General features: G+C 42.7%; 1 long non-coding RNA gene across 1 annotated transcript; it reads right to left on the minus strand.

Annotated features, from left to right (window-relative positions):
• Positions 1–34,015: 34,015 nt before the first annotated feature.
• On the minus strand, positions 34,016–38,636 carry LOC140685564 (uncharacterized). Its single transcript, XR_012058826.1, has 2 exons — positions 37,852–38,636; positions 34,016–34,393 (listed from the first exon to the last, which is right to left on the minus strand). It is a non-coding gene; the product is annotated as an uncharacterized lncRNA (long non-coding RNA).
• Positions 38,637–72,089: the final 33,453 nt, after the last annotated feature.

Raw genomic sequence — 72,089 nt, forward strand, 5'->3', positions numbered from 1 at the left:
CTTCAGTGACCTCCCCTGTGATAGAAGGTGTTCGGACCAGAAAACCTCCGAGCTCCCCTCCGTCTCCAAAATTCTAGGCATTTTTTCATTGAATAACTGGCTTTACACTTTCATTAGCAGAATCCTGTCTTTCTGTTCAGCCTGTCTCCTACAATTTTGTTCCATTTAATACCAAACTGTGTGAAGCCTTTTTCCTGATCTGTTATAGATGCATTCTTGCTTCTGAATCAGGACACATCGCGATCTGTTACTTGAATGCCCACTGTGGTTATTTGCTACCCGCCAATTTTCTGGGAATGGAGAGTCTAGTTAGAAAGAAAACACTGAGGAGATGAATTGTCCAGAGGGCTTCATTTTACAGCCACAGAGGTGTTTATTTTGGATTTTGCCATGTTTTTGAGAAATCAATCCCAATGCTTATGGTATTTGCTGAGATTTTAGGGCATCCGAATACCAGCTGGCCAGGAACACAGATATCTGTTATTCACACCCTTCTTGACACATAATACATTTCCAAACATAAAACAGCAACTTCCAGCCATGCAGAATAAAGTGGTTTCTATGCATTACTAAGAAATTGAATACTGTGCCGGTGGAGTAGAGGATGGACTTTAGATGGAGAAGATGTTAAATTGTGCATAGTTGTCCGTAATACTGAGTCTGAGGGAGGGATGAGGGCAAGCTGTTTAAAGTCTTCTCACTCCGGCAAAGGTCAGTGCCTCCATAAAGTGGGAGAAGATGTACTTCAAACACTTTATTACTAATAGGTGAGTCCATTATCATGTGAGTTATTGATGCTTATTGTGGAAAGTCTGGAAATTGAATTCCTGAATTGAGTTTCATGTATAACCACAAAAACTTACACCCCACATGCTTGCATATTGGTTTTAAAAAAGTTTCTTTTAGAATCATGTCAATCCTCTTTATAGTTCTTTTATTTTCTAGTTTTTGAATAACAACACAAATAGCTCCTATTTGGCTTAAGAATCCATCTTTGCCCGGATACAAGATTCACAGCGATGATGTTTATTTTACCTGCAAAGCACGTATCACTTCTGAAGTGCAATTCCCTTCTGAGACATCTGATTCTGTGACCTGCACGGGAGACGTCAGGCCACCATAAACCCTTAGGGAGAGAAATACCTGGAAGTTCTGTAGCAGTGACAATAAAGATGTCCTTAGTAGGGAAAGGGACGTTCCTTGGGAGCCCAGGACCCTTGAAGACATCACGCTGTAAGTTCTTTCTCCCTTATCCTCCACTCTGAGTAATTCCATGCAAATCAAACCAAGTTACAACATATGTCCATGGAAGGCTTGGGTGGTGAAACGTTGTAAGAGGAAGTCAAAATCCAACCCATTCTCAATGTCCAGCTCAAAGCCCACTTCCTCAGTGAATCTCTGTAGACCATGGATGCTGAATGCCATCCTTCTACTGCTCAACTCTCATTGTTCCACTGTTTCCGGGGTGGTCCAGCTGTGCCCAGGCTAGAAGTCAACATGAATGAGGCCAAGATAGAAAGGCAGGTAAATGAGGTACATGCTCCACAAAGAAGAGACCAGGACAGGATTGGATGTCACTGGGACCAGACACCTGCACTGGGACAGAGTGAGCAGTGCAGTGTTTCCTCCCAGCAGAGGAGAGAGCATGCAGACCCAGCCCTTGGCACTGCCTTACCCTACCAGGGTCAGGCCAGCACATCCTCTCCACAGCAGCCCACACCTCCCGCTTCCTGCTGCAATGGAAGGACCTCTTCCCTCTTCCCTGGGTCTGAGACACAGAGAGTTGGGGATGTGCCTGAGGGCCACTGATGGCTGAACTTCAGCAGAACAAAGGAGAACAGAGCAAATAAAGATGTTTCCTTACATGGCCGTCAGCCCAGCCAGACTGGCAGGGCTCCATAACTCTTGGTGAAGAAGTGTTCCAGGCCACGGACCATCCTATGCAGCTGAGTGGGGTTCGCCTTCCCGAACGCTCATGGTACTTACTGACCTGACTGCACCTGAAGTGCACACGCCATGTTGTTTAGTGCTATTATTCATGCACGTGTGTCTTCTCTGCTCAACTGCATTGCACACCACTTGGGTAATGTAACATGACCTAAGCTACCTTTATGTTTCCAAAGGACCTTGTACATGGGTTGAATAATACGCATTTATCAATAAAGAGGCTGACAACAGTTGTCCAAGTTAAGAAGGTTAGTGCAGGCCATAAGCACACTACAGGACCTCCAGGAAGCGGGAGATGGGCCCTTGCAATCATACCACTTCATTCAGCTTCAGAATTTTGACAACTGTGAGCATTCATCCCCCACATGCTTGTCCCATGCCTCCCTTCTACCAACTGCAGAGGTTCTAGAATCTTCTCTGCATCTAGAAACTACAGAAATGTTTGGTTTTCTTTCCTAATTAAAAAGTAAATGACACAAATGGGACTTTGCAGTTGCCTAATATAGTTACCCCAAGTCCTACAGATCACTTAATCTAATGCCTGAGCTCATCTTGTTTTTCATGAGAAACATCTCACGAAGTAATTTGATAATTTACGACTGGGTACAAATATTTAATGTCACGTTCTGCCAGATTTCTTATGCCAAGTTGAGATCTCAAACCTAATGACAGACGTTAATTAGAACAATTTAGGGTTCATGGAGTTTAAATGAAAGTGAGGTAGAAGAAATACACCAGCTAAATTATTTTTGCTATTTCAGACAGAAAATATTTTCCTAAAATTATTTTCTCATGCAGACATTTAGACTGCCTGTCTTTAATGCACTTGAAGGTTGTTTTTCTCGTAACTCAGTTTCTTAATTACAAATCACCATTATCGATGGTTTGGAAGGTGTTCAGGGTCTTGAGATTGAGCTAGTTTTTTGCTCAGGGGCTATAATGTCTTTGAGTCTCAGCCCTCCAGGGATGAAGGCAGCATTCACCTGTCCTGACTCATTTCAACTCCTGCCTCTTCTGAATCTCACTTGCCAACCCCAACCTTCAGTGAGTCTTGGGTCGAAGCATAAACTTTGTCCCTTTTATGCTGATATCACCTACCTCTTCCTGTTGTCACTGCTTAGATGGAAACAATGAGGGTTCACCTTACAACCCTGATCTGAGGCTCCCATGACCTGCGACTTGAAATTACAAGAGCGTTCTACCCAGCACCCCTATGAAGAGTCCTATTGAGGGAAGAACGACAGAGTCATTTCCCAATTTTTTCATGTGGGAGAACCGTTTCATGGAACCCATGGAGCTCTGCGTTATTGCTAAAGCTAGTAGTGAACTGAAGGAAAACAAGCTACTGAATGAAGCTGGGTTTTGAAAGGCTGTTTAGAGAGGAAGCTTCTTGGCAACAGCCTTTTAATTCCTTGACAATGCACAACTCCAACAGGAAAAGCTAGACTTCCCCCTTAATCTTAATCTCAGTCTCAGCCACCTTTCAGGGACCCTAGTCCCCTTAGTTGCAGTTTATCACTACAGAACTTTGGGTCTTTTTCCCTTCTGTGCCACTGCCTCACTGTGCCGCCTAAAGCTTAGCGCCCAGAAAATTTTGGCAGATCTTCCAATGATGTCTCTATGAAATAAATAAGCATTCATTGGAATGGGCTGTCCGTGGCTAGCGTCATTCCCCTGGTGTAAAGAGACAATGTTAGTTTCCAAATTTTTGATGAGCACGTATTTTGTGAACTGTTCATTTTGTGTTTTTCACCATTGTCTAAAAACTAAAATCCAGAAAGCTCTCTCCTCTGTGTATCTAGCAATACACATACTGACAAATGTCTACCACCCAAAACAAACCAGGGACTCAACAGTCCTCGTAAGGGAACTGGGAAAAGAGTAACGTGGTAGGAATCACCGTCCTGGAGTGTATCTTTGTCATGGTGGAGGAATGGAGTCCCCTCCCTTCCTGTCCCCAGGAAGGGGCCGTTGACTTCGAACTGTGGGGGAAACTAAGACTATTTGTTCTAAAACTTAACTGTGTCATTTGAAAGCCCATTTAAGTTCCTAGTACATACTGTAAAAGTCTGGAAATAATCATGCCATTGAGCCAGCATTAGACAGTAAATATTCACCCCAAGGAGAGAAAAGAGGAGGGAGAGGAAAAGAGGGGGAGGGAAGGGGGAGGGGAGGGGGAGGGGAAAGGAAAACTCTCAAGTCACAGCACGATTGGCCATTCTGCACAGAGAGGAGCTTCCCCAGTTTATACCAGAATTGACACTGTATCATAAAATACTGGATGCTTATGAAATAGTATATATCACAGCATCAAGTCAGTGAAATAAATAATCCATTTAGGAACATGACCATCAACCTTCTTATATCGGTTTGCCACTTCGGGGGAGATCACTTAGCTGTAACGCTTTCGAATGAAGAAAATTGAATGTTTGATGATATTGCATAACTGAGACCTCATTTACTATCACCATTATCCCTTCAAATGATACTATTACTTTCTTCCAGATCAGGTCACTCTTTAGAACTATCATCCATGCTGCTCTGGTAGAGAGTGGTAAGGGACAGTGTTTGAAATCTCCACCTTTTAACAAATATTAATATCTGTAATGGAAATGTGCATATAATGTTTAGTTTGCACTGCTCAAAGCACTTTTCTTATATTAACTCATTTAACCTTTGCAGTTAGACATTAGGTCCTTTCATTTGCCCTATTTTAAAAATGAGAAAATAACAGAAAATAGCACGCAGAGAGATTGAGTTACTTGCCCAAAGTCACACAGCTGACCATCTAATACAGTTTCCTGAAATATCTGAAATTCTCTAATTGTCAATAGAAATTCAATACCAGAGCTTTTGTTTTAAACCTTATGGGAATTTAAATCTAAATGTCTATAACCTGTGGCTTAGTTGGCGACTGCCTCTTGAACTGTGTTAAATATGTGTTTCTGTTTCCTCGGGAGACATAAATTGCTCTCCTTGTGTATCTGTTTATGCTCATGTTGGCATTTGCTTACGTTTATGTTGGTATTTATTTATGTCTGTTGTGTCATTTAAGGGAGAGTGGTAAAAAAGTAACACCTATCAGAAAAGAACAGCACACCGGGACCTATTAAACAATTTTGCAGGTAACTGTTGAGCACCTACTGGGTACTGCCTTTGAATTCCTTCTATCGTAGGGTGGAGCCGAGGTCACTGCAAACTTACATTGAGCCTCCATTCCGATACAATGCCTGTATCTATGTTAATTTGTAGAATAATCTTAATTTACCAGAATTACACATGCAAGTGTCTCTTATTTGAGGAACATTGGTCCTGTAGGTTTAAAAGAAGTGCCAGGATGCATTTCCAAGCTCTGGAGATCAAACAGACTTAGAAACGACCAGCATCTTGCTAAAATTCCCTTTATTAACATGTCATCTGTGCCCAATAAGTTTACTTGTCGTTGAACAAACAAAAAGAGTCTTTGTTTCAGGAGTAAGCACATTCATTAGTTTGCCAAAGCCTGTATCCAATGTGTTATTCCAACAACTGGTGGGATGAGACTTCATTCAGAAGCAAGAATGAGATATTTCAGAGCTCAGCTTCATAAACTGCTCTCTCCCGTTGAGCAAATACACTGTTGCCAAGTGAATGGATATTCTCCGCCAAAGCTGTACAGAAAACAGCTCGCAGGAGCTAGCAGCGAGACCTGTGTGCGTGCACACACCCCACCCCAAACACACACACACACCCACACACCCAAACACACACACACATACACACAGCCCACCCACACACACACAGACACACACACACACACCCAAACACACACACCCCCAAACACACACACACACCCAAACACACACACGCCCCCAAACACACACACACACCCAAACACACACACCCCCAAACACACACACACACCCACACACCCAAACACACACACACATACACACAGCCCACCCACACACACACAGACACACACACACCCCCCCAAACACACACACCCCCAAACACACACACACCCCCAAACACACACACGCCCCCCAAACACACACACACACATACGTATTTATGATATTTGCACAGTTTGGAGAATTTGCCATTGTTTACAACATGTTTAAAGCCCTTTTAATACAGCGTTGTCTATGTAGTGATGAAATTGTGTTCTTTCTTCAAAACAATGTCTACTTAAAAAGATTTTTTTAAATGAAAAAAAACCCAGTTCACTTTAAGTAATAGAAATCTTGGGTGTACAAGGACTGCCTGATGGAAGTTCACTTTGCAGCAGACTCTGCTGCAAATTATTGTACTAAGAAGTAGCTTGAACTATTTAAACTATTTTTAGAACGACAAATACATAAATTTGTGAAATATACATAAATATACATATAGATATACACATATATAAATATAAATATTTGAACTATTTATATTTAACTATTTCATCAAGAATACCTATCACTGAAGTTCTATGTCTAGAATTAGAAGCTCTCATTTATAAATTAAATTTTTTATAGATTGTAATAGTCTAATTTATAGCTTACAGATTAAATACTGCTTCTAGTTTTTAACAGACAGATGTATAAGAGTTTTAAAAACACTTTGACAAATATGCTTCTGATACTCTACTTTTAAATAACTATAAAAAAAGAGGCTGCTACTGCTCTTAGGTCAGGCCAGCTGGGCAGAGAGCGAAATGTAATGAACAATCGGTGATCATCCTGCGGATTTAAGCTGTGGAACTGGGTGGTCAAAGTAATTCAAACCCTAGTCACCGGCATTTTCCTCAACCAACTGGCTCATTGAAAGAGGATTTCAGATGGGCAGAAAAAGATAAAACAGTGGGTCTCAGCTTCAGGAGAGGACGGATGGGAAAGCCTGGGTTAGGAAGCCTACGCACGGCGTTTCTTCTCCTGGCTGTGCAAAGAAACCAAGTAAACACCCAGCCTGTAGCTGTGAGCAACACTCTGCCTCCGGGAGAAACAACAGTAAACATGGGTGTGGGCTGCAAGAGATTTCAGGAATACCTTGTTCAAACCAGTCTGTTCAGTAGCTGCCGATGATCGAAACATGCTTGGTGACTCCCATGTAAACAATGCTCTGATCCAGAGAGAAAAAGATACCTATTGCTGATTTACAAAGTTATTAGGCCTTCTTGGTTCCGTTGTCTGAGATTCAACATTCTAGCTGCATTTATAAAGGACAGCGGCGAGGACAGGCCACCAGACGGGGGAGCTTGGCTGTGGAGGCCCCAGGGCAGGAGGGAGATGGGTCACCAGTGACGTGTGACGCAGTCTGTCAGCTCCCTCCTTTAAGCTTCCATTGTCCGTAATACATCTATCGAGTCATTCAACAAGTGCGGCTTGGTACCTTCTACAGATGGGGGACAGTTGCAGAATACAGCCTCTCAGGACTGGAAGGCACGCTCTTGCCCGAGCACCCAGCTAAGACCTGAAGCTCTTCCATCAAACCCTGCCAAAGCCTCACCCCGCCCCCCACCACCAGAGTTCACATTCATGGCTGGGATGTATGACTCTTTGACAAACACTGCTGCTGAACCACATTTTTCCTTTGTCATATTTATGCGGTAGATTTTGTTTGCTTGTGTAAAATTAAGTGCTGTCTCTTACTTCTATCCCCATTAAGAACCAAAGTTAAAAAAAAAACTCGTTCCATTGTTTCAGCTCATTAAGAGCTTCTTGGAGCCAGGGTATTCATCACCCTTCCCAAAGCTGGGTTGTTTGTACATACAACAAGTAGGTCTGCCATAATTTCGCCCAACTTGCCATAGAAATGTTGACCAAGACAGAATCATACCAGCTTGCCGGCCAGGCTGAACCTCTGATATCAGCGTCTGGATTCGGGGCCGCCAGTTGCACCACCAGCCTTTTCTCTGCGCGCTGTTTCAGTCATCTACTCATCGCCGATCACGTTGTAAAATAAAGGGCTGTAAGTCCCCACCAATTAAATGACAGTAAAGAAGCATTTCCATTAGTCCCCCAAACAGTCATCAGGTATAAATGCAGAGTAATCATGTTTGCTGGTCTACCAAGGAGCCCAGTCCATACCTGGGACTCTGATTCACTCTCAAGCATCTTGGTATGGACGTCAAACTATATGTTTACGGCCCCAAGTTATGGGCAATGGGGACAATGCTCCAAATTTCTACACCTATCCCCCTACTCAGGAAATTCCTCAGTCACCTCCTGAGCAGGTGTAGGGAAGCAGTTCTCTCTCTTTCCTGTAATAATTCGGGCTGATTCTCAGACACCTTTGCCGATGCAGAACAATACACATTTGGGGACCAGGATGAGTCATCACTTGATTCCTAGCTGCTAACAGGGTGCCTGGCACTTGCAGGCACCCGGTGCATACTTTCTGAGGGAAAACTGAGTTCATATTTCTATTAATCATTGACCTACTCTGTCCAGTGAGGTTCTGTGACTACGAACATGTGCGGTGAGGCTGGACGGGACGTGTGGATGTAAACTGTGAATTCTTGCTTTTTGGGGTGTTACTTGTCTCTTGAGGCAAACTATTTTGAGGGGTTTCTTTGCTCTGCTCTTCCCTGCCTTCAGCCTGCCAGCTCAGCCTTCCGGGTGAGAAACAGCTTCTTACCTCCTAGCACGAGGTCCTTTAGATTTTCGTTGACAGCCTCTCGCAAAGACCCGGGCACCCGCTACTGATCAGAAACGCGGCTCCTGCCCCTCGTGGCCACTCCGGCCACGTCAACAGCCAAAGCACCTGGGTTCAATGTTGGAATCCACGACGTGGGATTTTGGTCAAAGAGCCTGGCCCTTTGTCTCTATTTACTCGTATTTGTCTGTTCAAATTTGTATAATCATCTAGCATCCTATTTTGTTTGTCTCCCGTGACATTAATACAAAATAGTCTGTACTAAAGGGAAAAAAAGCAAAAACTTGATCCATTCTAACGTTGATGGAAAGTCCTATCTTGGGTCTCTTTAGTGATGGTCTGTGCTCAGAGGCAGTACTCAAATTCCTAGCTCATGCCTTTCAAGACATTTAGATTAATTTAATTAAAAACTCATTGTTGATTCCCTACTGCGTGTATCACGTCTCTCTCCCTCTACTTTCTGAACCATAGGAAAAAGGAAATATCCAAATGGTACAGCATTTTTTGCTAAAAGGGAAAGAGTTCTGAGATGAAATCTTTGTGCATCGGCTAGCAGATGCCAGGAATACAACTTATTTTTAGAATAATTTTAGGCTCACTACAGAAAACAGTTGAGTGCAATTTCATAAAGTCCTCTGGTTTCCATGGCAAATGGGGCCATTATTTCTTCTGAAACGGAAGGCTTTTACTTACACTTTCCAAATGCTTTTCATATTGTGCCAAAAACTCAAGTCAGTCCAGAAACAAGTACACTAGTGGCTTATTGTTAAAAGCAGTTCTTAAGTAAAAATGAGCAGCAGGTCAAAGTGACCTTCTATTCAAGCCCATAGAGAACACTGAATAATACACTGCAGTCAAAAGGCGTGCGTGCGTGGAGATAGCGGGGCATGGGAAGAGTTTTAATGATCCAAAGCACTTCATCGTGTCGAGATAGAACAACAGTTGGACGTTCTCCATGAAAGCTGTAATGGTTATGTCTTAAGTTACAAGATGCAGGCTCTAAAAATCACTTATATGCAAACCCATTTAATACCTAATATGCATTATGTATATTAAAACATAAAGCATTAAAACTGTGTGATTTTATAAGCTCTCCTTAATTTCCTGATAGATGATGGTATTTCTTCCTTAGAGGATCATGGAATTTTTAATACTGAATATTAAGTGGATTTTCGAAATGCAACTAATTAGACTAATAAATATCAACGTGATACTTGCATTGCTTGCTGGGTGTTTTGCTTGTAAAAATAAAATTACACAATTGCTATGGGAAATCAGTTACAAATTGACACCTCTAGATAAAAGTTGGAGTTGTCACCTCTTCCTTTTAGCATAGAATTTAGTCTATAGAATCAATGTTACAATAATGGAACTAAATCTAAAGTAACGTTTACATTTTTCACATTCTTGCATTTCATCTCAGTGTTAATCAGCCATCTTTTAACTGCTCATTGAACTACATTGACTGCAGTAGCTCTATCGGAAATCTACAATTAACATAAGGCTGCTGTTTATATAGAACTGATACGTAACTACTCAAGGAGGGTCTAGTCAAATCTTACATCCTTCTGTGCCACGTGGCCTGGAGGAACTAGTTGGTTCAAGGGGGAAGAGCAAGCTGTCCTGTCCCCTGACCACTGACCCACAGAACATAGGTTTCAATACTGGGTGTGTGTTAGCACAGTTCTGCCAGCTGTTAGTCTTTATCCCGTATCCCAAGCTTTATCCTGTATCCCTCTCCATTCAGGCTCCTATCTCTACACCAGCACAAGTAGTCCTGTTTTCATTCTTTCAAGATCTCAAATCACATTTGTTGATAAAGTGACCCTAAGCTTGCCTTGGTCATTTTTCATTTTTGCATCAATAGAATCATTTTGGATTTATTTTTAAACCGTGGTCAATCCAATATGGCTGCACTAGGTTGGCTGGTGCTATATGTTACAGAATAAACATCAGTTATAGAGATTTGACAATTCACTTCCAAAGTGCGATTCACGAACGTAAGCTGTCCACTACAGCACCCGAGGCGAGCCCACGACACGAACAGCAGTGTGACTGCAATATGCCAATTATACTCCTGAATTTCCTATACAGAGAAAATGTAATAAGCACACTTCTTTTCCTAACACTCAAGACTTAGAAAAAAAGAATATTGAATCTATAATTTTAATGTGCACAAAATATAGAAAAACTTTTTTTGATCAGAAAGGAAATTTTGACTAATTCTCAAGAGTCATTTGAATCCACGCACCCCAAATGACAATGATGATATCCTAACCAGGCTGTCACATTACTTTGTCACACTCTTTTCGAAGAGAGAAAAATAAGTACCTCTCAAATCTTAAACGTATGGAAAGAACATTCAACAGGGTGTATGTCCATTTTAAATTGAAGAATAAAAACCTTACAAAACAAAAAGAAGCCATTTCCAATTTCCAAGTAGATTTTATGACATGTTACAATATAAATGTATCAGCAGTCACATATGGAAGGAAGTCTACATGAAAGGGGGCTGCACACTTCTATCAACCACCCTTGATGTTTTTACCATCCTCCTCTTAAGTTAAAATGGTTTGAATAAATTAAAGAACATTGCCAAAAGAGACAATATAATATAGAATTTTAGATTTTTTTTTAGCATTTCTGCTCTGTAACTTACTGTGCTCGTCTGCAAATTATGTAACAAACTCTCCATGCTTCAGTTAGCTATCAATAAAATTAAGATAATAATACTTATTATACCAGGATTTTGTGAGGATTTAATAAAAAATATACTTGAAAAATGCATAGCAGAGCTTCTGGGGCCTGATAAATGATGGCTAATTACTATTTTTAGGAAAATGAAAATTGAATTTTTAAATGTATATATACATAGTGCTAGCTGATTTCACTTCATTTAAGTTCTTCTAGAGCTCAAGTGATTACATTATATTTGGAATGCAGTAGAAGAAAGAATACGTTGTTAAATGAGAACAAAACAAATTCAAAAATTAGTACAGACCCTGAATGAAGAAATTTGCAAAGAGTAAAGGCCTTGGGGCTATTTTTCAGTGCTGCCGACAAATGATGTATAGAACCTAGGGTTGCTAACTTTAAGTGGACTGGAAGCAGAGCCGGTACGAAAACTGAAGAAATGGTCTTTGGAAAGCATTGCAACAAAATGATTACGAGTGTAGGCTCTTACTATTTTCAAATACGAAAATATACATGTATATACATGTATACACACAGATCACTGGGTGATTCAAATCTATATGATGATGGAATAATTTAATATTTCCTTTTTCAGTATCATAAATGGAGGCAAGATCATCTTACCCCTTTATTCCCAACATGCAGTTAATTAACTTTTTATGTTGCCCAACACAAGATTTATTACCGCTTTTGAAAACTCTCAAGGATTTGAAAACAACGTCATCCAGTATAATTCCAAACTGCACAGAATATTTCTGCTGTATTTTTCTTATTTTACTAATACATTTTGATTTGTTGAGTATTTATTTTCAGTGACATTGAGTTTCTTAGAAAAAATATTCTGCATGGACATGGACACAATTGTTACATAATGAACACATATTTTCATGTAACTTTTTCACTTAAAATTTCGCCATCAGGGGGGAGGGCGTGGCTCAAGCGGTAGAGCACATGCTTAGCATGCACCAGGTCCCGGGTTCAATCCCCAGTACCTCCTCCAAAAAATAAATAAATACACCGAATTACCTCCCCTCCAAAAAAAAAAAAAAAAAAAAAATTTCGCCATCAATTTCATTAAAAGGCACTGAAGTTACCAGAGCTTCTATAAGCAACCGACTGACAGATAATGGCTTCATCACTTTTTCTGTGTTCCTTTTCTCTCTTTTTCTCCTTGGCGTGTGCACACACACATAAGCACACTTACATAGTAAACACATACACACAGCTGTGTGACACTCATTGGCCAAAAAAAAAAGAAAAAAAAGAATGTTGTAACCCATTACAAATCCATTCCAAGGGCTCTTAAATGTGTCTAAAATTAGAGAAATCCAAACTAAATTCAGAACAGCCTTCTCACAGCAACTGTAGTCAATGACCACAGCTGGTGACTTCGGAGGGTGAAACAAGTCCCCGAAGCATCTCTGGTTCCACCACAGAGGCCAGTCCTGAAAATGGGCAGCTGGGAGCCGAGAGGGGCATCAGCACACCCATCGGCTCCAGTAACTGACACCCGTCAACGTCTTTAAGCATCACCCTACCAGGGACAAAAAGGAACTGGTTACACACACCTATTTTTTCCCCTAGCTTCTCTGAAGTACAAAGACCACAAATTCATTCTCTAGGAAAGATCTCATCATTTTTCTAGGGGGGATCTTCTTGGGGGGGCAAGTATTGTTTAACTCACTTGTCTCCTGGAGTTCTGATGGGCAAATTTACAGGCTATGTGAATGAATTCCCTTGTGGGCCTGCACAGCATGACTATGGCTCTGAGAACAGCCAAGTGCTTCTACTGTCCAAAACATCGAAGCGGTGGAGGATTCTGGAAGGCACTCGTTTGGCAATATTGTTCTGACTCTCAGGTTTCTTCAGCACCTTCCAAATATCTAGTTGAAAAAAGTGACACTGTGTTTCCAAATGCCTTTCAGTTGATAAACCCATTTTGCAAATTTCTATAAATAGAAACATAGGCCATGCTTCTTAAAAGATAAACTTCAATACAGCATGTGTCCTGGGAAATTTTTGCAGACCAGTGATAGGATATAATAGGTCGATGTATTTTTAAATTGGTCAGATAATCATGTAATATCCGGAGCAGGCTGTTTCATCGTCACTGAGACTCAGAGCTGTGCTAAAAGTTCACACCCGGTGGGTCGTGGTTTATGTGCCGGAAGTTACAGGAAGTTATTGGTCCCATTGAGGATGACACAGCTCTCGCTCCATGAGGCTGTACAGCAGGAGAGAAGGGGGACTCACAGTCCAAAGGACACTGAGAATCAGAAAATCTGACTTCTAGCATCTGGGATTTGCAGTGTGCAACTTTGAGTCAACTGCATTTTAGGACTTCAGTTCTCCATCTGTTAAACAGACATAATAAATCCTGTTCTACCAACCTTACAGCCCTGTTGTACAAACTAAAGGAGACATTTGATGTGAAACCATGCTGAAAATTACAAATAATCATAGAAACACTGTTTAGGATAATTCACTCATGCTTGCAAATTTAAGGCACTCGTGAATTTGGCAAACTTCTGTGAAGAACCTGTCATATCCGGGGCTGCGTGTAGACGGTTGGCTGGGTCTCTCATTAGATGGTTCCAAGTTCAGAACCTCTTTCAGTGAACCCCAAATCTGCACAGAGGCCATTTGTCAGGGTTGAAAAGCGTGCATTTTAAATATTTCCTCAAGACTGCCACCCAACAGGAAAGTTCCACATACACATTTCTCATGTTATTTAATAACGTTCTGCTATAGAAAAATAAATACATCAATGGAATGGATGATACCCATAAGTTTGCTGGGCAGTGAGTGAGTAGAAAAATGGATATTAAACACAGGCAGAAAGGAATGGGGGGAGGGAGTCAAGAGATACCTGATGCTCTTGAGGCACTAAATAAAATAAGTCATCAGAGCACTAAATATTCGAAACACTCTAAACACGGATGAGGCATGACGCACCAAATACATACAAAAGCTTAAATGCTCAGGACACACTGAATATACACGAGCACTTAGAACTGCTGAGGTCTTGACTCAGACACCCTTTGGTGACACTCATTCGATCCCCCGAGTCTTCTGCCCCAGAAATTACCATAAATTCCATGGCTTTTCAGGAGGTTGGTTGTCAATCCACAGCCACTGTCCAGGCTTACTTGTCCCTCTGTCTGTCCAAGAGAACAAGTGAGTGCCACTGACCTGGGCATCTCACTCCAACCTCAATCCCCTCATCTGCAGGAAAGAAGGAGGCGGAGAGAGGGCAGGAGCACGTGGACACTGCATGCCCCAGCATGGTCCTTCCACCCTGTTTCCAATCTGTCCAGTTAATGGGCCCCATCTCTTTCCCCTTGCTTCTAGCTTTATATTTTAAACTGATGAATAGGCCATAGTCCATGAACATTTAAAGTTGTTCTATGAGGTTTTCTGTTCTGTGACCCCCTGAATTAATTTTCTGGGATTGTATGTAGAGGCTACCAATGCATAGAGGTCATCTCCCACATGACACCTCTCTTGGAAAGTATCTGCAGCTTGACTCTTCAGAGGAACCCTAATGATCAGACTCCCGGTCACACACCCGCTGTCCGGCTGCTGCTGTCATGTCCCCCGGTGCCGCGTCTTAGTTGACCGCATCTCTTAAACCCATCACTTGGCTGCTGACACTAGCACCTTATGTCAACGAGCTCTGCTTCAAGCTCTTTATATCTAGAATTTCATTGAATCCTCACGAAAATCCTACAAGGTTGATGGCATCATTATGCTCCTCACTGTTTCAGATGAGGGAGCTGAGAGAAAGATGAAGTCAGTTGCCCAGGGTCCCACAGCGAGCAGCCAGAGGAGCCGAAATCCAGTCAGAAGCATCTCGCCCCAGTTCCTTGCATTAACCGTCTTGCTGAGAGCTGGCCACAGCCTGCATGCCTGCGCTTTGGAGTTCACAGTCTTTTAATGCACGCTGCCCCCTTGAACTTGTCAGTGGAGTTCGCATTTTTGGATTCCCCGCTTCTCAGCATCTATTGGGTGATAGTGTGAAAAACGTGGAGATTAGTCCAAAGAAGAGGGTCAAGGGAGTTGAGATGCCTGCCCCCAGGTCTGGAGTGTGGCTTTACGCTAAGTTCTGAGTGACTCGGAGCAGCGAAGCCCCGAGAAAGGTGAGGGTGGCTGCAGGCTCCCCTTGGTGAGCCACCCTTCTCCCTGCCGTCCTTCACGACGCGGGGAAGCCTCGGAGTTCGGACGGACAGAAGCTCCACTGTAATATGCAAGCGACGCAAGAAGCTGCAGAAGAAACCGCTAATGCTTTTCTGCTCTTTCTAATCCGGCTCCACGAGGCCCTTCCTGGCACTCGGGAGAGCCGATCACGTGTAACCCACACCTTGTCTTACAAAGAAGCAATGGCTCTATTTTAGAGATGAGGAAATGGAGGCTGAGAAATGCACTGAAACAGCCCCGGATTGTAAAGCTAATAAATCATAAACGTTGATTACGAACTGGGGTCTCAGCGACGGCAGAGTATGTGTTCCTCTCCCAGTGTTTCGTCACTGGGAAGCCTGCACCACTGAGAAGTGCAGAGGGCCGCCTCGCCACACTGCCCTTTCACCCCATTTGCTGAGACTCTCCCTGACAGTGATTCATTCCTGCCTCAGCCCTGCTTCTGGAGGGCTGGGCTGGATCGGGCTGCCACCCGGGCGGTGCAGAGACCAGCAAAATCAAGCACCGGAACCACGGCTCCGGCGTGGGGCTTGAAGGTTCCTGTTCTCTGAGACGGGTCAAGTTCTGTAAGTTGTAAAATGCTCTCTGCTCACCTCCAACCCCAGCCGCCATCCCTGATTTTTCTGGCTGGATCAGTCTGTCCCGCAGTCAGTGATCAAAACTATCTCCCGGGCCATAGGTGGCCCACATTTTCAGACATTCCAGAAACGTACTGTTTGATTTGTACATTCCCACACCTGGCAGATCACTCAGACAGTGCTGACCTGCAGAGCAATTCGCCCCGCGTGTCATCTGCCACCTGTGCTCACCTTTGTAAAGAGACAAGAGCATTCAGAAGAGGCCACCCCGTCGGGAATTTGTTCCTGATTTATAGAGTCCTCACCATTAGTGGGGACAAGGGGCACTGATACGCTCTTAAAACAGGGGCAAATTATGCTTGTTTGCAATTCTAATTTATCAAAGTCGTTATCACGTTCTAATTCTAGATACCAGAGGGTTGTTTCTGTGGATTGTAAAACAAGTAACTGCCTACAATATTAGTAAATATTTCATACTAAAATCGTACGATTCTTGTAACTTGTAAATTTCTTTAACAAACCCCTTGATGGAATCCATCAAATTAAAATCTAGATCAGTGGGCTCTAAAGTGTAGAAGAGGGACCCCAGGGGACTTGGAAGTTATTGCAAGAACTCCAAGAATCCATATAGATTTTTAAAAACAAGAAGAGGCTTTACACATATATGTCCTGTACTTTCAAGTTTCTGCCTATCAAAATGCAAATTTTCACTGAACAAAATGCAAATCCTCGTACAATTGATAGTGAATTCATAGTATTTCTAATTCTTAACCATTTATTGAATCGATTGAATCTAACAGCACACTTCACGTTACAGGCAAAATTCCAGCAGAAGGGGACTACAAAGGCGTTCTGTTTTCTACGGGTCTGGGAAGCACTGATCCAAGTGGATTATCTGTTTCTGGAATCGTATCCCTTTGAGTTATCAACAGCGAACCTTTGACACAAATTGTGAGATTTCTTCATAGACACAAGTGATCTACATCCGACTCAGCCTGGCAGCTCTTGGTTTTTTTTTTTCTTTCTTTCTTTCTTTCTTTTAATTTTATCAACATGAATCAACATTGCCAACAGTTTTCCAGTCGGCTTTAATGGAGGCTGGACAAAAGGTCACTTCCTCTTTGGAGCCTCCCTGACCTGCAGGCAGAGCTGTTCTCTGTCCTCTGCCCCAAAGCCCTGCCTCCTCACCCCGGTTATCCCAGTGATGACCCAGCGCTTCTGACATCTGCTTTCATACAGATGTAGAAGTGGGGAAGGGGCCGAGAGCCTCCACCTTGGAGCAAGGTAGCTCCTGATCTGGAAGTCTTCCTGTAGACGTGGCAGAGAGCTGCACAGGGGCTGCGTCTACTAATACTGGTGGAATCCCAGGTAATAACAATAACCAATAAGAATGAATTCTCCCCACAGTCTCCTCTTCATTGTGGTCCCGATCACATGACCCAGGGGAAGGCCATGCGGTAGGGCTTCTGCCATTGGGAGCAGGACGGAAGGAAGAAGGTAGGTGGTTTAAAAACACGGGGAGGTAACCAGAGTGAGAAGGCCTGAGGCAGGTTCCACGAGTGGTCACAGTCTCTCATTAAGTGCCTCTAGCAACCTGCACGGGGGTCAGTGCTGAGCTAAGGGCCAGCTTACTTCTCTGAAAAACCCAGTGAGATTGATAATATTATTGTCCCCGTATTACAGACAAGTAAACTTCAACACAGAGATGTTAACTCACTTGTCCCAGGCCCCATTCCCAGTTAGCCAGTGGCAGAGACCACATCCGGATAAGCCTGAGACATTACAGGGAGACGCGGATCTCACCAACCTCCTCCACCAACCCCAGTTCCTCAGGTGGTCTCCTGTGACTGGGATGAGGGACAGACGGAGCTGAGAGGGACAGAGAATCATCTGGGGTCACTTTGCTCTGAGACAAGTCGTTAAGCAGTTTTACATCCTCGTGAGAACCCTGTTGGGAAGGCATTGCTATCGCCCCCTGTTTAAAACTAGGGAACGGAGACTTGGCAGAATCGACTACTTCGCCCACTATCACGCTGGAAACCACTTCTAAGCAAGGACTGTCTTATTCAAGTTTATCACATAGCATGATGCCTGGCTTCAGAGAAATGTTCAATAAAGCATTTTGTAAATTAATTAGGTAATTAATTTCAAGGGCAGATGTGTCCTCTAACTGTAGGCAAAATAATTAGGACAAGGAAGAAAAGAGGCAGAAGATAACGATTTCTCCCTCCCACCCTCCACCCTCACTCCCACTGTCTTCTCTCCTCCTCTCCTTTCTTTAAAATCTATATATTGAGCCACCACTTTGTTTCAAAGACTCCAACTGAAAGTCTAATAAAATGTGGCTCCTTAAGCCCCCATAAGTTCATAGTAACATGGGGACAGAAAGTGGCAATCAAACAATTAAAATGCAAAAATGCCATGAGTAAATAGTCACGTAGAAGTTTCCACGGGTGGTGACACTGTAGATGGTAAGTTAGAAGGACAGAGAAGAGGAAGGGGGAGCATTCCATGCTGAGAGAACAACGCAGGGATGAGGGATGAACTTGAGGGACACAGGAAAACCCCAGTTCTCCACTAGGGTGGAAGGGGAGGAGGAGGTGATGGGACGGTGGGAACAGGAAGCCAGGAAGACCCTGGTGCGCTCAGCTAAGAAGTCAGGCCACATCTGGAGAACTACCGAGAGCCATTCATGCTTCGCATCAGAAGAATTTAATAATGAGCAGATACGTACTGAAAAGAAGAAATCTCCCTAGCAGAAATACGAAGAAAAAAATGGGAGGAGAGAGTGGGGACCAAAGTGGCTGTGGAGGGAGAGGGGGCAGGGACCTGTCAGGAGCAAAGGGCAGAAAGCCAGCCCAGAGGGTGCTCCGAGGTACGAAGGTGGCTTCTTCCAGAAGGCTGCGCTGAAACAGTCATGCAACACACAGTCACGTCTTGGTGTCTTTTGTCCAATTTATTTTGCATATACATTTTTCCCCTCTTATAACCAAGGAAGAATCCTCTGAGTGCTGGTCTTTCGGGGTTTTTTTTTAGTGCTCCTTGGGGAATGCCAGTCCACTCCCGGGACTGTGTGAAGTGTTAACTAGTAAACACATCAAATGGATGACTTCCTGTTTAATCTTTCCAGACCTAATCTTTTCAAAAGCAGGAACCATAAGCAATTCTGTCCCTATCTCCAGAATCATCAAACAGCAGAAAATCGAATCCCTCCATTTGCCATTATCATCTAATGCTGCATAAGTCGGTGGTCACTCTCCTGAACAATTTTCCTTTCTTATCACTAGACACAGCCCCCACTAGAAAGGTGTTGAGAGGATGACACGTGGTGAACTCTGCTCCTCCACATCTTCCACACCCCAGTGTCACCCCTGTTGGTCACTGTCAGCATTTGGATGGAGACCCTGTTTATGCCTAGAAGCCCTGCGTTTGGTCCACTATGTTCTGTTGCCATAAAAGCCAGCAGGTTCAATGGTGAAAAATAGTGAACCAAGGAGACAGCCCAAAATGATATTTATTTATCTCTGACAGGTATCAAAACCCTTGAGTCACTGCTCTTACTACGAAAGATAATGATCCTTCTGAAAATGTGCAAGGAACAGTCAGGGTGAGGTTCTCACGGTCTGCTTGTGGACTGAGCAGAATTAGCTGGCAGGACCCAGTCTGCTTCGTTGTAATGGAGACTGAAGCTCCCCCAGGGAAGAGTTCACCGGGGCTGCCTGTAGCATCCTCTTCTAATACCGGCTTCCAGTGCCATATTAAAATTGCTTGACATGATTTCTCCTCATGGATAAAAGCTCTATTGTTTCCCTTTCTTCCTCATTTAGAAGGAAAACCGATACCGTTGAGAGAACTCCTGAGTTCCAACCATCAATATACCTCCTCCATGTCTGCTCGGTAACTCCTTGAAAACCCTCCGTCACATCTGGGTTGGTTGTGCTGTTTTGAAGCGTAATGCTATGAGTCCACTTCGCCGCCTCCATCCTGCTCCCCCAAACACACACTCACAGGCAAGTACACATACCTGCAGGCCCCCATGCGTCAGTCAGGAAGCACAGGTTCCACAAAAGCGTGACCCATGAGTCACTGCCGGGATCTCTCTGTCGTCACTGGGTTGCAAAGGTCGGAGCGGTACTTCGGCAGCTTGGCTCTGTGCTTGGCATCGTCAAACAGGTGTGATCTCATTTTCTATGTCTGGAGGCTTTGGGTGTGCGATGCCTGTGACATAGCTCAGAGAATTGATGTGACATGTTCAGTAGTGGAGTGATATGGTCTTGGAAGGGGATTTTGTGTGTCTTGTGTTTTTTTTGTTCTATCATGCAGACTTCTATGATACCTCTTTAAGTAACTCTGACACATTTTTGAAGATCTTCCACAGCTTCTCCGCCTGCTCTTTGAGCCCCTTTATTAATCTTACACAGCCAGCCTTGTTCTTTGCAGATCATTTTCCAGCAGGGAAATGTTCTTTTATTTCCTATTTTCCAGGGTCTTCACATGTAGCAAACACTCAGGTGCCTACATTTTTCTCTTCTTCCTTTTAATTTAAAAAAGGCACCTGAATTTCTTTGTTGAGCATAATGTCAAATTCTAAAAAAAAAAGTTGTCAGGCACTGTTCTTGAATTCCTCCAGGCAATAAGTGATAGCTCACTTTCTTATGTTTTGTTCACTTGAACTTGTAAAGAGAATTTCATTTTCTCGTAAAAGATGATTACATTACTTCATTGTTTTGAGTGAGATTTCCCTGGACTGATACGGTCTTCCTTGCTTGGCCTGTTTTTGTGGGGTTTCTTTTCTTTTTTTTTTTTTTTTTTTACCCTGAATGCACCTTTTTTTTTCTGAGCTATTTTTGAATGCCTCAGTCATCAGCATGGAAAGCTACACAGACTAAATGCGTCTAAGACTGATATGCCAGCTTTTGCGTTAAATCTACCTTCAGACTCGTAACTTGGTGTGAAATCCTCACGTGCAAACACTCTCTATGGGGATACCAATTACTAATACATTTCTCCACTCCACTCTAGCTGGTTTCACTCAAAAAACAAAAGAGATTGAATACAAAGGCTCCCTGAGGCCAAAGAAGATGCCAGCTCTCAAATTATAATAATCTTGTCTACATTTTGATACTGGTTCACTAGGAAACTCCCTTTTGGGTGATGCTTTCGGCAGAACAATGACACAATAATTTGGAGGAAATAACATCCCACGTAAGACGAGGGGTTGGGTGGGAGGGGATCCTACCTAAGAACAAGTAACAAGATTAAGTGAGAACGTGGGAGTTCCTTAAAACCAAATATCTAAATGTCACCCTGAAGTGCCAGGCGAAATTCAGGGAGCACAGGCTTACAAGGATTTTTATGTCAGAAAGCAGCTTTCAAATTTAAACAGCTCAGGGATTAATAAGGTCTGGAACAAGTTGTGACTCCTTCCATAGAATTTTGTACTGACAGTTCTCTGAGACAGAGAGAGAGAAAGTTCTGGGCTTGGAAAAGGGGCCCTGAACACATATCATTAAATCTCAAGGCAAATGACTCCATACACTAAGGTGCATTTGGCCAAATGAAACGAAATTTTTGTTTAGGTTACAGTGTTGAGTTTTGAATGTTTAGGAAAAAAATGGTGGGAGGGTCCTAATTATCTGAATGTAATTTTTTTTTTTCTCATTCAGAGCTGGGGTCCTCAACCAAGGGTGGTTTTGCAACTGTTTCCTGGGGGACATATGGCAAACGTCTGGACATGCCTTTGGTTGTCACATCTGGGAGGTGGGTACTACTGAGATCTAGTGGGTGGAGACCAGAGACACTGCGAAACATCCTTCAACGCACAGCAAAGCCCACAACGAAGAACTGTCCAGGTCAAAATGTCAATAGCACCGGGGCTCAGAAACCCTCCTTTGGACCCACAGGCTCTACAACTGTGTTATTTTTGAACCTGCTGATAGACAAAGATGAGGACATAAGTTAATAATCAGAAACATACTCTGAAGTTTCCGGTGCTGCTTCAATAAAAGGCAGGAGCGCTGTTTTCTGTTTCTGTAGCTCTTGGCCGATGCTTAACTTCAATCAACTGGAGAAACAAAATAGCATTTTGTGCGATACAGAGAAATGTTATAATGTGGCAGGGTTTTTATTCATCAGTCAAGCTTAAAGCAAAGCTAATTTTTCAGAGGAATTTTCTTTCTTATTGATTATTAAATAGCTTCTATGTTCATTATCATCAAAAACTGAACAGGTACAACTGTTGATTTTTTTTCCTAAAATATAATGACATCAATTATTCCTTCTCAGACAGCACCGAGTGGCGGAAATGGGGACAACGAGCACTTACTTTGCTCAATCCACAGCTCCGTGACTTTCAGAGAATACAAAAGGAACAGGTGTATGCTCCTAATGGGAACTTCGAAAATAAGGCTGAGGCATTGAAAAGAAGGAATCCCAAACTACCCCGTTTTCGCATTTGAGAGCGCTTTCTTATCTCGGAAATCGGTAACCACCGTAAATCTTTGTCTGGTGATGAAAATGGCTGTTCTCTTTTCAGTTGTTAAAAATCTCTAAATTGGTTACTTGCTAACTATGGTTTTCATGTCTTTAGCTATTAAAGGGACGAAACAATGTGGGTATTGACATTTCTGAATTATACTGTATCCGGTTTCGGAAAGGGTGATACCTCACGTTAGAAAAGTGTATTGTGTCAGAATCTGATGCCTCCATATCATGACCCCCTTCACAAGCCTGGGGCCCGTGCGGACCTGGCCTTGGCCTCGGCGCCTCTACAGGGGGGCGTCAGATGCTCCAGAAACCCCTGCTGGGGCCCGGGGCCGACCTCAAGGACTGCGTGATGGGTGGGCGCCCCCGGAGGCAAACGCACCTTGCTCGGTTTGTCACATGACGCTTTCCCAGGGCGGCTTCTTCGGCTTTCTCTGTGGGGAGTTACGTGGTGACATCTTAAGAGCTACTTCTCTCGTAAAATTTCCTGTCTGAAATACTAACGCAGACACGTGCTTAGCCCAGGGCTGCAGCGGAGCTGGGGCACAGCATTCTCCGGGATGAGTCGGGGGCACACGACAAGGGACAACGCGAGCCAGCGTCTCCCACTCTGTTTCCCTCCGGAAGCACCACCGCACTTCGAGCGGATGCAGCTGAACGATGCTCTTCAGCGCCCAGGGAGGCAGAAGGTACCACAAACCACCTGTTCAGTAGTAACTCGAACAGATCCTATCACCCGTTTTCCTTTCCCTTCATGTGACAGATTCCTCCGCTTCACTCTCTACATCAAATCCCTTGTTTTTCTATTAGTCAAAACCATTTATAAAAAGACAAAGTTTCCAAAGAATTCCCCCCCATCAGGACGGACAGCTCCTCCAAATGGCTGAAAGGGGCTACGATGGTGACCCCCACGACCTCCCCAGGGCCCCCTGTCTCCATCACTCTCACCAGGGCTGGGGGCACACCACCCCCGTGGGCCTTAGAAGGAGGAACTCAGGCTGTGCCCACAGCCTCTGGCACCCCCAGCAGCGGCCTGGCTCCCTCCCCTCCCAGGGCACAGCGTTGGCCTGGGCTCCCCCAGCTTTTGCTGATGCTCCAGGCTGAGCGGGTGGCCAGGGTGAGCTCCCCCCTCTGCCTGGGGGGCTCCTCCCTCTGCCCGGGGGGCCTCCGAACGAGGCGGGATCTGCACAGCTGTGCTCCTCCCGATCCAGCCCGGGAGACCAGGCCCCACCACTGAATGGAGGGAACAATGACTGCACGAATAAATGGGTCCCTACTGGAAACTCAGCCTCTAAAGGAAGTTCCCAAATCACCCAGGGGAAGCTGACTGTGGGCAGGGAAGAGCTGAGGGTGGTGTTATGAACTAAATTACGTCGCCTAAAATCCATGCGGCGAAGCTCTAACCCCGGGTGTGACTGTATTTGGAGGCAGGGCCTTTGCAGAGGTAATCAGGGTAAATGGTCACAAGGGTGGGGCTTGACCCAATAATATTAGCACCCTTACAAGAAAAGGAAGAGATGGCAGGAATGTGCACACACACAGAGGGAAAACCACCGTGAGAATGCCATCTGTGGTCGCCCGGAAGCCAGGGAGCGAGGCCTCAGGAGAAGCCAGCCCTGCCGACACCTCGGTCTCAGACTGAGAGGAAATAGGTTTCTGCTGTTTAAAAATCAACGGCTGCCTCCTGCACAGACTAACCCAGGTGAGAGCGGACGCACTAGTTGAGCACCTACTGTGTACCGACATGGTGTTGGGTGCTGTAAGGTCCTACCACATTTTTATATCCAGAGCGTCTTTAGATGCTATGTGACCAAAATAAAACCGTCGAAACCACTTTGTGCGGAATCCTTTACTAAGTGCGCTTCCTTCTGCTTGCGAGTTGCGTCTGCATGAAAGAAAATGGGGTTCTGGTTTCTACTGCTTAAGGGCATTGACACTCTGGATCAATGCTCGTATTTTGTTGGGCGACAAATTTTCATTGCATTAAAACATAAATGGCTTCAGTGTGACAGAATACAATTCTTAGATTTGTTCATTCGAAATACCCTGTTGTGCCAACCGTTATCCAAAAACGCACAGCTTAGGCCTGGCGTCCGCCTTCGCAGGCTTGAGGTGTGTCGACAGAATCTTTATCTGACTCTGTAATATGCTCCGGAGAGACTTTTCATCATCTGCTGCTTCACAGGTAGTGAAGTGATTAATTGTTATTCATTGTTCTTCATTTTCTGGCTCGCCCACCAGGCTACACGTTTTAAGAAAGCAGGCAGTATGTTGTTCGGTTTCCTCATCTCTAAGTGGAGATGCTGCAAACTATGCTAGCCCAGCGCTCGGCGTTCAGTGAAAGCTCAGTCAACACTGGTTAGAATTCGTTAGAAGAATTCTAGCAGCAGCGCACATACGTGCAGGAAAGACCTCCACAGGTCACTTAGGCTGTTTCCCGGAGCCAGTTCCCTCCCAAAGTAAGAAGGGCAATACATTGAGACTAATCTCTCTCCGGAGCTTATAAATAAGTCACTTCTGGTTGCCCGGGAGGCTTCTGCTACCACAGCCTGAATTCAATTTGTCTAGCTTTTTACTCTGTTGACCAAAGAATAGGTGCATGGCAGACACTAATTGCATCTCTGTCTTTGTATCTTTACTTATTTATTTTAGCATGTCTTAAGAGTTAAACTGACCTGAATTCAACAGATTTATGTTGATCTGTTAAAGGTTTATTCTTGAGCCTTCAGCAGAGTGATTTTTAAACACCTTTGGTAGTTTTTAAAACATAACTTCACAGCTTTGCTGTAGTGTGTGGAAAATATATAGTATTAACTTGAAAACTGGTCAGTAAGTTATTCAATATTACATTACACTTACTTAAGTACTAACTAATAATATTCACAACATTTAAAGATAAATTTCCTCTTTTTCTGTCTAACAATGGTACAGATGCTTCCACTTAACTGTTAAATAATTATGTTGAAAAGTAATGTGTTTTTCTCAAAAAGTAAATACAAAACTACATATTGTATTATTTTTGGTTTGGGTAAGGAATGCATGCATATGCGTGCATTTTAAACAGTAGACTGAAATTTAACTATAATTATAACATCAAATGTGTTTTCACAAACTGATGCTTGTAATCCTTTTCCTGAAAAAAATGGGTATATTTTTATAGTTTTTATGTGCTGTTTCTAAATTAGGGTTTGGGCGTTTGCAGGCTGCTCTTTGCAAGCTCTTTTCTAAAAATAATACACTGAGGACATGGAAAGTCTTTATTCTCCACAAATGAAAAGACAATTTGTATATAATCACCGCAACATTTTCCCTTTTCAACATTTGTTTCTGAAGAGCCTGGAGACATCCTGAGATGTTATATAAGAATCTGGATTAGATGAATGCAAATTATTGACCTGCCGAGCAAGCCATCCTGAGGCAAACTTGCAGAGTTAGTATCTTTTTCGTACACTCCAGTACTTACTGTATTTGCCCATCAATGTTGTTGAACCATAGCTTATGCAGAATGAAGACTATCAGCCTTCAGCCGTGTGCTTGACTTGTTATTACAGTCATTTGTTTGCCACCATCCGCCAGCCAGGGGACGGGGTTCTCAAATCACTCACTTTCAACAACAACAACGAAGTAAATAAAGAAGCAAAACTCCAAATCACTATTTTATCCACTTTTTTTTACAAAGCAGACATTAAGATGGATAGTGTCACTATCTCTGATTAAGGGGAACCCTTGAGAGTTTGTGACTCATCAATCGGAATCGGGAAGACTTTCCAGACCATTGTCCCCCTCGTCCTGATCAGTCCTCTATGACAAGGACTCGCAGAACTGACCACAGGAAGAGTGAAGAGGAGGAGGACAGTCAGCGGCCCCGATTTCCTTTTCAAAAGGAAGAGAAGAGACACAGGAGATAGAGGATCACGGAGAATAAGGACAGTGGTCATTTTACGCTAGAAGTGAGTCTCTTGTCTGATCTGTCTTGTTTCCCAGGTCCTGTCACCACCTTACAACCACGGTGAAGATAAAATTGTTAACGTTCTTTAGAAACACTACTTCCGTTCTTTAGCTGTGTGTGTAGCTGTGTGTGTGTGTGGTGGGGGGGCTGGGTGTCAGCATCATAACAGCACCGCACTTCATTTTTAAAGCTACAGGTTCTTAGGACTAAGATGCTAGCCTGTCTGGTAGAAACCACACGAAGTAAGGACCTGAAATTAAACTCACTCCATCTTCCCTGGGACTAGTACTGGCCTCTGGGTTGAAATCCACCTTCTTTACGATACTCTGGCCAATTCCACTGGGCGCCCAACGTCTCCAAGATTCTATTAACATATTTTTCCTCTTTGCTTAACCCAGTCCTTCACAGTCACTCACTGGCTCCTGCCACTCCCTGAGATTTCTTTCTTTGCCCTTTAATACCATTTCAATGTCTCTGCCTTTCAGCCCTGAGTATTTCTCGTCCTACACTTCCTCCTTGACTTCATCCTATCTGTTAAGGTAATAAGGGCTTTCCTTGTAATTAATCTCACCAGCCCAAATTCTGGGTTTTTGTAGAAGTTTTGTAGAAACCCACATAAATTTCTGAAGCTCCGTATTTCCAATCCATATAATTGACTTTAAAGTTCACCTCCCAAAATAGCTTTTGCTTTATGCAATATGGGATGATTCAGATGTAGCCATTTATCGAAGCACATTCTTACCAGATTAATCTTTGAGTTAAAAATGCTGCTTTCATTGTATAATTACTGTGCTTGCAACACAAGTCTGAATTTCCAAGCCTTCCTTCCGTCTATTAGCTCAACAGATTTAATTAAGTTTCTCCCCCAGTAATAAGGTGGGAATGGAGTCCTAGAAATTACAGAAATTTAGGGGTCCTGTAACTTAGCAGGGAGGGACACAGTTCAACAGAGTTAGTTGTTTCTCCACCAGTAATAAGGTAGGGATGGAGCTCTTAAAATTACAGAAATTTGGGGATTCTGTGATTTAGCAGGGAGGGACACAGAAGTAATATAACTGTATTCGTCAGATAACTATATATTAAGACCTGAGAATTTACATTACTTATCTAAAGTTGACCCGGAAAATTAATGAAGAGTTAGGACCAGGCCCAAAGAGCCCAATAAACATGCCATGTTCATTCCTACTCTTCTGGACTTTATTTTTTATATTTTTGATGGAAATGATTTCATATATATGTACACACACACACAGAGAGTCCTACCTACTCAAAGCCCTCATTCTGATGAATGAGATCACTGACTGGACCACCACAATAAAGCCCTCCCATGGCAAGAGAAGGTGCCCAGGACGGGGGAATCCAGGAAAGAATTCTGATTCTGTCCTTACCCTTGGCTCAATGACCGTCTGGTCATGTGGAACTAAGCAAACGACGTCACCACCCTTGAACTTCAGCTTCCTCATCTATTGTAAGAAATCTCACTGTGAGGCCCAGGCTGCACCATCCTACGTAGCAGTCATGACCCTCTTCAGTAGCTGCACGAAATTCTGTGGTTACAGCTCCCTGTGTTTTTCCTCCTCTCAGTTACTTACTTTTTATCTGAAGGCCCAGATGAACAAGTCCAGTAGCTCCTTCTTGATGTCTCCCATCAAACACAAGTCCTGCAGAGACCTACTTAGTTCAGACAGAGTCAGCACCACTTGCAAACAAACACTGGACAGAGAGAGAGAGACCTGGAGTCAGGCCAGCCCACTAGCACTGCGGCCGTGACGGCTCCCACTTGGCATTGCTGTTGGACCAGCTCTCGCAGCCCAGTGGCTCCTCGTGTCCTGATTCAAGATGCCCTTGCTGGTTTAGAACTCACATTCAGCCAGAGTGCACCTTCACACTTGGAGTCGTGGACGTGACACAGAAAGCAAGCACCACATGGAATAAAAAATGTGGTTAAGGCTTCAAAGACTCCTGGATGGTAATGGCCTTGGCCCTCTGGGTTTCCCAAATGACACTGAAAACCAGGCAGCATGCTTTGTGATTATGAAAGAAGCTGTACAGTGTAGGTTCCTCTGCTAAAATTATTTGATCGGGAGAAATCGAGAGTAGGCTGTGAAGTGTGGTTTTTGAAAGCTGATGTTTATCTGAATTGGAGCTCGTGTTATTGGAGAAAGATCACACAGACAATGTGTGTCCAACTGCCTAACTCTTAAGAGGGCTGTTCTCAGGATAAATGAATGAGTCAAGGGACACTAACCAACACTCCTGAGGGAACCACACCTGCCACCGAAAATACAGATAAGACTTTTTTTTTTTTAACCACCTTTGACAAGTCACCAGTAGAGGAAAGCAAATATAACTTTCAAGTTCATTATCATCAAGTGGCCTCCAGCCTCAACGTCATACTCTGCCAAAACCAGTTCTCCCCCAAAACTCTTAGACCCTGAGTCACACTAAAAGCAGTTCATTAACCACGTCAGCATTTTCCTCCTGGGCAGTTCCTTTTTGGAAACCAAATCATTTCCGGTAAGTAGGCCTTGCCAGAGCCACCTACATCTACACTGAAAAGTGTCCCTTTTGCAATGTCTACTTTTTCTGACATTTCCATGGTATCACAGTGAGAAGAACATGTGAAGCATTCTAGAAACGTTTGACAATTTATTGATTCATAGACTATTGATTCATAGACACAACAAATCCTTGCTGTTCTCAAAATGTTTACCTGAGTACAAGCCATATCTGTTGGCTATTAGATTGTTCAATGTTTGCTCTCCTCTATTGAAGGCTTTTCAAGGATGATTTAAAATCAAGAAATATATTCAGAAAAAACAAAACAGTAACTCAAGAAGATACATGCACCCCAATGTTCATAGCAGCACTATTTACAAAAGCCAAGATATGGAAGCAACCCAAGTGCCCATGCACAGAAAGGATAAAGAAGATGTGGTATACACCTGTAATGGAATATTACTCAGCCATGAAAAAGAATGAAATTCTGCCATTTGCAGCCACATGGATGGACCTAGAAGAACATTATGCTTAGTGAAATGACAGTCAAAGACAAATACTGTATGACTTGTATGGCATCACTTATATATGGAATCTAAAAATAATACAAATGAGTATATAAGCAAAACAGAAACAGACTCACAGATACAGAAAATAAACTAGTGGCTACCAAAGGGGAGGAGGAAGGCAGAAGGGGAAAATGAGGGGATTGACAGATACAAACCACTCTGTATGGAACAGATAAGCAACAAGGATATATTGTTCAGCACAGGGAATTAACAGCCATTATCTCGTAATAACTTAGCATGGAGTACAATCTGCAAAAATACTGAATCGCTGTGCTGTACACCTGAAACTCATAGCATATTGTGAATCAACTATACTTCAATAAAATAAAATTAAATGAACAAATTACTAAATACACGAATTAATTAATTAATTAATTTTAAAAGGTCGTATCTGTATTTTCAGGTACACGGATGGTTCCTAGGTGGATGTTCAGTTGATTTTATTGACTCCGATGTTCATGTTCTCCCACAGCAACCGGATGAAGAATTAGGTCTTGGCACGTTTGGTGCGCAGGTGGGCATTTCAAAGAACGTGAATCCCAACTGAGACAAACAGCCAGTGTAGAAATGCGCGCTTCACAGCCTACTCCCTGGCCCGCCCTCAGTGAGATCCCTGAGTTGGGGCACCTGACGGGCAGGTTGCCAAGCTGAGGACCCAGCCTGCCGCCCGAGAACACAGCAGCCTGCGAACCCAGAGCCCGGGGCAAGGAGATCCGGAGGCTTTGAAGCTCCAGCTGCAGTTTTCATTCCTTGTAATCCTGACTCTCTCTGTCACCTCTGCATTCAAAAATCTCTCTTCCTGTGCCGCTGCAAATGAGAAAATAAGCTTAGAGCTCCAACAAAACTATATTGGAACCACATTCCAGGCTTCCCTTGCAGAAGGTGGCTCATTATTATTGCATCACATTTTCTGTGTAAGAGCTTCGCTGTTCACAGGGATGTCTCGCTGACTCAGCAGGCAAGTGTCCACAGACGTCGCCTCTGCCTTGAAGTGGAAATGCTCAGATGGGCTAAGTCGTGTTTGGGGGCAGTTATATGACAGTGAAGCTGTGAGGGAGGGATGTTATCCTGTTTCTCATTTCAGCTCAAAGGCCACATTTCCACTGGCTTCCCAGGAAGCAGGCAGTTTACCCTCGGCAGTGAACCAACTCTGGCAGCCCCCAAGCCCAGGGGATTCCTGCAGACAACATCAAACAGGACAAGCAGAGCAAAAAAACTAGGGTGAAACTGAATGTATCTAGGGGAGGAAAAACCCTAACCAGGATCAGAGGTTTCATGAAAACTGTAAATAATGTAAATATGACTGGTTTCAGGAGTTTAATAAAATATGTACAAACCTGAGACAGATTTTTGAAAAATCAGGCTAAGCTTAGCTGGTAAAACTCAGTTTTGGTCTCCCCAACAGGCATCTCGTGATTATTATTTAAAAATCAAAGATGAGGAGGCAATAAGAAGTGTTTGATAAAGTGAAGACAGGGTTAGTCAGGGTCAACAGCAGACAGAGGGGGAGGGGGTGGGGGAAATTCACATCGGGCAGCGAACACAGAGCTGAGTGATGTCCAGCAGGTCGGGGGGGAGGGCAGTAACAGGGCAACGAGGTCTTAAATCACATTTGCTGAGAAGCCCAGACCTGTGAGGGGCAGCTGCTGTGGCAACAAGGTCATTTCTAAACCCAAACAATCTGCCCCAGTGAACCAGCCTCAACCCCTTACCCTCAGACCTTCCTGTCCCAAGGACGGATGCTGAAAATCCCTCTATCACAATGTGGTCTGGGATTACCCACTAGTAATACAATCCAAAATGCCTCTAGGGTAGCACTATGCAAAGCTCACATTCAAACAAAATTAAGTATATCATATTTAAAGTTTTTGTACGAGGCAAAAACCTGGGAAACTGAAAGTCAGTAAAGGATGAGAGAAAGACGTAAATGGTCTCATACACAGGAAGTCTGAATTTATGGGAGTTTGTTTATTTTTGGAAATGTATCTAACTCAGTCTGCCAAGAAAAAAGAGCAAGGGTTTTTATTTCATCCCTGAGTACCTACTATGTGCACATTTAGTGAGTACCTACTATGTGCCAGGTCTCCTGCTAAAGCCCTGGGCATGCACTGACAGACAGCAAGGGGACATTCCCCCACCTAGTGCGGGAGACACCTCAGCACGTAGTGCCGGAGCTGCTCAGGGCCGTGGAGGCCCGTGGATGACGCGCCCTGAGAGCGCGCAGGATGTGATTCCTCCCAGGAGTCACCTGGGGGTCTGCCTCCATCTCCTTCTCCTCAAACTGCTCCCCTCTGGTTCCCACCACCCCCCATTTCACAGTCCAGTAAAAATGAATAGAGTCAAATAAGACACAAGCCCTTGAGATGGTCTCCAACACTCATCCTTGTTCTTCAAGATCCTGGTCAAAGGCTACTTCCTGGGAGGGGCCTCCCTCAGCTTCCCCGCAGGGAGCTAAGTGGCACCTGTGGGCTGAGCCCGGGGTTCTCTGGGTGCGGGATGTGTTTTCAGCAGAGGGTCTCAGTACGGAGTCAACGCTCAGCTGCGCTCAAAAACTGTGCTAAATCAGAACCGGGACAGCTGACAACCAGTTTAGTCCTTATTTCAGTCTACTAGTGTGCCTCCTCGTCATCCCTCAGGGATATTCTTCACAGCACTGTCACTCTTTTACTACTTACTTCTTTATCTTCTGAGACTATGGACATGCGAAAACATCCAGGAGTGCTTTCCCCTTTCTCCAAAATACTATCAACAGTCTTATTGATGATTGTTCATCCAACAACCACCAGGTGAACATTCTTTGCTGCATCAATGGCAAGGGTCCCCATCTCTCCTCAGAAAGTACTGACAAGTGTATGCCTCCACCAGCATCCCCAGAGTTCCTCCCCTCAGCACCCCTTTCCGCCATCATTGTTCTCCGACCCACCTCTTATCTATCTGAGAAGCAATTAGACAGATGACAACAATGATCATCTTAGCGAATATTTTCCACACAGAGACCAGACTACTTAATTATTCCAAATCTCATCATTTAAGCCTATAACGATGCTTTATGACCTGAGGTTTATAGGTCTCATCAGCTCATTGACTCAGAGGTAGCAGCTTCTTCCCAGACACAATCCTTCCATCCTTAGAGACAGAGGAGCAGGCTGTAATCAGCGTAGAGAAGCGTGTTCTGAGTATCTCAAAACTTGCTCATGTTGAAAGACAAAATTCAGTACTTCTCCTCCCGTCTCTACCCGCCCTGATTGCCCATGCAGAGCAACATCCCTTTCCCTCCGCTCTTGAGCTAAGCAGTCTTCACAGAGAAAGAAGCACCAAATACAGACCAACATAGGGCAGGAAGGCATTGTCCTAGCAAGCCTTGAATGGCGTTTCAGTCTGCATAGACGTGATTCCAAAAGGCAATGAATACAGTCGTGACACTGTAATCCCCAGGAATCTACCAAAATGCCCAGGACATAGAAAGTGTTCATTCCATGGTTGTTGACTGGATGAATGCCAATCAGATAGGTTACTGATAGTACCTTGGAGAAAGGGAAAGATATTGCTGAATGTTTCCTCATATCCATCGTCTCCAAAAATAAGTAACGAAAGAGTGACAGCACTGTGGTGAATGGTAGAGAATATCACAGAGGAATGATGGTGAGAAGCAAACTGTAGCATGAGATAAGGACTGAATTAGTTGTCAACTCAGCTGTTCCAACGCTCATTAACTCTGTCGATGTCACTAACGCATCTAGCCCCAGTTTCCTCATCTGTTTTAAGGGTATTGCAATGATTGGAGTTCTGGGGTCTTGAAGGTCCTTTAAACCCTGAAATGCAATGCTTCTTCTCCCTCCTGAATATCAGCATGGCATGGCTTTTGTACATTAAGAGGCTGAACGATTTCTTCAAATGAACTTTAATGGGAAACCATTGTGTAAAAAATAAAAGCCAACATTGTTGAGTTTTCAGAGGAGGTCCTCATCAGAAAGGGGGAGGGAAGCCCTTCTTTCCACACTCTAAGAAATTGAGGAACAAGTTGAAGAAAAACAATCAAATATGAAGGTAAAAACAGAGTTGAAGGGAGGGGCTGTAACTCTAAGTGTCCAACAGACTTGCTAATACTGTTCGTCCAGACCTCAAGTCATGGTGAGGCAGGCATGAACAGGTGTTCTATATTTTCTTTGAAATTCTGATGTGGTCTTTGATTAAAAAATAAAATAAAAATAACATATAGAATCTTGGGAAGCCGTGTCTCCTAAACAGCCTGTAAAGCTCACAGTTTCACAACAATCAACCACAATGCAGGTGCCCCCATGACGAATCATCATTTTTCTCCAGAGAGAATGCATTCTATGATCTAGTGGGAAAAAATGATGGTGTGACATTTCATGATGGGTGGGAAAGCTCCCTATTATTTTTAGAAATTTTCCATGTTTTTGGATTGAAGATAAAAAATTATATTTCACCTTAGAGATGGTTCAACAATATCCACAGAATTCAAAAAATTGTTAGTGTTTATTTCTGGTCATAAAAGTGATACAAAATCGAACTCTGCATATTAGGATGTCTGCGATAACTGAACATTTTCCTTGACATATGCAGTAATACATAATTTCAAAAATTTTTACATTTGTCGGAGTCAAACAGTGGTAATATTCTATTAAGTGTTAATTTTGCCTCAGATGGTATCATTTGTGTCTCCAAGAAAACCCAGATAACTGAGGAGGGAAGTAAACACCTTTCTTTTTGTGCATGAAAGAAATTATCACCATCATCATCATATATTAAGAATCCGTCTTCACTGATCAGCCACTGGTCTGAATGGCATACTCCTGACACACTGGAGTGGATTATCTCTAACTTCTTGCATTAACCTGTTTGAGGAAGAGTGCAGAAACGTTTTGTTTTAAATAGCTCATTGTGGCAAGTCTGGAATCTTTTCAAAACTGGGCTGCCCAACTGCAAATTCAAATAATATGGTTGAGAGACTCGACCCCATTAAGCTTTTGAATTCCTCCATTGAATAAAGAATTTTATGCCAACAGGATATGATTAACCATTTACTAATTTTATAACCATAAAGTGACTCACATGAGGCTGAGAGTAAGAATCTTGACAGAAGAAAGCACAGTGTGGTTGATGGACGTAATGACAGGACATTTACTGATAAAACTGATAAGCCACTGGCCACACATGGTCATGATTCTGAGTCATTGCTTAGGTACCTGGAATCTACCTTGAGAGTTAATATTTTCAGAAGTCTAAGCTTATGATGTATATTATATAAACAATAATAAAATAAGTGACTTCTTCCTTGTGATTGATAGGAAAACAGAAGAATGTAAATTAAACTTAAAAACAGGATCTAAATATTCACTGCTATGATGAATTATAATGTCTGCTGTGCCCCCTTGAAATTAACCATGGCCTTAAAACTGCAAGAAATGTATTGAGAAGCAAAGACCATTATCTCATAAAATGTGGGTAGATTAAAATAAAAGAAGTAAACTTGGTAGTGGACATAGAAAATACCTAATCTGAATTTTATTATGCTAATTTAATTGCTGGTTTACAAAGTTGATAGACCCCTCCTCTCTGTCCTGCCTCCAGCGTCCACCTCAAAGGCCTGACGGAACAGGAAAGCAGAAGTCTGACTCCACGTTGATCTGTTTCTTTAACTTTTATATTCTGTTGCTTTTGCTACAAGTTCATCCCTTAGGGGATGGTGCCCATAAGCTTAAATGATACATACGGCCGTCTCTGGGAACCCCGCCTCCCAGGTAATGAGTGTTAAACTGAAATGCCTTTGTTTAGCTCCTGGGAAACAACCTGATCAGACCATCCTGTGAATGACCAGGAAGGCAGAAATTAGCACCTCCCCTCTGGAGGCTGATGGGAAACAGGAACTGTTTGACTGTACTCCCTCCCCTATTAGTATAAAAGAAGCCTGAATTCTAACCCAGGCAAGAGGCTTCTTTGGGACACTAGTCTACCATCTTCTTGATCTGCTCTGGCTTTCCAAATAAAGTTGTTATTCCCTCCTCCAACTCATCTCTCAATTTACTGGCCTGTCCGGCAGTGAGCACTATGCGCTTGGACTCAGTAACACAGGTACAGAGAAGGCTTTCAACAGGCCACTCAAATGAATGAATATATGAACAAGTGATTCAAGATATTAATTACTTTGAAACCAGAAGTATAAATGTGGCAGTCACACCCATGGGCTCCCAGTGGGAGAGACGGCCAGTAAGTGTGTGTGTGTGTGTGTGTGTGTGTCTCCATGCGTGTGTGGTCGGCAGGGAGGGGAAACAGCAGAGACCAAGGACAACATCTTAGAAAACAACCACCTTCTGAGTAAGGGAGGAGGAAGTGGAAACAGTGATGGAAAAAGTGAAGTTTAGGGAGAAGGACGCTGTTCAGAAGTGTTAAACCTGCAGAATTAAAAGGCGGTGAGAACTAAAGGAAGTGTCTGGGACACTCAAAGCCGTTTCAGAAGAGTACTGGGAACAGACATTCGGCTGCCAAGAGCATAAATGGTGGGGGATGAGGTGGTTCTAGAAGCCGTGAGCGGGGAGGAAGGACTACAGACGAGGCCTTGACGGGATGGATGAGGCGGGCGTCAGTCGGAGGCAGGCGGTCTCAGTAAGGAAAGCAGGAAGAGAGAAGCAGGCTGACCCTGCGAGCAGGTGGACTGGCCAGCTGCCGGCTTTCCAGTTAGTCTCCCAGACTGTGTCCCCGCAGCGCCAGCCTCCTCGGGAAAGCCGCCTCCTTCTGCAGCACCCTGCTCACCCAGGGCCGTGCCAACGGCTGGCACGTGCTGGGCAAAGGAAAGCCCCGGGTGATCGGGGGCTGAGGGAACAGAGATTCCCAGCTGAAAGAAGGGAGAACCCATCTTTTTTCAAAACTGGAGTAATAGAAAAGATGACACACATCCATTTCATAAACTTTAAAATGTCATCTTTTTAAAAGTTGTAAAATGATCTCCCATTTGTTTTCCATAAGAAGGAAGAATAAAAATCACAAGAATAAAACACATAAAAGTAACATATCCAAATATAAGCCAGGGCTTTTGTCACATAGGGTCAATGTCAACGAAGGAGTCCGCCAACCATAAGTAATTTTAAAAATCAAATCATTCCTTGAGCTTCGTGAAGAACGTAAAAAGAGATCCAAAGTACAATCTGCGGCAACGCTTTAGGGCCGCCTGCCTCTCACCTCTGCCTCTCAGCCGTCTTGAAGGGCTTTGCTCAGTTTTGCTCCCTGACCCCCATCCCCCGCTCTCCACCACCTCACCCTCCAGCTCCCCCAGAGCCCTCTCCAAACCCTGTGCTCACCTCCTCCTTCCTCACGCCCACCACAGCCTCCCCCTTCTCCACAGTCTGCATCAAGAGAGCCCAGGAATATTCCAGAAGACATTTATCCTTTGCACACAAAGGAAGGGGTGAGCCAAAGCGATCTCCCCCTTTGGCTACATATGCAAGAGTGGATGACATCATATGATGTTCAGCACTTCCATTCAGTGTCAGTTAACTCCTCCCTTTGAGAAATAATGCCAAGTTGAGGAGGAATTTTGAGCTACCCATAAATCCTTCACCTGGCTCAAATGGTTCCGGAAACAACACATCCATTTAATATCTCCTGCTTGTATGCATTCCTTAGTGTCTGTCTCAGTAAAAGAAAAAAATATATATATATATATATGTATGTATTTTTTAAGGAGGGAAAGAGGATGACAAATAAATTTGATGAATGGAAAAGAAACACATAATTAATGAGAATAAAAAAGAATTAGATAACTCTATGTCCTTGGCTAAGTTGTGCAGGGGTGTGTGTGTGTGTGTCTGTACAGCTAATAAGTGAATACCCTATCTTTTCACTTGGACTAGGAAATACAAACCCTCTATTTCACTAAATTAGCTCCTAGTGATCATATGTCTTCCTTTTCCCCTAAAAATTCAACCTTGAAAAACAGAAATTTCACATGGATAAATCCATTATGCAACTTTCATTAACTTCATAAAGATATAAAATGACCCAACCAAAAGACATATTTTTAGTGACAGCTAAATTAATATTTTAAACTGAACTGAAGAATTCAGAACATTTCAAATCATATAAAATGCCTGTTTTATAGGACTAAAACCAATGAAGCCCCTAACTCAAGAGGGCAGAGAATTATGAATATTAACAAAAGTACACCCTCCTCTTTCAAACAGTATAAGCTTAGACCTTAGATGGAGACATTTGAACTCACCACCATAAAACATATTTTGCATGGCAAAGTTACATTTTCCATAATAAAGAGCAGTGAAATTTTTTTAATGGTCCTTACATGAGCTCAGGCTTTCAAGATATCCCATCTAAGGAGAGACCACACAGGAATAACATGGTGCACTGGGTCCATTTTGCTTAAGTGATGTTCCAACTGTAGACAAATCTTCCGGAGAAATACAGAGTTCTCAATATCCAGCATACAAAGAGTCTTAGGACATGATTATAACTTCCTTATCTCGTCTCAAATCAAGTGAAATGATTTTCAGGTAATATGAGATCCAAAATCAATACAAAGATGTAAGGGGATCTACTGGCCTAAACTGTAAACGGGAAAAAGTCCTGGGCAAATAAAGAAGAAAGCAAAGTGAACATTCTTGGAGGTTGGGGGGAGGTCTTTTATTTGCTGGTCTTTTGTTTTTCTGTGACTCTCCTTCCTCAACAAACTTCTTCCAAACCCCTGCTGGGGCGACTGTTTTCCTTCCACCCAGGCCGTCACCACCTGGGTCTCCCTGGGAAAAGGCGGTCTTCTCAATAACACCTTCTATTCCAAATCTTTCCCATTTTTTTTGCCGATCCAAATTTGCTATTGTCTCGGGCTTTATTTTTGCCCATTAAATACGTACTTCTGAGAGTAATCTGGAGCGTGCTTCTCCTCTGGACGGTGCTGGTCCAGCAGGACGATGTATTTAACAGAGGAAAACATGATGGCTTCGGATGCAATAGAAGATGCTGTGAGTGAGTGTGGGTGTATCTGGTGAGAAGACAGTGACTGTGAGTGCAGCCTGGACTACAAAATGTCCCTGGAGCCGTGGACGAGGACTCTTGAAAAATCACTTATATCTGGAATCTAAAAAGAAAGGAAAGAAAAGGAAAGAAAAGGAAGAAAGAAAGAAAACACAAATGGACTCTTTTACAAAACAGAGACAGACTCATAGGCATAGAAAACCGACTCATGGTTACCGGGGGAAAAGGGGTGGGGGGTAAATTGAGAGTTTGGGACTTGCAGATACACACTACTATGTATAAAATAGATAAATAACAAGGTCCTACTGTACAGCACAGGGAGCCACATTCACTATCTTATAATAACCTATAATAAAAAGAATATGAAAAAGAATATACATGTATAACTGAATCACTATGCTGTACACCAGAAATTAACGCACCTTTGTAAACCAACTACACTTCAATTAAAAAAAGGAAAGAAATTCAAGTAAAACTCTTTGAAGACGTCGAGAAACCTAACAGTCATGATTCCGCACAGCCAATTACAGTCAAATACATTCTGTCCAGCTGTTGGGCTGTCGTGTCAATACCCAAACGACTCATTTGAAATTTTCAATGTAACCATTGGAAAGAGTGGGCCCACTCCTTGGAGGAAGGATCGATCTATGCAGGCAAGAAAAAGGTTTTGAAAGGTTTGATTAAAAATCAAAGTTTTTAACAGAGAGGTAAATGGAGTGACAGTAACACCCACAGGTCTGGCTTTCATTAAAGATTTTCACTCAGTATTTTTTTTTTTTCTAGGAGCATGTTGTTGAGAGAGAAGAAAACACAGAGACTAATGACTCTGGCACAAGACTTCTTGTTTATTGATTACCACCAGGACTGGATTTTCGGACGTGTGTCCTGGTAGACATTCAGACTGCCAAAAATGAAACCATGCATCATACGTTGAGCAAAAAATGCTGTCAAATTACAAAGGCAATAAATTTGCACTCAGTAAAACTGAAGGGCTTTTTTTGTACAGTACACTTTGTGCAGTGAGATGACTACTGGGGTAGGAATAAAACATAAGAGTCCTTTCCACACAGGGACTCATCGCTGTATACAAGTTATCAAAAAACGCCTGGGACAACACTCAGAGTGAAACGTGGACTGAATTTACTATGGGGGACAGGAAAACAAGTTGCCACATCAGGCGAAATGTTCTTGCAAATATAATCCCCTCTACAACTGGAGTTTTGGGGTCCTTACCAGAAGGAAGCAAAGCTACATTAACTGTGATTAAAACAGACCACGAGTCACGCTGTCCGTCTTGTTCCTAATCCCTCCTGAGCGAGGTGGGCTGTGAAGGAGGCAGGTGAGAAGTGAGGAGGCAGGATGTGGGGACAGCTGGGGACCAGCTGAAATCAAAGGGCAGCCTGGAGACCAGTAGGGGGTAGACAGGGGACCTGGTCAATGTCGAGCAGCGCTGGTTTTTTCTGCCCTGGGAAAGAGAAGGAAACAGCTGTGCTTTGAGCCGGGTCTCTGTTTAAACCCCAGGACCGGCCATAGCTCATTTGTTCCCTAATGAAATCCAGAGTGGACACTTTTATATTGAGCGTTCTCTATAATCTCCTGTCCAGCAAATGAAAGTCCACATCAACATCTGGCCCTGCCGAGAAGTCCAATACATCACTTAGAAAAACGCAGGGATACTGTGAAGATTGATTCAGCCAGGAAGAGACTGCTTTAAAATCTCTCCCGAGTTTAAGCTACAGCTTTATTTAGAATAGTCCTCCTAACACGCAGAAAGGAGGACTTTTATTCCTCTGGGATGATCCCCAGTTTTTTTGTATTAGTCACGTGGACTCGGCAGGCAGAACAGCACTTCTCCAAGGGTTTTAGTTTTATTAAGTGTGTGCCTCGCGAACACTCCGTTTAGGTTGTTGGCTTACTGTCTGTCGGCTGCGGCTGCGGGAGCTGCTTGATTTGCTTTGGAGCCCCAGAGACCGGGGCAGGACGTGCCTTCTGGCGAACCCTGGGACAATCAGGCCGCTCTCAGTATTCGTTTCCTCGCAGATCTGCAGGTCGGGTGTCTGGGTCGGCTGGTGTCTCTGCTCCGGGTCTCACAGGCCCGAAGTCTAAGGGTTGGTCCACTGGGCTCCCGTCTGAAGGCCCTGGAGAAGAATGTCCTGCTGCGTCAGTCCAGGTGTTGGCAGAAACCAGGCCCTTGCGGTTGTAGGACTGAGGTCCCTGCTTCCTTGCTGACTGCCAGCTGGGCCTGCAGTTAGCTTCCAGAGGCCTTTCCCCGGTCCTCACCTGTGGCCCCTAAGCTCAGAGCCAGTAGCAGTACCTCGGGTTCTTTTCACTCATAGCATCTCCATGACTCCCCCTTCAGCTGCATCCCTCACTTCCAGCTCCTGAGCTCTCTTCTTCTTCTTTTTAATTGAAATATTGTTGATCTACAAGGTTGTGTTAGTTTCAGGTCTACAGCACAGTGATTCATTTATACATATATATAAAAATTCTTCTTCAGATTCTTTTCCATTATAGGTTATTATAAGTTATTGGATATAATTCCCTGTGCTATACAGTAGGTCCTTCTTGTTTGTCTATTTTTTCATATATAGTAGTGTGTATCTGATAATCCCAAACTCCTAATTTATCCCTCCCCCACCTTTCCCCTTTGGTAACTATAAGTTTGTTTTCTGTCTGTGAGTGTTTCTGTTTTGTAAATAAGTGATTTGTATCATTTCACACATATAGTATTTTTCTTCCTCTGACTTACTTCATATGATAATCTTTAAGTTCATCCATGTTGCTGCAAAAGGCATTATTTTATCCTTTTTATGGCTGAGTAGTATTCCGTTGTATAAATATACCACAGTTTCTTTATCCAGTCATCTGTCAATGGACATTTAGGCTGTTTCCATGTCTTGGCCATTGTAAATAGTGCTGCTATAAACATTGAGGTGCATGTATGTTTTCAAATTAGAATTTTCTCTGGATATATGCCCAGGAGTGGGATTGATGGATCATATGGTAATTCTACATTTAGGTTTTTAAGGAACCTCCACACTGTTCTCCACAGTGGCTGCACCAAATTAAATCCCCACCAATATTGTAGAAGAGTTCCTTTTGAGAGAGCACTTTTCTTTTTAGGGCTCATGTGATTAGGTTGAACCCACCTGAGAAATCCAGGATTATTTAACCATTTTCAGGTCCATAATCTTCATTATATCTGTAAAGGCTCTTTTGCCATGCAATGTAACATGCTCAGGTTCTAGGGACCAGGGCCTGGGCCCAGGCACAGGGTGGTGGGGGGAGAGTAGCAACATCACTCTGCCCACCCTGGTCTCGGAATAAGGCTGGGTGATCAATTCCTAGGCACAGCTAATGCACCATGAAGGAGAGTCAGTTCTGGGCTGTCTTGAAAAAGAGGAAGATGTTCCAGCAGACTATTTTCTTCTGGGTCCACTGTATTTTCAGAACGGTAAATATTTTATCTTAAAGCAGCATAATATCATCTTACCTTTGTGTTTAATACTATGCACCTCTGCTCTGTATAATACTATGTATGTATGTGTGCATGTGCGTGTGTGTGTGTGTACTCATTTCTTCTCTTAAATAACAAATCCAAGAGTTATATTATGATTCTAGCTTTTCAGATTAAAAACCTGAAATTTAGAAAGGGTAAATAACTAGTCTAAGTTCACACTGTAAATGTACAGAGACAGTCCCTGAACGAGGCAGTCTGGATGCCAACATAGAAAATTTACTCTATCGCATCAACTTGCACAGAAATGTTGCTCATAGACGTCCTGATACAGCGAAGTCATAAAAAATGAAGTTGCAGTGAGGACACACCTCCTCACGTAGCTCTCCATGTTTCACCAGCGTACAGAAATTATAAGTCCTCCCCCCACCAAAATTTGGTAAAAACAGAAAAAAAATGTAATAAATTTAAAAATGCCCAAAATGTTTTTCCAGAATGTAAAGTTCAAACAATTTTTAAAAAGAAGAAGGAATTATGTGCACTCTCTAACCTTTATCTATTGAAACCATCTTTCTAAGTCCATCAGGTAAAAATTTATTACCAAGTACTAAACTTTTTTTTCCTGTTTTTTCCTTTTTCTATTTAAAAAAAATATATATTGCCTTAATTGGCAGGGGAGGGATGTGAAATCTAGGTCATGGGTATTTCTCTGTAACTACTCAGCCTCCAAATGTCAGATTAAAAATATTGATGAATGAAGAAACACATAGTAGCTGCTACAGAGGCTCCGAGGAAAGGAAACAGTCTCTTACACGATCTGAGAAGAGGTACCCAAAACAAGCACGTGTGCGAAGAATTTGTTTTGAATGAGATTTTTTTAATTTTAAAAGATCTTTATGATCATCATTTTTTTAAGTCTTTCCTAATGAGAAAAGGTAGATTTGATGCATTTAGTTTTAAAGACTATAAAACCTTACTCAAGTGTCCAGTAAGTGGCTGAGAAAGGATTAAAAATTTGTTACTGACAGTAATTAGTTCTGTCTAAAACGTTTCACATAAAATGGGTTGAAAGTCAGAAATCACATTGGGGGAAGAAAATAATAACCCAATAAGAGAATGTGATTTCCAAACCATTTCAGCTGACATGAAACCTTGTCTTGAAAGTATTTAATTCCTCTAATTAACATCATAAAATAGGAAGAATCAAAGGAATATGAGCTCTAACTTTAATTTTAAATAAAATAAAATAAAATGTAACTAATAATAATTAATTTAAGATACTTTTGCAGGGAAACTGGCAGGATTTGGGATAAAGAGAAAGAAAGAAGGGAGAGGAGACTAGAAAAAGAACACGAATGAAGCTCCCAGACTCAGCACCACGCCTCAAAGCCGGTCTGCACTTGGGGAGAGAGCAGATAAAAAACAAAATGAAAAACTGTCTCTGATTACAAATTTAAGCAAAATAAATATAGAAAAGAAAGGTTTTCTTCAAACAATCCAGGCATGACTTAGGCAGAGCATAAAAGTTTATTTGAATTCAACTGTATATTTTCTTACTAAAGGAGGTTGTCTGCGCACTCTGGTTCAACTACTTTCTGGGGAAAAACTTACAATTCTTGGAGGTAACAGAACTGGCCTGTCTTGGGCTCCAGGTCCTTCAATTTCCACATCAATGCTCATTCCACGGCACCAGACAAGGAGAAAGCAAGTTTGATAAATGGCACCATAGGCAGTGAAAAGCAAACGACAAGAAAACATTTTTATTAAAAATAAAAGAATCCAGAGGTTGTCCTGAAAATCCTTTCCCTCTAATTTCTACTCTTTTAAAGGTTCCTTTTCAATCAATGATACAAGTTTTTCAATAAAGAGCAATCAATATGCCTTCATTACACACCTCCTGCGACTAGAATGTTTCACATTCTTACAGCATCACAAAAGAAATACTGTTTCAATCTTTAACAACAAAAAAAGCGTCATTCTGATGACTATTTGAGATTCCAGAAGACTGACAGTCCTATGCAATCTGATACTGAATGGCATTTTCTAGGATTGTTGCTAAAAATATTTATTTTTAAAATTTCACTTTATAAAAGTAGTATTTTGGGATAAATCAAAAAAAGTTTTTAATCAAAAATTTTTAGAAAGCAAAAGATATAAATTGACCCAGCAGTTTACCCATTTCTCCCACCTCTTAGCCCCTGCCTCTGACAATAACCAACCTATTTTCCATATTTATGGGTTTGGGTTTTTTTTTCAGATTTGACACATAAGAGAGATCATACAGCACTTGTCTTTTCATGTTTCACTTATTTTACTTAGCATGAAAACTTTTAGGAGCATCCATGTTGTCAGAAATGGACATGTCATTCTTCTTTATGGCTGTATAATTTATAGATGGATGGATGGATGGATGGATGGACGGACAGACAGACAGACACATAGAATCACAAATTCTTTGTCTATTCATTCACTGATGGATACTTTGGTTGTCTCCCCATCTTGGCTATTGCAAACGATGCTGCAAAAAAACATGGGGGTGCAGATATCTTTTTGAGTTAGTGTTTTCATTTAATTTTCTTTGGATAAATATCCACAAGCAGAATTGCTAGATCATATGGTAGTTCTATTTTTAATTTTTTTGAGGAACTTTTTTACTTTTATCATAATGGCTGCACCAATTTACATTCCCACTAACACAGGATTTTTTTCTCCACATCCTGGCCAACACTTGTTTTTTCTAGTCTTTCTTATAATAGCCTTTCTAACAGGTGTAAGGTGATAGTTTATTGTGGTTTTAATTTTCATTTCCTTGATGATTAATGATGTTAAGCATCTCTTCACACACCTACTGGCCATCTATATGTCTTCTTTGGAAAAGTGTCTTTTCAGATCCTCTGCCCATTTTTTAACTGGATTTTTTTTTTTTTTGCTATAGAGCTTTGTGAGTTATTCACATATTTTGAATGTTATCCCCTGTGAGATACATGGTTTACAAACATCTTCTCCCATTCAGGGGGTTGCCTCTTTCATCATGTTAATATTGCAGAAGTTTTGAGTTCAATGTTGCCCCACTTGTTTATTTTTGCTTTTGTTGCTTTTGCTTTTGGTGTCACATTCAAAAAATTATCTCCAAAGATCTGTGTCAAGGAGCTTTACAGTCTGTGTTTCCTTCTAGAAGTTTTATGGTTTCAAGTCTTACATTTAAGTACTTAATCCAAGTTAATGTTTGCACATGCATGTGGCTATCGAATTTCCCACTGACGAGACTGTACTTTTTCTATTGTATATTCTAGGCTCCTTTGTCATAAATTAATTGACCATATATGTGTGGGTTTATTTCTGGACTCTCTCTTCTGTTCCACTGAGCTATCCGTTTTTATGCCAACATCATGTTGTTTTGATTACTGTGGCTTTGCAATATAGTTCAAAATCAGGAAGCACTGTGCCTCCAGCTTTGTTCTTTTTCCCTCAAGAGTGCTCTGGATATTCTGGGTCTTTTGTGGTTCCATACAAATTTTAGAATTGCTTGTTCTATTTCTGTGCATTTTCTTGAATGATTCCTACTTAACATTCTTCTCTCTACCTAACATTATTTGTAAGTCATTGTTCGATACATACCACTTTTTTTTCTGGAGAACAGCCTAATGATTAAGAATGCAGGCTCCGAATTCAGGCTGCCTGATTTAGAAGCTCAGTTTTTAACTTTGGTCAGTTATTTAACGGCTTTTGTTCCATCCTTGTAAATGTGTTTAATAACAGTACTACCTACTTCATAGGGCTGCAGTGACCAGGAGGATAATGTATGTAAAATACTCGCAGCAGTCTGGGCACAGACAGGCAGTCCACAAGCATCTGTTGATTTATTTTCTTTATATTATCCTTCTAGTTCTTTACTATGTTTCCAGCCGTCTTGCCTTTCTAGTTTGCTGCTTCCAATGGGGTCTTCATTTCGATTTTGCTATTCAATATATTTTGTGAACACTGCCAACTTAGGTTTTATCTCCTTCTGTTGTCTTGCGATGACTTCTGCCAGCTTTGCGTCGAGATGTGCTTTATAAAAGTGTGTGATTCATTTTCTTTTAGTGTCTTGACATAAATCACTTTCTTCCCCCTTCTCTTTTATTTCTGAGTGAGGTGACTTCTTCCAGAAGAAGCTACTAGCAAGAGCTTCCTGAGACGGGAGGGCTCAGGGATCTCCAGCCCCGAGGCATGTGTGTGACTGTGAACAAATGGCAGAGTAGTTAGCGCTGTCGTTGTTTGGTAGAAGGAAATAGCATTTTCTGTTACAGGGAATTCCTGATTTTGTGAGCGATTTGGAATTTTATTGTTTCCAGGAAGAATGGGTAGGTCTTTGAAAGTAAATATGACTGGCAAGGAGGCATAATTGGAGGTAAGGGAATTGGAACAAGAGGCCATACCATCAACAAAGGTGAAAGAATGATAAAGGATGCTGTGAGTCAGAAGAATGTGGGATGAGAACGAAGACTCACTGCAAACCCACTGTGTCTCACACACCAGGCATTTCCCCCGCAATAGACTCGAGAAATATGTTAGTACTTCCAAGAATTATTTACCTTATAAAATCAGAGTAATTTTTTGACAGTGATGAGAGGGGGGGAATCCTTCAGGCACCTTCCCAACAGTGTGGTTTTACTCTGGAGCAGACATAAGTGAAGGTGAGTCATTTCTTAGCCAAAGTCATAGTTCTTAATAACAGGTGATTTTTTAAAAAATCTTTTTGATTCTCTATAAAACAGTTGTACATATTATTTAACAAAATATTTACTTTTAGAATCATTTGGTGTGTTACATACTAGGCAGATATTTCATAATTTTGTATCTTGAAGGTAAGTGTCTTTCATAGACTGTATCATAAAGGAAAGACTGAAAACATTTGTGACTAGACCACCCTATGTATTAGCATTTAATTCATCACATCTCCGTTGGTAATGGAGAATGCAGCCTGGACAGGAAAAAGAACCTGAAAGAGAGACCTAGGAAGCACCTGAACCAGGAATCAAGGATGGAAGGCATAAAGTTGTCGTGATGATATTTTCTTGATCGTATTCAAAGTAACTGATGGGCTGATGTTAGGGAGTACAATGAAGAGGAGGATGAGTCAGTGAGCAAAGGTGGTCTTTTGGGTTTTGATTTTTGTTTGTTTTATGTTTTAGATCATTGGTAACTGCTGAGGCCACCGGCAAGAAAGGGACTGCAGTAGATAGAAGAGCTTCTCCTGTTGATATGGCAAGGAGGTTGGGTTTTCATTTTGAGGTGTGTGGGGGACTCTCAGGCAACAGCTCCCCAGGTAAGCTAGATATTTAGTAGTTAACGGCATCAAAGTACTTTTTTGTCCTCTGGGTGCATTTTAAGCAGGTAGAGAAGAGGGCCAAGGGCAGAATCTGGGGGAAACACAAGCATTAGCATTGACCTGTTCAGAGAAAAGATCCAGAACAAAGGTATGCATGAAGAAAAAGTAACTGAGGGAACGTAATAGGAAAAAGACTGGGAAGATGGGAATTTAAAGACAAAAGATGACAGTCAATGGTATCAAACAGCATAAGGATCAACAAGGAAGTGAATTAAGAAAAGAATGTAAATATAAATTAAGAGTGTTTTTTTTTTTTAATGGTGGTACTGGGGATTGAACCCAGGACCAGATGCATGTTAAGGATGTGCTCTACCACTGAGCTATTTCCCACTCCTAAATATAAATCAATATTAAAATCAACCCAAGTATTCTCTTCCCAGTCTTGCTTCTGGTTGAAAAAAATCATTCAGTGGAGACTGTTCAGTCCATTACAAGTATCCTTACTTGAAAAGCAAACTCTAGTTGCAACAGGTACCTCTACATACCTTCTGGACTGGCTAAAATTGGAAAAAGACAACACCACATGTTGGCGGGGAACTGGTGCGTACACTGGAGTGTAAATGAGTTTTGAAAACTGGCAGTTTCTTCAAAAGCTGAACATTCACCTACTTTATGATCAATGATTGTAGTGCTGGGTATTCACTAAAGAAAAATAAAAATGCATGAAAATAAGAACTCTTATACAAAAAGGTTCGTATCAACTGTATTTACAATAGTCAAAAATTAGAAAGAACCCAAAAGGATAGTGGATAAGCCAAACTTGGTATGAAAGTACAGTGGAGTAAAACCTTGCACTCGAAAGGAAAACTGACATGCAACACCACAGATAGATCTCAAACAACCTAACAGAACCAAATATTGACAATAAAAATGACACATGGAAATTGAAAGTTCTCATGAGTGTTCAATCAAAGTTACTTTCTAATGTATCCAGGGGAAGGATTCAGGCAAAGATGGTGGACAGGAGATTAGAGTGGTCAACAGACTAGGAACATTGACATTGAAGAACAAGTTTAATGAAGAAGGGAAGTGAACAAGTAGAAAGATAAGAACTGTGGTTAGAAAGTTCAAACTTCCCAACAGTTCCAAGGGATGACAAAATCTAGATTTTAGAATGGAAATAGTTTGCTAAGTGAGAAAGGGAGAAAAGTCATTTGAAGTGAAGGAAGCCAAAGATTTGCGTGGCTAGGGCACTGGCTCCACTGCATCACAGAATTGGTGAGCAGACTACCCAGTGTATGAGCTGAAGAGTCAAGGCCCTGATGAAGCAGGATGTAAGCAGCTGGAGATGAAGTAATTTTCAGGAGAATCTCTCCAAGTCACCAGAACAGAGGTAGCTTTTACAACTGCTCTCCACATTTCTAGCAAAAACCAAAATCTACATGTGAGACCCCTTTTTATACCAACTGTGTACAATTATTTTTGCCTTCCATTCATTGGGTAAAAGGTCCTAAATTTGAAGCCTTGAGTGAATTTTTTCATTCATCAAAATGAATGTAATTGTCAGCCCTTGCTCATAATTGAGACACTGAATGGTGAGGACTAAGTTGCGACAGCAGAGTTAATTTCTGGTGTGGGCTCTGTGAAGACGCTGCGGCTCCGCCACGATTAGACAACGCTGCTGCTCATTCTGGCCGGGACCAGGCTGGGCCGCCCTTCCGATACTGGCATGAAACACACAAGAACTTCATGACTCATTAGAGGCAGAAAGTCAGGCCTCTTGGCCACGACCTAAAGGGGCCAGTTAGGTTGGGGTGATGAATAACCGCGTCCTCACTGGCGCTGCCCCTCGCTGATCTGGGGTGGCGGCAACGGCAAGATACTAACATACTCACTGCACCCCTGGAACTTAACGGAAAGACTCGTCCCTGCTTATTCCACTGAATGCAGTCCTAGAGATGATTTCTAATTCTGCCCATTTACTTGAAGGACTTTATTGAATTGTACAAAATGAACAAGGCAAAAATTAATATCTCAATTTCTTGAGAAAGGATTTGGAGCTACTTAGACATATTAACGGATTTTTGTTGTTTGGATTTCTTGCTTCTGTTTTTCTTATTCTACAATTAAATGGTCTTGATGCCACCTCTCTGGATGCTAGCTATTATCATTGCAGGGTGGGAAGATGGGGTAAACGGAGAATGGATATTTAACTCGTAAATAATGCGAATATAAATACATTTTCATACAACATTCCTTTTGGTGATGATTTTACTACCACATAACTGAGATGTGCTCATTTTTTAATAAACAGACTATTTTTCTATCCTGGGTTATGTGCTTTCGACATTACATTTCTAAAAGAAAGTTTTAGGTTTTGATCACTATCTTGGAGTTTTAATTTTTAAAGAGGCCTTCAAGATCATTTTCATTTTGAAGCTGATATGACTCTCATGTTTGAATAATATACATAAAGGCGCACGGAGCCAGGGGACCCACCATTCTAGGTCATGTTCACGTTCTGTGTGCATGTGAATGTCCTCTTTCACAATTTTGCTGATGGTTGGTAAATTAAAGAGAGATCTACATGCTGATTAAATCAAGATTTACTGTTAATAGATCATAAAAATGGAACAAGGAAAATGACTTTCAAATTCTGAACTTGCCTACGTACCTGGCAGGAATTGGCTGGGAGGTAGGCATGACTGTGGACTCCTGGTGTAGAAAGGTACTCACTATTATGCTGCACGAGGTGGTTTCAAGTGCCCTTCCGAAGCCTATTTCTGATGCAATGCGGTCCATGCACACAAACACCTACCAGCCTCATGTGCCCACAAGAGCGCGACATAACGAGGTAATCAAATGGCTCAGGCTTAACTCCTCTCCCTAATTCTGACAACACAATAATTTCCCCACCAAATCCTCTTCATCCTATTTCGAGGGAAATCAGCTCGAAGTTGTGGTCCCTGCTTTTCTGAGCTCGGGAGTGATCATGTGACTGAGATCTGGTTAATGGAAGTGAGGGGAAGTCACTATTTCCCCTCAAACTGGAAACAAGTCAAATGTCCATCAGCAGGAGGATGGATAAATAATTGTGGAACACTCATACCAGGGAAGATTACTCAGCACTGAGAGAATTAACGATTAATAAACGTAGCAACCTGGATGAATCTCAAAATAGTCATGCTGAGTGAAGGGCACAAAAAAGAGCACATGTTGTGTTACTCCATAACACAAAAGTCTTGAAAGTACAAACTAATCTACAGTGACAAAAAGCAGATCCAGGGGCTACCCAGGGAGAGGATGTAAAAGGATTGGACGGCGGCATTACAAAGGGGCACGGGGAGAACTTTGGGAGCAAGAACCAGGTTCTCTGTCTTGATTACAATGATGTTTCCATGGGTTTATACATGCGTCAAAGTTTATCACATTGTACACTTTAAATAAGCACTGTTTATTATATGTCAAGTGTACATCATTACAGTTATTTTTAAACAACTATGTACCAGACTAAAGGGCAGGTTAAACATGCATCCTAAATTCTATTTACAAACCAAAAACAGACTCAGGGACATAGAAAACAACCTATGGTTACCAAAGGGGAAAGAGTTAGGGGGATACATTAGGGGCTGGTGATTAACAGACACACACGACTGTGTATAAAATAGATAAACAACAAGGACCTACTATATAGCACTGGGAACTATATTTGATTTCTTTAATAACATATAATGGAATAGAATCTGAAAAGAAAAAATACATATGTATGTATAATTGAATCACTTTGCTATACATCTGAAACATATTGTAAATCAACTACACTTCAGTAAAAATTTTTTTGAAAAAAGAAAAAAATCACGCATCCTAGGCATTTAAAATGGCAAATGCCACAGTTTTGTGTATGAAGGTGCATATGCCTCTGTCAACTGTTTCAAGTTAGCCTAAAAACTGAATGATGCTTATCTGCTTATCATATCAAGCTCAGATTCCTTACTCCCTTTTAGATTTTATTTACCATCACTTCTTTCCAACTCATATATGCCCTGTGTTTTAGCCTCACTATACAACTGGCCATCTCCCAGGGAGATGCTGTAATTTCATGCCTTGATTTTGTTCATATCCTGCCCTCCCTTTACAGCTTCCTTTCCTCCAACTTTCTCTGCTATGAATCAGTCTCAAATGAACTTCCCATCCTTTCTGGTACTTCCCCAAGCCATGTTTTTTCATTTTTTTTTAAGTTTTAGTTCCAAAAGCACTTAGTAGACACTAAGTTTAGAATTTGTTATGTGATAGTAGGCTAAGGCAGGAATATTTTCATTTACCCTGGATGCCCAGCAACTAGCCTGGCCCAGAGCAACTGCCAGGGGTCCTCAAACAGGTCAGTGAATAAAACAGCAAGCAAATGAATAATCTTATTAAAGATTTTAGTAAAAAGCTCTTATTCATGGAAGCTAAATGTCCACCGAGAGATGATTGGATAGAGAAGTTGTGGTGTGTGTGTGTGTATATATATATATATATATATATATATATATATATATATATATATACATACAGTGAAATACTATATATTTCACATATACAGTGAAATACTACTCAGCCATAAAAAAGAAAGAATGCCATTTGCAGCAACATGGATGGACATAGAGATCATCATACTAAGTGAAGTTAAGTCAGAGAAAGAAAAATACCATATGATATCACTTATATGTGGAATCTAACAAATGACAAACAAATGAACTTATTTACAAAATAGAGACAGACTCACAGACACAGAAAACAAACTTATGGTTCCCACGGGAGGAAAAGGGGGAGGTGGAGGGATAAATTGGGAGTTGGAGATTTGCAGATACACACTACTGTGTATAACATAGATAAACAACAAGATGCTACTGTAGAGCACAAGGAATCATGTTCAATGCCCTGTAATAACCTATAATGAAAAATAATATGGAAATGAATATATGTATGCATATAATCGAACCACTTTGCTGTACACCTGAAATGAACACAACGTTGTAAATCAACTCTACTTCAAAGTAATAAATAAATAAACTAACTAACTAACTAACTTCTGGTCAAATAAATGTAATAGGCACCTCAGACTGAATACTTCCAAACATCATGGCAATCAGGAAAAACAGTGTCACCATCTGAGGTGGTCCTTTTACAAAAAAAGGAACTGAGGCTCAGAAAAACAAGCGGTCTTCCTAAGGCCGCAGGACTAATAAATGGCAGAGTGACAACTGAGCGCCAGGTCTCTTCCTGACTCGCAGTCTGCCCTGTGGGGGGAGCAGAAGGACCCTGGTCTGTGTCCTGGTCCAGCGGCTCTACGATCTACACAAGCTCCTGTCACCGCCCTGATGACACAGTTTGTCTTCTGGAGTCAGATTTCTTCATCACCAGCTCTCAACTTTATTCAGAATTTTTCAAATGTTTTGTTTCTGGCAGGAGGCACATACTCAGATACCAGCGTGGTTGTCTCCCGACACTGTCCTCAACCCACATGTACCTGGACCTTCCACAGACCCTACTGTTTTCAACTCTTTCAAGTTCTCTGCATCTTTCTCCACAATGAAAATGAAGGATACTTGGAAGAAAACGTGAAAATATTCACCAGGAACTTCGGACACTAGGACAAGATGTCTTCACAGTCCCTAGCAAGGCTCATTGAAAGATAGGGCTACACTCTTACTGAGACAACATATGCCCGGGGGGGAGGGGAAACGGTGGTAATCACTGGGTGATGGTCCCTTGAGGTTTTCACAGGAATATGGTAACAAGAAGATTATATGATGAGATCAATGCAGAGGATCTAAAACCATCATGGAATTGCAGAACCTGTAATGACGGGTGCCTTCAGCATCCATCCCGGTTCCCAAGCTGGAAGCCAGAAGTCATGTGGACTTCTTCTCTGTCCCTCATCCTCCACATTCTCCCTCCGCCAGTCCTGCTGACACCACCTCCAAGATGCCTCTCCTCCATCCCATCACCCACGCCAAGCCGTTCTCCTGTGTCACCTGGCACGGGCATGGCTTTCTACTGGTGTAGACAGTTCCACCCCCAACTCCTTCCCTCCTCTCTCCACCTGAAAATCATGGTCATCCTTTCAAACTACAAGCCAGATTCAACATTACCTGCTTAAATTTTCAAAGGCTTTTCATGAAGTGTAGAATGAAACCCAAACTCCCCTCTGCGTCTCACAAGGTCCTATGTGGTCTGCTCTACTGGCCTCTGGACCCCCTCTCCTCCTCAGGACCCGGCAGGGCCATGTGAGCGCCTGTGCAAAGGTTCCAAGAGCAGGCGTTCTTCCTGCTCTCAGCAGCGGCAGTTCAACTTCGCTTACCTTACACCCACCTGCTCTGTGCAGTTGTTCACTTGGTAACATTTTCAGGCACTTGGATTTTCTACTTCTGGTCTAGTTTTTAAATTCTGCCTGGATACTGGCATTTGTATCCCTTGTTTTGCCATTAGAAGGATTCCTTTGAGCCCCACTCTAGACTCAGGCCCATCCCAGCGTCTGGGAGCTTGGATAAGAGGCACTTACAAAGCCCAGAGCTCCTTGCTAGACATCCTCTCTGCTCCTGGGCCAGCCAGCCCTCTCCTGGACCCCAGGTTCTCATACCTGCTTCCAGACTGCCGAGGCCGGTCTCTGGCCTTGATTGCAGCATCCAGAGAGGAGATGTCAGGGTTCCTAACTGGAGCGGTTTCCTTGACGCTGACTGGCTTCCCTGAATTTCCAAGGACAATCTTCTCTAGAACTTCCAGACCCCAGACCCTGCTATCTTGCTGACCTCCTCAATATAGTACTCCTCTTCTTAAAAGCAACTGCTTCTTTTTGGTAATAGTTTGCTATAATATTCTTGGATACACATACATCTATATTAGTAAGTTTAACTCTTAAGAATCATTATTATAATTAGGTCAAGAGAAACTACTCTTAATATTAACATGTAGCTGGTGTTTTGTAACAAGGGTGAGAGTGGAACAGTTTATTAAAGCAGCTCTGTTTTCTTTCCTGCGGAGGAAACAAACTTTCCACCACATTTGTGCTGCTCGTGTAGAATCAGGTACTAAGCGATACTAAGGCAGTGTTAGCTTTCAATTCCAAACTGAGAAATTGATTCATATGTATTTGGTGAACTTAACTTAGATGTAAAAAAATCAATTTGAAATTTTGGGGTTTAGTTTCAAAATACGTGCATTAAACGGAATGGATTAATTCATAGTTAATGATGTGCTTTAAAAAAGGAAATTTCTCCCATCATATTTTAGACTAAGGTGAAAAAAAATTCTTAAAATTTTAAGAAGTAACAATAAATCACAAAGCCAGTTACTTTGTAAAAGTCTTCCAGAAACTTGAGCTAGTCTGAAGAATTCAATAGGAATTGCCTGGAATAACTTAGTTTAGCTTTATCTGTATTAGTTTAATCTCTCCTTCCAGTGAAACCCGACACAAAGCTCCGACTGTCTGCCACATGCAGCCTCCTCGCCCGCTCACGTGGGAATGACATCTCTATTAAGATTGTAAATTCCCAGAGGAGAGTATCCCCTTAGGTAATTTATTCCAATACATTCGCAAGTTTGATCTCAGCTGTCACTCAAAAGGAGCAAGATGATTTCCAAAATTAAAAATTAGAACCCAATTAATCTTCAGCATAACGTCAACATGTTTCATATTTCCTTTAGTGAGCCAAGAAATTTTGGGAGGTGACATCATGTCTGCGAAAATGTCACACTCGGCAGGAAAGATTCTTTGACTAATTAGAGTAGCCTTTTGAGGTGATACTGTGCAGAAAAAGTGTTGAAAACATACAGTTGTCCAAAAAGGGACAGAGCGATTCACTTTTCTTCCACGTTACATAGGATTTGGGATCCACTGCTTGAGAACTCACAATCTTGTGGAATTCACTCCGTTCTGGGGACGTAGGACATATAGTTTATGGGAATGGTTATCTGTCTGCTCCCCAGTACATTATATCAAGAACAGAGTGAGAAAGATTAATAATTACAGATCTAGGGCAGCAAAAATTAAACGTAGCAAATGGTTATTATCATTGTTGAAAAGGCCAATGGATTTTTAGTCTACTGCAGTCATAGAGGACTGAGCACCAATCAGCATTTCCTTTTGTGCTAATTGTTCCGGGACAACACTGCAGGGAACCATTCCTTACCTGTAGCTCAACAGGCAGGCTTCTCAGATCCCAGTGAAATATTATTGTATATTGAGGTTCCTTTAAAAATGTATCAGTTTTTGGCTGCAAAATATTATGTTTATCAGAATGATATTAAACAGCATAAATATTTTGCTAAAGACCTTGCTTAATTTTTATTTCATTGCTAAACTAAACATGAAATAAAGACGAGGGTTAATACAGGAAATCTTTTTTCTCCCTTAGAACCAGTTTGCTCTTAGAGGAATACTGCCCAAAAACCGACGTGTTCCAATCCCTAGGTCCATCTTGTTCTTTTAAGGAAACAACATTTTTAAAAAATAGCATGTGTTTGTATTTTGAAAAGCTTAATACATTAAATATATATTATGTTTTTCCTCCCTTAATTATCTCATTCTTTTATATTATAAGCAGATTTCTTTGTGGGTCACCCTCAAATTTGTTCCTACTGACGCACAGACTACAGGTTGGTCTGGAATTTTCAGCCGCAACCCCCCTCCATTCCCAGGCATTTAAGCCTGATGCCTGGCTCACTCCCCACACTCCGCGTGCTCACAGCCCAGCTCAAGTCCCTCCTTCTCAAGCCTGCTTCCCTCCTAACTTCTGTCGCATCCCTTCTGAGACCACCTCCACATCCTGTCAACCTTAATTCTAAGTTCACAGTCTCTCTCTCAGACCCGTCTTTCTCCTTGTTTCCCTCTCTCTGCTTCAGTGTTGCAGTTTACTTTGTCTCGTCTCTGTTACGAGACTGTTTTTCTAGATGGTCTTACTAACCCCGTTCTGTTCCTATTCTAAGCAACCCCACCCAGCACTTCCCCTTTGTCTTCAAAACATGAAATTGCCGGCCATTTATCCGCTCAGCAGTACCGCAGGTGACCACGTGCTAGCACTCACAGCCCAGCTCACCTCCACGGCGTCTCGGGCGTCGCACGTCCGGACATCGCAGGTGACCTCCCGCGACTTCCCTTCATGCCTGGCAGCCGCAGCTCCGCACTTTCTGCTTCCCTACCTCCGCGTGTGGGCTCCGCTGTTGTAGCTGCTAAGATGCGAGTCCTTGCCATCTGTAGATGTTCGGATTCTCCACATCCTCCGGGACCTGCTCAAATGCCACATTTCCCTTAGCCTTCCAGTCTTTCCAGGCTCTTTTTCTGAACTGCATTAGCAGTTTAATGGTACAATTTCCATTACTTTCAATTTCCCGTCTTGTACCAGTCTTTTCAGTATGAATTCTGCCTTCCTCCCACCAGAATCTAAACTTCTTGAAAGGTAGTGCTGTATTAATGTTTATGCCCCATGTGTCTTAGAAACTAAATTGTTTATTAAAGATTGCTTGTATTTTGCATATCCTATGTAGTCAACCATTTTTTAGATTGAAGTAGAGTTGATTTACAGTGTTGTGTTAGTTTCTAGCGTACAGCATAGTGATTCAGTTATAAATATATATATATATACACACACACACACACACACATTCTTTTTCATTATAGGTTATTATAAGCTATTATAGTAGTTAGTACCTGCAAATCTCAAACTCCCAATTTATCCCTCCCCTCATCCTTTCCCCTTTGGTAACTGTAAGTTTGTTTTCCGTATCTGTTGAGTCTATTTCTGTCTTATAAATAAGTTCATTTGTGTCATTTTTTTTAGACTCCACATATAAGTGATATCATATGGTATTTGTCTTTCTCTGTCTGACTTCCTTCACTTAGCATGATAATCTCTAGGTCCATCCATGTTACTGCAAATGTCATTATTTCATTCTTCTTTATTGACTGAGTAGTATTCCATTGTATGAATATACCACATCTTTATCCAGTCATCTGTCGATGGATATTTAGGTTACTCACTACATATCTTGGCTATTGTAAATAGTGCTGCTATGAACATTGACATGCATGTAACTTTTCAAATTGGAGTTTTCTCTGGATATATGCCCAGGAGTGGGACTGCTGGATCATATGGCAAGTCTATTTTTAGTTTTTTAAGGAGTCTCTATACTGTTTTCCATAGCGGCTGCACCAAATTATATGCCCATCAACAGTTTAGGAAGATTCCCTTTTCCCTACACCCTCTCCAGCATTTATCATTTGTGTTGTCCATCACTGTTGAGCGCTAACAAGGAATTCTAACTTAAATGTTCCCTTTCATCAAGAAAGAAGTTAATTCTTTCTTGTTTGTCTTATTGTCAGAGATACTCAGGCAATTGAAATAAAAACACCTACAGTGCCTTAACTGACCCAGGACAGCTGGGACAAATAGAAAAACTACGGGTGCTTTCACACAGAACTCAGGGCACTTCTGTCTGCGGGACTTCCCTTTACTTCTCCCACCAGGACATGAAGTGTTTTACAAAGCGTGACCTTAAAATTACGAGATTGATTCCCCAAGCCAACTAGGAAAATTGGAATCATTATTTAATGGGCATATATCAAGTGATACCAAAACATCATAACCACTGTGATTAAGAGCATTATGTGAAGGATGAAAATATATTGAATAGAAACACTTAGCCATATGGGAAGGAAATGAGGTCCTACTATATATGGGCTCAAATAAATCATGTCATCATAGGGCTGAAGCGGGTTCTAACAATGATTACCAATCCTCCTCTCAGCTTAGACTCTGTGCTTCCCAAAACCTGAGGAATAATCATTTAATCTCTTCTGGTGTATTTTTAATGGTTAGAAGCTACAGCTCTTACAGCAACCTTCTATGTTGTTTATACAATCTGAACAGTCATAAAGGCCATTTTTATAAACTGGAAAACTGGTCAGACTTTGGTCCCCAGGGGATCCTCTAGAGAAAAGTACATTCTAGTGTCTGTCCACTAAATGCCTCTAAAACCATGAAGACAATGACTGTGTTTACCCTGATTCTTGTGTAAGCAAGAAGCACTCTTCCTTCTTTAACAGTTATCAGGTGCCATCATTTCCTTTCTACACCCCATTCTGGTCAGTGTGCCCTGACACACTCAATTCTGCTTGTTCATTTAGCACTTATTTATTGAGGAGTTGATACGTGCAAGCACCGGGCTCTAACCTGAGAGGGACACAAAGACAGACGTGCTTCACCTGCAGAGCAGCCTTCTCTATTTCTGTGCCATCGTTCCATTATATTTGCACTGGGAATCTCAGATCATTTGCTTTCACGTGGACATCTGCAGGTGTGACAGCCAACGTTGAATTATGTGGGTCTGAGAATTTCTCCAAAAACGTGCCATTGGCCAAAAGTTCCAAGAAAAACTAATATTTTATATAAAATCCCAATGGAAAAAAATAAAATCTCAATGAGAGTTTTAAGCACGTCCTATACACTCAAACAAAGAATACATTGCTTGGCATCTGCGTGTGGCCCACATAGAAAGCAAACACACAAAGGCTATTTTTTAATATTTGTCCTATGTATGATAAGGTAAAAAAAAAAACAATCTATGCCATGTGTTCATTCCTGATTTTGATTTGGCCACCTGTATCGTGCGAGTGAGTCCAGCAGTTGGCAAAGAGAGTCAATTTGAGCATAAGAAAACATCCAAGTATGGCTAGATTTAGCAGAGGAAGGGCCTATTTCCAAGGATCACATAATATGATACGTGTACCCACTCCTGGGGATGGAAACCAGTTATATATTCTAGCTTTTACTATTTTTTTTGAGCCAAAGCAGAGATGTGATGAGTCCAACTCATAAAAATTCAGGAGAATATATATATATATTTTAACAGATGTGGTGGCCCGCTATTTCAAACAGCAGAATTAGAGGAGCTTGGATGTACAAACGCAGCTCCCTGACTGCCTCTCCGAAGCCAACCATATAAATGATTTTAATTACCTCCGCACAAGTGGCAACCACAGAGCGGTGGTTTGGGTGTTATCACACTTAGATCTGCCACTGCCAGCTTCCTGGTCACAGGTACCTGGCAGGCGAGGTTTTGAACTTCAGATTTCCATCAGCTTGACAGCAAAGCCTCTGTCTGGACTCCAGCGTGAAAGAGCCCTCGAGTCTGGTGATGTCCCCCGTTTCCCTGCCACCTCCAACGTGGGGCAGCTGTTCCCACTCCCCCAACCACCACATCGAAAGGAGGGGTCTGATAAACCCCTACAGTCGTGTTCACGGTTTCCTATCTCTCCCAGGACCTCTGGCCTTTTCAGAGGGGTCCCCTGTGTAAGACGGGCACACCTTGGGGTGGTGTCTCAGACAGGATCGGCTGGGCAGGTGGCTGGCCAGGCCCCCTTCACATCACAGCCTGCAGACAGCTCTCCGCGTCGCCTACAGGCAAGGTAAGGACAGCTCTGAAGACTGGCCTTCTCTAAGATTCCCAAGATAAAAACAGTTACTTTCGATGCTTAGGTTTTAAGGATGGATGAAGAGACATGCAGAAAATTATCCCATAGTGTCCTTGTCACTAAACACGTCCTGGATGCTACGCCCTTGGCTGCCAGTACCACAGGCCCCACCCCGGCTGAATGCCCAGGTCCTCAGGAAAACTATGTGATGTGCCATGGCTTCTGTGTTCTCAAAAGCCTCCGTAGGTGGATTTGATCCACAGACAAGGAGCTCCGCCCCACGGGCGTCACAGTTCTCCGTGGGCTGCGGCTGGTTGGACGCGACCTGTGATGGAGGCTGGGTGCCTCCGGCACCAAACACCCTGGTCCGGGTCACCGCCCTCCAGGAACTAAGTGCACGCCCTTGTCTGACTCACCTCGCAGCTCCCCAGCCACTCGCGTCCCCATCACCACACTCGGCACGCTGCTTGATTTTTCCAATCACAGTGCATATGGAAGAAATACACTGATATCAAAGTCTTCTGAAACAAGGGCTGAGAGCAACATTGAAGGGGAGGGTCTACAGTTTTGAATATTTAAAACAAAGCTGATAACAGGAAAAAGACGAAGACAGAAATTAATAAAATTAATGCTCTCAAGATTAAAAACAAAGCCTCACACTAATAAAAGCAAGTGACCCTTCGAAGAATAAAACATTAACTTCCAGAGAACTAGGCTGTTGGCACTGGCATTGCCCTCATCCCGTTATGTATCGAAGGGGTTTGCTTTTTTCCCAGCTCCTTCTCTTTCCCCTTTATAGTCTGTTCTCAATACGCAAACCAGATTGTGTTTTGCTTTTGTTCCCAGCCTCCAATTGCTGTTACACTCAGACTGAACACTGGGTCTTTACGACAGCGTGAGATGCAACTGAGCTGGCTCTGGACATCACTCTAGTGTCATCTCCCACCCCTTAGACCGTGGGTCCAACTCTCTGACCACCCAGCTGCTCCACAACACTGCCCCAGGGCCTTTGCACTTCCTGTCCCTCTACCTGGTATGTTGTGCCTCAGATTGCTTCAAGGCTGAATCAGCCACTAAATTTAGGCTTCTGTTCAACTGTCATCTCATCATAGGCTTTTCTAGACCATCGACTGAAATAACACAGTAAGGGTCACTCCTGTCTCACCCTCCCTTCTTTCTCTCCATTCCCTTAACACTGGCAGACATCTGTCTGCGTGCTGTCTGTCTCTTCCCCAGCAGAACTTGAGAACAGGGACCATGACTTTATCCACTTGCTTTAAGGTCCAAGACAGTGTCCAACACATAGCAGGTGTTCATGAATAGCTGATTAATAAAATCCTGACTGACACAGTCATTCCCATTTGCTTAACTCATGCACAATTTCATTTTTCACCCCTAATCATGATCTTGTAGGTAGGCGTCACCAATTCCAAGCTCAGGAAGGTTAGGAAGTCTGCCTGAGAAGCAAACAAGCAAATGGTGGGACATGCTGCTGTGTGGGGCTGCCAGCTCTCCAGTCTGGGCTCTGGGCCACTCAGTGCTGCTGACTAATGCAGAGCAGGGAAGCATTCCCCGACGGTTATGCAAATACGGTCATCTCCTGGTTAAGTTAAAATGCCCTTCTGTTTATAAGTCGTATGTATGCGAACCTCCAAAGGAAGATGAAAAATCCTTTGAAATCATACAGTGTCTCTGAACATCCATAGCATCTTGGGTCCAACATGGTTTATAGCCAAGTAAGAGAAATACGGCTTGAAACAGACAAAATAATCTTATGGCTACCGGGGAAAGGGGGTGGGAAGGGATAAATTTGGGAGTTTGAGATTTGCAAATGTTAGCCACTATATATAAAAATAGATTTTAAAAAATTTCTGTATAGCACAAGGAACTGTATTCAATATCTTGTAATAACCTTTAATAAGGAAGAGTATGAAAATGAATATATGTGTGTATATGCATGACTGGGACTTTGTGCTGCACACCAGAGACTGACACGTTGTAACTGACAGTACTTCAATAAAAAAAAAGAGTAAACTATTTCCAAAACTAAAAAAAAAAAATTAAAATTAAAACTAAATTTAAAAAAGAAATATGATTTGGAATTAGGGAGCCTTCTCAGCTCATTCCTCTTGAAAGGGAAAAAATAAAACAGAGAGCAAAAGAGAATGAAAGGAAGGAAAAAAAAAAAACACTTCCCTTTTCCAGATACACTGAAACAGAACTGTCAAATGCAAGAAAATCTTGTAAAATGTTCCTTCACTGGAGGCCATTGAAGAGAGCAGCAATAAACGCTGACCCATAAAAAGTCATGTAAACATTATAACCTGTTTTACTAGCCCTTCAAGCATGGGGAGCAATTGATCTAAAACAGCTTGGTTCTCTTAGGTTCCCCAAATCTCCACGAGAATCCAGCCTCCATCCAGCATGGGTGTTCACATGCCTCCGGCACTGGAAGCCAAAAATAGGACCAGGCTAGAAAATTACAGCTATTTAGCTATTTGCCCTGGGCAGATGTTTGTAGTTCCAAGAGCAAAACTTCCAAAAGGAAAGCTCCCAAGGAAACCTACTTTGCCACGGAATGATTCCATCCACGGCAGCGTCCGTAACTGAAATAAATATCCACACGGACCTCATCTGCCCGTTTTAGCTGCCTGTCAACATCAGACCAAGAAAGTTTTTCATGCAGGAAAAGTCGTCGTATCACTGCCTTAGGACAGATCAGCTCTGACTATCTCCCTGCGGCTAAAAGGCTTTACCGTATAAAATATAAATGCAGAAATAGTCAAGGGAGATCTTTCCAGGTGTGGGCAAGAACGCTTATTCCATTAACCGTTCACTGAATGCTAGTTAAGCCTGCCTTGAAAATATCTTTTCTCTTCCGCTTTCCTAGAATCCAGAAGAAATCGGGGAGAGCTCAGGGAAAACGAGGCAGGCTGCCCAGTTAGCTGATTGTTGGATTGCTCCACCTTGCTAAGCTTGTTTGTAATTGTCCTTCCGAGGGATTTAGTGTCCAGGAGTCACTCTCCGAGGAGGAGCAGGTGGTCAGATGGACCAGAGGAGAGTGAGTGGTTCTCGAATGCGGACACTGGCTGGCGATGGAACTCAGAGGAGGGTGTGTCCTCAGGAGAGCAGAGAAGAATCTTTGTCCGGCTTCACTCAGCATCCTCGATGGTGACCTTGATGGTACTCACCTGCTTCGCTCTCAGCATCACGTCATGGATGGGCTGAGTGACTCAGATCAGTCCAGTTCAGCAAACATACTTTTACTCATTGCCTTTAAAGAACCAAGGACAGCACTGGACGCTGACAAGTGGCACAAGTCCTGATCTGAAGAAGCTCCCTGAACCTTGAGGTGTGACAGGGAGCCACTGGGGTCCACCCACCGCTCAGATTCTCTGGGTTTGCCAGACTAGCCAGGAGCTCCTATTCCTGATATAGGAAGCAGATGTGTCAAAATGCTGGCCTAGTGCCCAGAGCAAGTGGCCATTCAGTACAAAAAAGAAGCATGGCTCAGGCCAAATGCTTCCCATGAATCTCACTGAAACCTCGTAATGTACGTATCAAATTGGCTCTATGGTTATACTCATTCCACAGCCATGGGGACTGAGGCACAAAGAAGTTACTTGTTCAGGGTCACACAGCTAGTAATGGTGACAGCCAGATATCCACCCCAGTTCCTAATCACTGTACTGTGCAAATAGCCACTGCTGTAGCCTGGAAATGCCTATTGTAACTTCATCTTCAAGGTGGTGGTATTGAGAGGTGTGATTAGGCCATGAGGGAGCTAGTGCCCTGATAAGAGAGACCCCAGAGAGCTCTCTTGCTGCTTCTGCCAAATGAGGAGACCTGCTGTCTATGAACCAGGAAGCACCCCCACCAGACACCAAACCTGCTGGATTCTTGATCTTGGACTTTCCAGCCCCAAGGACTGTGAGAAAGAAATTTCCATGTTTCTAAGCCACCCAGTCTATGGCATTTCTGTTGTAGCAGCCCAAAGGGACTAAGACAGAAACACACTCAAAGATGAGAGCCCATGAATGTTAGGACGTATGTCAATATGTTTATTCCTATAAACCGGTTGAGACGTCAACCTCAGAACATTTGGGATACCATGGTAAATGGATCAGGGCATCTGGGAGCAGAAGAGGTCTCTACACTGATTAAATACCACATAGGTTCTACGTGAGAATGTGGTAATAAAAGAAAAGGCAGGGAAGGCAGACAGGGGAGTGGGCAGAGAGAAACCCCTCTACCCATGACAAAATTACCAGCTCCACACTAACAACATGCACCAAGCTGCTTCAGGTGAAATGTCCTTTCAGTGATGGTCCCAGAGCAGAATCTGGGGTGCAGCACCAGCACATCAGCTTCTACCCGTCTGGGCATAAACCTTGGGGCAAAGGAAGTCTGGCTAAAGAAGGATCGTCTCATGTTTCTTCCATGCGGTATTCTCCTAGCAAAGGAAAACAGCGCTTCTCACTGCTCATTCATCCCTACTGTGTACACAATACCATGAAAAATTCTAAAAACAGGTGATGCTTGCTTAATGGGCACCACTGAGATTCTTAAGAGAGACCTACTATTGTCCCCATCAGACAGAAAGGAGTGATTCAGAAGCTTGGCCATAGACACCCTAAGTGTCTGTGCCTCTGTTTGGAACGTTACAAATTACCTACCATGGTTCTCTGCTTCTCAAAGTCACAAATACGTATCTTAAAATGAAATAATATTCCAGCCCCACAGTTTATTTGTTTGTGTTTGTTTCTGCAAAGAGATTGTTATTAGCCTTGTAAAATCATCAGAGCCCATGCAGCGGATAAGCTCACTCCTGAGCACCAGCAGGGACAATGCGGACAGAGCACAGCAGGGAGCATGGTGTTGTGTGTGTTTCTAAGGAAAGTCAGGCTGGAATTCTAAAATCTGCAAGCAGCTGGACATTGCTTAATGACCATTGTCTTATCCAGTCCGGAGGGGAGGAAAGGGTGGGGCACTGAATGGGTCTGCCCTGGATGTATGCTTGGCTCCTCCTTGCCTTTGCCCTGGAGGAGAGAATGGCCAAGAAGCGTCACAGAGGACATACCTGGAATGTGCATCTGTGTCCTGATCAAATGCGGTTTGGCAGGTGGGTGTGTGGACCAATGACCACATCTGTTGCCATTAAAAAGTCTTCAACAGATCATGTGCATCAGATATTTCAGATGAGTGGCTTGAAATGAGATATACATGAAAACATCTTTTTACACGTTGTGTTTCCAATTCATTGTGCATCCAGCAACACTTTTCAAGTTCATTGCCTTGGTCGTTGGCTAGAAAGAGAGATCCCAATCTTTCTCAAGAGTTGGCCCCAAGGATGAGGTTCCCCCACATTATTGAGGACATATTTAGATGTCTGTCCAGGCTTCACATGTTGAATAAAATAGTTAAAAAGTTTCACAGTTTACTGTCAAGTAAATGATCACCTCAATCCTAGGAAATGGCTACAGAGTAAAATAAATAAAATGTTTGATGGGAGGAATAAATTTCACATCTGAGCAAAAGACCAAAGTTGGGGTTAACTCTAGCAGGCCCGAGGCTGGCGTCCCGAGGGTGCGGGGTGTCTCGGGAAGAGAATAGGAAAGCGAAGGGAGAGGCAGCTGAGGTCCCATTAACTGTGGAGGATGCTGAAGTCGCTGGGATCAGCGTCTCACCTGGGATAAACAGTGACTCTTGCAAGTTGTTCAACATATGCCCCGTCTGCCTCGGGGGCCCGGGAAGGGCTGATCTTATTGAAAGCCGTCCTAATTTAAGAGCGGTTATTACAGAGCATGGCTGGACTTCTGTGAGCCTACCCACATCCAGGCTGAGCTCTCTCCCTGCAGGATGTCACCGTGGAACACAGGGACGTGGGAACTGTCACACCGCCCCAGATCTCCAGAGTCCTGCGGTAGCCAGTGAATCAAAGGAAACAGCAGGAACCTGAGGATGCTGCTCCTGCCGTCTGAACGCAGCCTGGAATTTACTCCCACGTGCTTTACTCACCTGAAGCAGCAGCCCTGGAACCACCCTGCCCAAGGCTGCCAGTCCCTCCCCACGTAACCCTCAGCTCTCGGCTCCAGCCCACTCCCACACCCAGTATTCCCAGCCAGCATCCGGGCCCTTCCATCTCCCATCAGTGCTCTCTCCCTTGGCTGCACCGGCTCAGCACACCGAGGTCGGAAGACACAAGAGTGGTTTTATCAGAACAGCTTTGAGTGTGCAGAGGACAGAGACACACAAAGGAGGCCCTCAAAGCTGAATGCCTTCCTCCCCGCACGGGCCTGACTCTATTACTGGAAGACCTCCAGGGGCCAAGACTGCCCCGGCTTGTCAAGAGATTCTTTTTCCATAGGGGGTGCCACCACCCGGACACTAAATCAGAGCAGAGGAGAAATCCTCACAGCGATAAATCCCTGGAACAAAAGAGTTGAGAAACCTTCAGTGCACTCTGCAACTTTGGTGGGAAAAAATATCTGTAAGAAACTAAATCGAGGAGGGTAAAGATTTGGGAAGGTGTTTTCTGTTCCTTATTTTTCCTGCTTCCACATTAACAACAACAAATTCCTTTGATGCTTTGCAGTTTCTTTCTTTTGTTTCTCTGTGTTTATGCTTTTGCATTTTTGTTTTTGTTGTGTTAAGAAGTTTTGAAAGGAAACACTGGAACATCCGATTTTCAAGTGTGAAATCCAGCACACGTGGTACCAAATGCTTTTGTTTTTTGGTCTACAGTGTGCTCAGATGTTTTGGGAATACGCAGTTATGTTCTCAAGGGCAGTTCTAGAAGAAAATATTAAACTGGGGGAAGTCTTTAAACATGTCTGTTCAGTTCTGAAGAGTCAGCCTGCCTTTCTAGGTGTCCTTCCCCCATTCACTCCCCTCCCCAGGTACCCAGAGCCCTCCCGCTAGCGCTTGGCTACTCAGAGCCCCCAGGTGGAGGCTGGACTGGAAGGGAGATGTTCATTCTTTCCAGCCTCCATCCTAGTTCTCATTCTGTGACCAGAGAGACTGAGAAAGAGGTGGTGGTTAAGTTAATTTACATTAGGGTAAAGTTAACAAAGATGATTAATTCACACCAGCAGAATCTGTATCCACAGAAGATAGTGTCACCCTACAGGTTAAAATATCTCTATGAAATATCTCAAAAGGGGTTCACGGAAAGGTAGAAACTAATCAGAGAACACAGATGTGTGCCTTTTCCAGTGTTATGGGTGATTAATCCTCCGGCCATTTGATTGCCCAGCCCGACAAAACTGTCTCTGGCTTTCGCAAAAATCCAGCTCACAATTCTGGCAGTACAGATTAGAAGACCTTATTAACCATTCTGCATTTATAGTCACTGATTGATACCACATAAAAAGCCAATCTTTATAAAGACAGCATCCAAGCCTTCCAGTCAAAGAAGAACATTAATATGTGTTTCACATCTTTTCAAGTATTTCATTCCTACCCCATTGCCTTTCAAGCTATGTAATTCAGCAGCAAAACACAATTAGCTTACGGAACGGTTTCCATCCAGATATGTCCCTGACACGTGCTGTACCAAAATGATCACAATAAAACAGATGGTATTTTAAGCTTTTATTATACACTTGAATTAAGTTTGGCTTGGCGGTCGTATAAAAGGTATTTGAAGTATTAACTGCATTTATCATGCATTTTTCACATTAAATATTATTTCATAAGAAATAATATCACATTAGGTCAAACCAATGGTTTTTTTCTCAACTGGTGTTCTGTTTGGACATGCACTGAAATATTTATAGAGCCTAATAGAAAATAACATAACAGGTCTTGAAAAACTACACCATATCAGAGATTCCATCTCTGCTGACACTGTGGGTGGGCTGGCACGGAGTACAGATTGAGCTATTAAATCCTGAAAGTTTTGAAGAAAATCCAGAATGAATTTTAGGTATTCAGACTAGCTTCAAATTACTTTTCAGGATGAAGAATCAAACATTTAAATGTTAAACATCATCTGGTTAATGAACGAATGTGAAGCAAATTATCTCAAAAAGGAAAAACATTTGAGATCCACAACTTATTCCCACTCAACACAACTCACTTGCTAACTTTAATTAAAATTGTAGACACCAAAGAATACTGACCAAGAGATCAACCTAATACCATTTGTTATATCAAGTGATGCAGGAATTCTTGGAGCTAGTAGACAACAGACTTTTAAGTTATAGGAACCAGAAAGACTTTTAAAAGGCCAACAACAATGGAAAAGGAAAAGGGTGGGAAAAATAGATTTATCTTGCCGAGAATTTCCTTTCCATTCAGGGAGGTCTGAGGGAAGAAAGAAACATTGTTGGCTGTTTTAGGACTTTTAAAAAAGTCTCAGTTGAGGAAAGTAGCATAATCAGAACACTCTTAAAGAAAATTTAAAATCTGTTTGTAACACCTTGTTGACTGTGCCTGGGCGTTTGTTAGCTGGGGTTCCCCTGCTCTTCCTCTGGGCTGGGGGCTAGTTCTGGAATTACGATTAAGAGGCAAAAGAACGGGGCACTGCCCGTCACCCAGCCCAAGCGTGGAGAACAGGATCGCCTTGGACAGTTTTGAAAGGGAGAAAGCTCATCTGGGTGCCTCGCTGGTGTCTCTCTTTTCTCTGACACCAGACAGACCCTCTGCTCCTCACCACCCTCTCCTCAGGTGGCCTGTCCCCTTCGCACACCCTTGAATTCCTAAGACCTGTCTCATTCCTGCTGAACTCAGCTGAAGGATAAACTACAGTTAATGCACTTGCCCTCAAGACTCAAGAAGAAACACCTGCCAGCAGTACTGACCCTTGCAGTGTAAGAACAGTCTTAGAATTGTACTCAGGACACAGGCCCCGCGCTACACAATTAATGGGGTTTCCAGAGTGTTTCTGGGATGGCGGTTCCATGAGGTCACTGTCACCCGGCAGAGGTGGGCTCCCACGCCCGCTCCACACACCACACTCAGCAACCCGGCCCACCTCCCGGGTGATGGGGCAGAACAGAGGTCCAGGTATCTGCGATCCAACCAAAGGGCGATTTTATATTTTTTACATGTGGGACTTCACCCTGCCAGTTCCTTTGAACCAACACCTCCACAGTGAAAAGTTACTGAAAACCAAACACCCCCTTAAAACTGCAGAGGAAGGCAGGAAGGCGGGAAGGCAGAGCCGTGCAGCAGTGCAAGCATGCGGAAGGGTGCATCTCGGCCCTGGCCCCTGAGGGCTGTGTGGGCTGCAGGTGTGATTTCGGTAGAAACTACAAACTCCCGTCTGCCTGTGAACCAAGAAATGAGCGAGGGGCTCGGGCTGCGTACCACCTCCCAGCAGCTGGACGCTGAGCCAGATGCTGGACTGAGCTCGGTCACGGGGCCTGGAAGGGAGGGGGTCCAGGCTGAACCCGGGGAGCCAGCCGCCTCTGATCACCACTGCCCTGTGCCTCCTGGAGCAGGCAAAGATCTCCCTTTTGTTCCGGCAAATGCCCACTAGGGGCAGTTCTTTCTCTTCTTGGCCAACCTACAAATAGTTCACAAATGAGGAGGTGGATAGAAGCAGCAGCCAGGGGAGAGGGTGGATGGAGCTCAGTGGTAGAGCACGTATAGCATGCATGAGGGCCTGGGTTCAAGCCTCAGTACTTCCATTAAAAAAAAACCCAAAAACAAATGGAACAAAACCTAATCCTGCATTCAATGGACGTGCATGAAGAAAGGAAGCCTCGGGGTTTGCACAGAAATGCATAATTGTGTTCTCAAACAGGCACGTGTAACAACAGGGCTCATAAAATACACTCAATAAGAGGTCACTGTCAGGGTTTTCATGGAAGATGAACCTAGTTTCAGGAGTCAGAACTGTTGCCTGTTGGTTGCTCAAGCCACATAATGAGGAAATGTGCCTCTTTCTCATTCATCAGATTAAACTAGCTGCACAGGGTAAGTGTCTAGACAGGTAGCAATCCAGAGACCAATGGAAGCTGCACACAAGGAGCAGTCATCAGTTCAGGACTCATTGAAAAAAAAAAAAAGACACTGCACACATACCAGATTGGAGTCTAAGAATCATCTACTGTGTCCAAACACACCTTTTTTTAGGGACATGGCACACAAACATACAGTGACTGAGGGGATCTCCAATATGCATAGTAATCTTTAAGTTGAAGGGTGGAGGCTTTTTAAAGCTAATGTCCAGTGAACACACACAAGTGGCCAACAGGCACATGAGAAAATGCTCAGTACTGCTAAGTATCAGAGAAATGCAGATCAAAACTACAATGAGGCGTCACCTCACACCAGTCAGGATGGCCATCATTGAAAAGTCCATGAACGATGAATGCTGGAGAGGGTGTGGGGAAAAGGGAACCCCCTACACTGCTGATGGGGATGGAGTTCGGTGCAGCCGCTGTGGAAAACAGTGTGGAGAGTCCTTTAAAAACTAAAAATAGACTTACCATATGATCCAGCAATCCCACTGCTGGGCATATATCTGGAAGGAACTCAAATTCGAAAAGGTATATGCACCCCAATGTTCACAGCAGCACTATACACAATAGCTAAAACGTGGAAACAACCTACATGTCCATGGACAGATGATTGGATAAAGAAGATGTGGTACATATATACAGTGGAATACTACTCAGCCATAAAAACAATGAAATAACGCCATTTGCAGCAACATGGATGGACCTGGAGATAGTCATACTAAGTGAAGTAAGCCTGAAAGAGGAAAAAAAATACCATATGATATCACTCATATGTGGAATCTAAAGAAAAGAAAAGAAAAGAAAAGAAAATGACACAAATGAACTTATTTACAAAACAGAAACAGACTCACAAACTTAGAAAACAAACTTCCGGTTACCAGGGGCAAAGGGTGTGGAAAGGGATAAATTAGAAGTTCGAGATTTTCAAATACTAGCAACTATATATAAAATAGATAAACACCAAGTTTCTACTATATAGCACAGGGAACTTTTTAAATGTCTTGTAGTAACCTGCAATGAAAAAGAATATGAAGAGGAATGTATGTATGTATATGTATGACTGAAACATGGTGCTGCACACCAGAAATGGACATATTACAAGCTGATTATAGTTCAATTAAAAAAATAAACTAAAGCGAAGCACAGATTCGCTTTGAGTCCTCAGCTGAGAAAACTATGTAAATAGTTCCAATGTGGAAATCCAAGGCAAAGAACAAGGGAGGAATTTCATGTGCCAAAGACGGAAGAGTCAATAAAACAGCCAGCCGTCAGTTATCAATAGGACCCTGGCATCAGAGTGGGCTCTGCCTACGCGCATCCTACATGTTTTATTCATATCAAGCATTGGGGTACTACCCTTTCTTAACGACTGAACTACACTTGACAATTCCTTTTTCGTCTGTGGATGCCTACAACAGTCCAATTCATCGAATTTGGTTTTGCCTGTTTTTCTACAACCTAAGCATGTAGACAGCTGTTGACATTTTGTGTATTTATTTTTGTCTATCCCCTAAAGCTTCAAGTAGTCTTGATACTTGCAACTGGATTATAAAACAAAGTGGCTTCCAATACTGATCAGTTACTGGATAGTTCAACAATATATTAATCTTGTTAACAATATATCAATCTAGACAAAGAAAAATCATTTTTTGAAACATATATTTCGTGCCCTGCTGACAGTTAGCCTTCTGAAATCTTGTTGTAATTTGTCACCAGGTCTCAGGCAGATTTCGAAATAGGTGAATTTCCAACACCCTTCTCTTATGAAACGGTTTTCTCATTGCAAATTCCTTGGCTTTGACATAAGAGGACTTTGGAGCCGGAATAAATACATTCCCGGTAGTGGTGTAGAGGTTCCATTCCCACCTGGATGGAAATTTCAGAGTATTGGAGCCAAAAGTCCCCAACTTTTCTGCAAGGCGTTTCAACAGAAGATCATGAAACCCCGGAACAAGCCTCAACAAAAACAGCGTTATTTTTTTGTTTCCCCGACCTGGCTGTTTATTCGGCTTCATCTGCTCCAGGATAAACACTTCCGTCACACCGACTCTGTATTTTTATTCTGCCACCACTGCGGTCACATGCCTTCTTTATTCAAGAAACCAGAACGCCCACAGTCGGCATGTGGCTACCCTCAGAAGGGAGGCCCAGCAGAGGCCGGGGAGTAGCCCTTTCAAAGCGCCGTGCCTGCCGTTGGGAAGTCACCGGCCTGAGGAGCATCCGCGCTGACTCGCAGTGTAATTAAGTGGCAGTGTCAGGGGTCAGACAGCATCATCTTTTCCAGCCAAAAGCATTTGGAGCCCGCGTGTGGCGATTTACGGTTGCGTTGCCTGGCCAACCACCAGGAACCCAGCTATCT

This window comes from Vicugna pacos, chromosome 14 (assembly GCF_048564905.1).
Source record: "Vicugna pacos chromosome 14, VicPac4, whole genome shotgun sequence".
NCBI classification, from domain to species: domain Eukaryota; kingdom Metazoa; phylum Chordata; class Mammalia; order Artiodactyla; family Camelidae; genus Vicugna; species Vicugna pacos.